Source organism: Arachis stenosperma, chromosome 6 (genome assembly GCF_014773155.1).
Source record: "Arachis stenosperma cultivar V10309 chromosome 6, arast.V10309.gnm1.PFL2, whole genome shotgun sequence".
Classification (NCBI taxonomy): Eukaryota; Viridiplantae; Streptophyta; class Magnoliopsida; order Fabales; family Fabaceae; genus Arachis; species Arachis stenosperma.
The window spans coordinates 74,957,579-75,029,667 of NC_080382.1; the positions used below are offsets into that span (position 1 = coordinate 74,957,579).

A 72,089-nucleotide genomic window follows, 5' to 3' on the forward strand; every position below is an offset into this window, starting at 1 on the left:
TGAGCCTTAAAATTGTGAATTTGTAATTCTCCTTTGTTACCATTCGATGCCGTGATGTGTTTGTGAAGTTTTTTAAGGTTTACAGGGAATGAACGGCTTAAAAGATGAAGAGGAAGCATGTCAACGTGGAAGGAACACAAGAAACTAAAGAGATTGCAAGCGAGCAGCGACGTGCACGCATGGCTGATGCGTGCGCGCACATTGGCGCATTTCACAGCGACTTGTATGCGTGACTGACGTGTACGTATGACCTGCACAGAAGTCTATCGACGCGTATGCGTGACTGACGCGTACGTGTGATAGAGCGTCACATGCTGCATTTATCAGAACTCGCTGGGGGCAATTTCTGGGCCAATTTGGACCCAGTTTCAAGCCCAAAATACAGACTAGAGGCAGCGGTGTAGCTCAGACAGAACACATTCATTCTCTCTTAGGTTTTTAGTTTTAATTTTAAATTCTAGAAAGAAAAATACTACTTCTCATAGGGTTCTAGCATTTTTCTTAACTTGCTTTTGGATTGGATTTGGAGAGAGTTGCTACTACCTTTGATTGAAGTCATCATCTCTTTAGTTTACTTTTCTATCACTCTACTCATTTGTTTCCATTTAGTTGTTCAATTCATTTGCGAATTTTGTTAAGTTTAATTTATTAATACAATGAACTATTTTATATTTAATTTCATTGCTTGTTAATTTTTTTTAAGTCATTATCAATCCCAATTTTGCTTTTGTTAATTTAATTTTAATTGCCATGTTTCCTATCTAATCCCTTTACATGTTTGTGAAAATGGCATTCATGTTAATGGGGTAGAGCTCCCAACTTGGCTTTGGAGTTGATTAATGGGAAACCCTTGAGTTGGAGAACTCAAGTATTAATCTGTAATCAGAAATTGCTAGCTAACTCACTTTTTACTAACTCTAACCCTTCCTTGTGAAGTGATTAGGACTTGTGAATCAGAGTTAGTACTATTCACTTAACCTTCCTTTGCAACTGTAAGAGGATAAGTAAGTGGAAGCAACAACCTTTACTATTAAACTTGGGAAACCAACAAGGATAGAAATTCCAATTGATCTTCTCCTAGCCAAGGCTTTTTATTTCAAAATACACAACATCTCTTGTTAATTGTTCATTGCATTAATTTCCAGTTTTTTATTTTTTCCATTTTCAAACTTCAAAAATTTCTCAAAAATTCCTGACCAATAAATTACACCCTTTCGTCAACTCTTTTTGAAACGACCTGAGAATTCTACTCCCAGTTCTTTGAGTCTAAATTGTGACATCTTTTTAAATTGACAGTGGAATTTTCATCGGTTAAGAACTGTACTTGCAATGCTATTTTTTATTAAAATTTCTTAACCGGCATTTTTCCACCCGTCAACCACACCATCCACCCCCATGGAATTCTAATGTTTATACACCCTGTCACCAACCATATGAACCATCACCCCCTTATACGCCACCTCAATACCCCCACCCACATAACATACCTTCCAACTATACAACCTTTCTCCCAACTATTGAACCTTTGTTTCTACCAAAATGTGAAGTTCCCCAACCCTTGTCCCAAGAACAATAAGACCTTCAAGCATTCTTTCAAGAGCAAGAAGGGTTCCGAAAGAAGCAAGGGGAGTTCATGGCTACCATAGCCGAATCAGTGAACCGCTTAGCCTCACTACACTCAAGCAATTAAGATATCCCCCTTGAAGAAGGTAGAGGAGCAATGAAGGAGTGTAGAGAAGAGGAGAACCTGGAGCCTCAAGGGAAAGAAGAAGAGCTAGGACAAGAATTACAACAAGAGGAGAAAGGTAACATAAGTGAACTGGAAGAGGTGAATGGAGAATTGAGGGAGTTTGATCAAGAAGTGGATTCTGTCATCAATGATTTTTTTCCACCTTGGTCGATCCCCTCAAGAGATAGAGAAGAGCTTGAAAAGGGTGGTGAGGGAAGAGGTGATCACCCAAGAAGTGAAGGTGAACATACAAGAGTCCAATAAAATGATTCCAACCCAAGGGCAAATTGAGTGGGTAACAATATTCTCAATGAGCTTCATAGGCCCACATCAATTTGCTATCTTGAAGACGGATCACCAACTTGAGGTGCTTCTTGGAGTGTTAGATGGTGAAGGATTGGATTTTGGTTGCTAACAGAATTCAAGGCACAAGTGGTGCAAGGCTCAATTAGGAGATTCCAAGGCTTAAGTGGGTGCTTCAAAGGTGGCTTGGGAGATTTCTCATCCAAGTGCAAGAGCAAGAATAAAAAAGGGGATGGCTGAGAGACTAGAGTGTGGGATCCGGGTATAAGTTTCAACAATCAACACTTGTAGATCTTAAGCACAAAGTTGGAGTTGCCTAAGAGTTTGACGCGCTTCATTTGGGACCCCGGAGGCCCAATCAAGAGCAAACATGGGTGGCGACTCAAGGATGAGTAGAAGCATAAGCCACCTTGGCAAGGCTTCACTCAAAAGTCCAACTTGAGGACTTAAAACCAAAGTGTTAGGTGGGAGACACCTCACCATGGTAATATCCTTCCAACCTTCCTTTCTTTTAGTTTTTGGTTTATTGAATTTTGTCTCTTTGATTAGCTTAGTTTGATGGCATTCTAGCTTTAATTTAGTTGCATTTTATGTTTGATCATGTGATTTTGAAAAATGATATATTTTGGGGTTGAAAACCTTTTATTGATATCATGGCTGGTGCCTTAGAGGCATTAAAAATGTTGTAGAAACAGAGCATTGTGTGTGCGCACAGCCTTGTGTGTGCGCACGCACCCCCAGTTTTTGCCATCCGTTCATACGCAAACTTTGTAACACCCTAATTAGCCTAAACTTTACCTCGCGTCATAAAGCAAAGGTTAATCAAAGGTAACGACAGTTCTAAGCTTATACGTATCATATATAGAAAGAATTAATATAATCTTGAAGCCCAATGATGGATATTGCTCAAAAACAGGATTTAAAAAGCGCAAAACGTACTAACGAATCTTTTAACTTAAGGCACAAGAAACAGATATAATATAACAAAGGATAAGAGTATAATAGTATAAGAATCTAGCCACGGCTCACGGAGTTTAAGCCGGCAATCCATATAGACAGACAAAATAGAATCTGAAGTTTAAAATAGCTTATACAAGTTTTTCTCTCTCAATACCAGCCTCTAGGCAAAAACAAGATATAAAAGTGAGAGATATATAAACAAAATAATAAAAAAGACTCCAAAAAGTATCATGATCCTCCGCCTCTGTCACCATCTAAGAAACTCACCGAGGTAGGTTGCGACCTGCATCTAAAAAATAACAACAGAATATGGTATGAGAACCGGAGGTTCTCAGTATGGTAACAGTGCCCAGTGATGTAAGATATAAGACTCCTGGACGCCAAAGGCAATCCTAGACTTCATATCCATCACAAGATTCATCTTAAGCCATGACTAAAACATTAAGCATAACTTAAAACATTGAAGAATAACTTAAAACATAACATAATAAAGGCGTAATCTAATCTTAAGGGATTTTCTATTCTAACAGTTCTCTGCTATCCCACAACCTTCACTAACCTATCCTCTATGTAATCCCATTGCCACCACCTTCTGAACCTCCTCAATCCCAGTAGAAATTGCAGATAATTTCAATACAAGTAAAACAAGTATAGGCATGTAAGGCAAGTAATTCAAGTAAACAATTAGGCATGTTATTCAATTAGGCATACAATTACAAGTCGACAAAGCAAACAAACAGGTACAAGATGCACATGATGAATGCCTGTCCTATTGGCTGTGATATCACATTGTCGGTTCAACTGCCCACCCGACACATCTCCATGGAGATGTCGCCCTTCGAAATCATCATTGGAAACCCCCGAGATATGGTGCTCGGATCACCGTCCAGGATTTTGTGCCTGCACACTCTATTGATTCGAAGGGATGCGAGCGGGAAACTCTTGCCACAGACCTCATATCTCAATGTAAGTGGCATTAACTGTTGTCCTTACGCCGCCGCCGCTACCTCGAAATGTGGGATTAGCCATTGTCCCTGCCGGGCACATAACGTCTCGACAATCTCAGCATAAAATAGTTATTCAATGGTTTTCAGAAAACATTTTCAGTATATCAGGGATTGGTGCACGAAATTGCAATCACACTTTTGCAATCCGCACAACTAACCAGCAAGTGCAGTGGGTCATCCAAGTAATACCTTACGTAAGTAAGGGTCGAATCCCACGGAGATTATTGGCTTGAAGCACGCTATGGTTATTGATGAGCGGATAATTTATACGCTTTTTGGCATTGTTTTTAGGTAGTTTTTAGTAAGTTCAAGCTACTTTTCGGGATGTTTTCATTAGTTTTTATGTTAAATTCAAATTTCTGGACTTTACTATGAGTTTGTGTGTTTTTCTGTAATTTCAGGTAATTTCTGGCTGAAATTGAGGGACTTGAGCAAAACTCTGAAAAAGGCTGACTTTGACTACTGATGCTGTTGGAATCTGACCTCCCTGAACTCAAAATGGATTTTCTGGAGCTACAGAACTCCAAATGGCGCGCTCTTAATGGCGTTGGAAATTAGATATCCAGAGCTTTCCAGCAATATATAATAGTCCATACTTTATTCGGGAATTGACGACGTAAAGTGGCGCTCAACGCCAAGTACATGCTGCTGTCTGGAGTCAAATGCCAGAAATACGTCACGACCCGGAGTTGAACGCCAGAAACACGCTATAACTCGGCGTTCAACTCCAAAGGAAGCCTCAGCTCGTGGATAGATCAAGCTCAGCCCAAACACACACCAAGTGGGCCCCGAAAGTGAATTTATGCATCAATTACTTACCTCTGTAAACCCTAGTAGCTAGTTTAGTATAAATAAGACTTTTTACTAGTGTATTAGTTGTCTTTTGACCATTTGGTCTTTAGACCACGTTTTATATTTGGTCTCAGTTTCATTTTATTCTTCATCTTAGGAGGCCATTGATCACGTTTTGGGGGCTGGCCATTCGGCCATGCCTGAACCTTTCACTTATGTATTTTCAACGGTGGAGTTTCTACACACCATAGATTAAGGGTGTGGAGCTCTGTTGTACCTCAAGTTTCAATACAATTACTATTATTTTCTATTCAATTCTCTTTTATTCTTATTCCAAGATATACGTTGCACTTCAACTTGATGAATGTGATGATCCGTGACACTCATCATCATTCTCACCTATGAACGCGCGTGACTGACAACCACTTCCGTTCTACTTTAGGCCAGGCGCATATCTCTTAGATTCCCCAACAGAATCTTCGTGGTATAAGCTAGATAGATGGCGGCATTCATGGGGATCCGGAAAGTCTAACCTTGTCTGTGGTATTCCGAGTAGGATTCTGGGAATCCGGAAAGTCTAACCTTGTCTGTGGTATTCCGAGTAGGATTTTGGTATTGAATGACTGTGACGAGCTTCAAACTCCTGAAGGCTGGGCGTTAGTGACAAACGCAAAAGAATCAAGGGATTCTATTCCAACCTGATTGAGAACCGACAGATGATTAGCCGTGCTGTGACAGAGCATAGGACCATTTTCACTGAGAGGATGGGATGTAGCCATTGACAACGGTGATGCCCTACATACAGCTTGCCATGGAAAGGAATAAGAAGGATTGGATGAATGTAATAAGAAAGTAGAGATTCGAGAGGAGCACAGCATCTCCATATGCCTATCTGAAATTCCCACCATGGAATTATATGAGTAACTATTTACTATTTTATTTTCTGTTTATTATTTATTTTTGAACTTATCATAAACCATTTAATCTGCCTAACTGAGATTTACAAGGTGACCGTAGCTTGCTTCATACCAACAATCTCTGTGGGATCGACCCTTACTCACGTAAGGTATTACTTGGATGACCCAGTACACTTGCTGGTTAAGTTGAACGGAGTTGTAATCACACGTGCCATTACCAGGGATTATTAAGATCCCGATTCATCATACCATGATCTCTTTGGGGTATTTTTGAGAGAGCCAATATTTAAATTTCATACAAATACAAAGAGACCAACTTTGAGGATCACAATTTCGTCCACCAAGTTTTTGGCGCCGTTGCCGGTGATTGTTCGAATTTGGACAACTGACGGTTCATCTTGTTGCTCAGATTAGGTAATTTTCTTTTCAAAAAGTTTTTCAAAATTTTTCTTTTCTTTTTCATTTTTCCAAAAATATTTTTGAAAAAAATTAATAAAAATCCAAAAAAATTAATAAAATCATAAAAATCAAAAATATTTTATGTTCCTTGTTTGAGTCTTGAGTCAATTTTTAAGTTTGGTGTCAATTGCATGTTTTAAAAATTTTTCTTACATTTTTCGAAAATTCCATGCATTCATAGTATTCTTCATGATCTTCAAGTTGTTCTTGACAAGTCTTCTTGTTTGATCTTGATGATTTCTTGTTTTATGCTGTTTGTTGTTTTTCATATGCATTTTTTCGTTTGTTAGAGTCCATGCATTAAAGATTTCTAATTTTGGTGTCTTGCATGTTTTCTTTGCATCAAAAATTTTTCAAAATTATGTTCTTGATGTTCATCATGATCTTCAAAGTGTTCTTGGTGTTCATCTTGACATTCATAGTGTTCTTGCATGCATCTTGTGTTTTGATCCAAAATTTGCATGTTTTGGGTCATGTTTGTGTTTTTTCTCTCTCATAATTAAAAATTCAAAAAAAAATAAAAAAATATATCTTTTCCTTTTTCTCTCCAAATTTTCGAAATTTTGGGTTGACTTGGTCAAAAATTTTCAAAATTAGTTGTTTCTTACAAGTCAAGTCAAATTTTCAAGTTTAAAAATCTTATCTTTTCAAAATCTTTTTCAAAAATTATATCTTTTTCATTTTTTTTCTATTTTTCGAAAATTTCAAAAATCTTTTTCAAAATATCTTCAAAATCTTTTTCTTATCTTTATATCATATTTTTCGAAAATTCACTAACAATTAATGTGATTGATTCAAAAATTTGAAGTTTGTTACTTTCTTGTTAAGAAAGGTTCAATCTTTAAATTCTAGAATATTATCTTGTAGTTTCTTGTTAGTGAAGTAAGTAATTTTAAATAAAAAAAAATTAAAATCTTTTTTATCTTTTCTATCTTATCTTTTTATCTTATCTTTTTATCTTTTTCAAAAATTTGATTTCAAAAGATCTTATCTATCTTCTTATCATCTTATCTTTTCAAATTTGATTTTTAAATATCTTTTTCAACTAACTATTTGACTTTTTGTTTATTTCTTATCTTTTTCAAAACCACCTAACTACTTTTTCCTCTCTAATTTTCGAAAATATCTCATCTCTTTTTCAAAAATTCTTTTTGTTTTAAATTTTAATTTTAATTATATCTTATCTTTAATTTTCGAAAATACTAACCCCTTTTCAAAAAAAATTATTTTCGAATTCTCCCTCTCTTTTCTTATTCTATTTAATTATTTATTTACTAACACTTCTCTTCACCTCTCTTCATCTAAATATCCGAATCCATTCTTCTTCACTCTTCCCCCCTTTCTTCTTCTACTAACATAAAGAAATCTCTATACTGTGACATACAGGATTCCTCTTCTTTTCTTGTTTTCTTCTCTTTCATATGAGCAGGAACAAGGAAAAAGGCACTCTTGTTGAAATTGATCCCGAACCTGAAAGGACTCTGAAGAGGAAACTAAGAGAAGCTAAATTACAACAATCTAAAGGTAACCTTTCAGAAATATTAGAACAAGAGAAGGAGATGGCAGCTGAACCCAACAACAATAATGCAAGGAGAATGCTTGGTGACTTCATAAAACCAACGTCCAAATTTGATGGAAGAAACATCTCCATTCCTGCCATTGGAGCCAATAATTTTGAGCTTAAACCTCAACTAGTTGCTTTAAGCAACAGAACTGCAAGTTTTATGGACTTCCATCTGAAGATCCTTACCAGTTTTTAACTGAGTTCTTGCAGATTTATGAGACTGTTAAGACGAATGGAGTTGATCCTGAAGTCTACAGACTCATGCTTTTCCCTTTTGCTGTAAGAGACAAAGCTAGAATATGGTTGAATTCACAGCCTAAGGATAGCCTGGACTCCTGGGATAAGCTGGTCACGGCCTTCTTGGATAAATTCTTTCCTCCTAAAAAACTGAGCAAGCTTAGAGTGGATGTTCAGACCTTTAAACAAAAAGATGGTGAATCCCTCTATGAAGCTTGGGAAAGATACAAGCAGTTGACCAAAAGGTGTCCATCTGACATGTTTTCAGAATGGACCATATTAGATATATTCTATTATGGTCTATCTGAGTTTTCAAAAATGTCATTGGACCATTCTGCAGGTGGATCTATTCACCTAAAGAAAATGCCTGAAGAGGCTTAAGAACTCATTGACATGGTTGCAAATAACCAATTCATGTACACTTCTGAGAGGAATTCCGTGAATAATGGGACGCCTCAGAGGAAGGGAGTTCTTGAAATTGATGCTCTGAATGCCATATTGGCTCAGAACAAAGTGTTGACTCAGCAAGTCAACATGATCTCTCAAAGTCTGAATGGATGGCAAAATGCATCCAACAGTACTAAAGAGGCAGCTTCTGAAGAAGCTTATGATCCTGAAAACCCTGCAATAGCAGAGGTAAATTACATGGGAGAACCTTATGAAAACACCTATAATTCATCATGGAGAAAATCATCCAAATTTCTCATGGAAGAATCAACAAAAGCCTCAACAAGGCTTTAACAATGGTGGATGCAATAGGCTGAGCAATAGCAAGCCTTTTCCATCATCTTCTCAGCAACAGATAGAGAATTCTGAACAAAGCACTTCTAATTTAGCCAATCTAGTCTCTGATCTGTCAAAAGCCACTTTCAGTTTCATGAGTGAAACAAGATCCTCCATCAGAAATCTGGAGGTACAAGTGGGCCAGCTGAGTAAGAAAGTCATTGAAACTCCTCCCAGTATTCTCCCAAGCAATACAGAAGAGAATCCAAAAGGAGAGTGCAAGGCCATTGATGTGATCAATATGGCCGAATGCACAAGGGAGGAGAAGGACGAAAATCCTAGTGAGGAAGACCTCCTGGGACGTCTCTCAAGCAAGAAGGAGTTTCCTATTAAGGATCTAAAGGAATCTAAGGCTCATATAGAGACCATAGAGATTCCATTAAACCTCCTTCTGCCATTCATGAGCTCTGAAGACTATTCTTCCTCCGAAGAGGACGAAGATGTGACTGGAGAGCAAGTTGCTCAATATTTAGGAGTTATCATGAAGCTGAATGCCAAGTTGTTTGGTAATGAGACTGGGGAAAGTGAACCTCCCTTGCTCATTAATGAACTAGATACTTGGATTCAGCAAATTTTACCTCAAAAGAGACAAGATCCTGGCAAGTTCTTAATACCTTGTACCATAGGCACCATGACCTTTGAAAAAGCTCTATGTGATCTGGGGTCAGGGATAAATCTTATGCCACTCTCTGTAATGGAGAAGCTAGGGATCATTGAGGTACAACCTGCCTTGTTCTCATTACAATTGGCAGACAATTCATTGAGACAAGCTTATGGAATAGTAGAGGACGTGTTAGTAAAGGTTGAAGGCCTTTACATCCCTGCTGATTTCATAATCTTAGACACTAGGAAGGAAGATGATGAATGCATCATCCTTGGAAGACCTTTCCTAGCTACAGCAGGAGCTGTGATAGATGTCAACAGAGGTGAATTAGTCCTTCAATTGAATAGGGACTACCTTGTGTTTAAGGCACATGGCCATCCCTCTGTGACAAAAGAGAGTAAGCATGAAGAGCTTCTCTCAGTTCAGAGTCAAGAAGAGCCCCCACAGTCAAACTCTAAGTTTGGTGTTGGGAGGCCACAACCAAACACTAAGTTTGGTGTTAAGACCTCATATCCAAACTTTAAGTTTGGTGTTGGGACCATACAACATTGACCTGATCACCTTGTGGCTCCATGAGAGCCCACTATCAAGCTATTGACCTTAAAGAAGCACTTGTTAGGAGGCAACCCAAATTTTTATTTATTTAATTTTAATTTTATTTTATTGTTATTTTGTGTTTTATTAGGTACATGATCATGTGGAGTCACGAAAAAAATATAAAAATTAAAAATAGAATAAAAAAAACAGCAGAAGAAAAATCACACCCTGGAGGAAGGATAGACTGGCGTTCAACGCCAGTAAGGAGCATCTGGCTGGCGTTCAATGCCAGAACAGAGCATGAATCTGGCGCTGAACGCCAGAAACAAGCAACATTCTGGCGTTTGAATGCCAGGAATGTGCCTTGAGAAAAGCTGGCGCTGAACGCCAGTAACAAGCATGGAACTGGCGTTCAACGCCAGAAACATGCTACACATGGGCGTTGAATGCCAGAAACATGCTACACATGGGCGTTGAACGCCCAGAACATGCTTCACATGGGCGTTGAACGTCCAGAACGTGCATCACCTCGGCCTTTAAACGCCAGAATGGTATGCAAATGCATTTTACATGCCTATTTGGTGCAGGGATGTAATTCCTTGACACCTCAGGATCTGTGGACCCCACAGGATCACCTCAGGATCTGTGGACCCCACAGGATCACCTCAGGATTTGTGGACCCCATAGGATCCCCACCTAACATATTCCTACCTTACCTCCTAATCCTATAACACTCTTCCCCATGTCACACTTCCCAACAACTTCAATCTCTGAATCTCTCCTCCCAATAAACACTCTTTCCCAAAACCCTTCACCAATCACCTCAATCTCTATTCCCCATCACCTCTTCACCACTCACATCCATCCACTCTTCCCCATAAACCCCACCTACCTTCAAAATTCAAAAACACTTTCCCACCCAAACCCACCCTAAAATGGCCGAACCTACCCTCTCCCCTTTTCCTATATAAACCCCTCCATTCCACTTCATTTTCACACAACACAACCCCCTCTTCTATACCCTGGCCGAAACCTACACTCCCCCTTCTCCTCCATATTTTCTTCTTCTTCTTCTCTTCTTTCTTCTCTTGCTCGAGGGCGAGCAATATTTTAAGTTTGGTGTGGTAAAAGCATAAGCTTTTTGTTTTTCCATTACCACCAATGGCACCTAAGGCCGGAGAATCCTCTAGAAAAGGAAAAGGGAAGACAAAAGCTTCCACCTCCGAGTCATGGGAGATGGAAAGATTCATCTCCAAAAGCCATCAAGACCACTTCTATGATGTTGTGGCAAAGAAGAAGGTGATCCCTAAGGTCCCTTTCAAGCTCAAGAAAAATGAGTATCCGGAGATCCGACATGAGATCCGAAGGAGAGGTTGGGAAGTCCTAACTAACTCCATGCAACAAGTTGGAATCTTAATGGTTCAAGAGTTCGATGCCAATGCATGGATCACTAGGAACCATGATCAAAATATGAACCCGAGTCCAAAGAATTATCTCACAATGGTTCGGGGGAAATACTTAGATTTTAGTCCGAAAAATGTGAGGTTGGCGTTCCACTTGCCCATGATGCAAGGAGATGTACGCCCCTACACTAGAAGGGTCAACTTTAATCAAAGGTTGGACCAAGTCCTCATGGACATATGTGTGGAAGGAGCTCAATGGAAAAGAGACTCCAAAGGCAAGCTAGTTCAACTAAGAAGACTGGACCTCAAGCCTATGGCTAGAGGATGGTTAGAGTTCATTCAACGCTCCATCATTCCCACTAGCAACCGATCTGAAGTTACTGTGGATCGGGCCATCATGATTCATAGCATCATGATTGGAGAGAAAGTAGAAGTTCATGAAGTCATCTCCAATGAATTCTACAAAATAGCCGAAAAGCCCTCCACCATGGCAAGGCTAGCTTTTCCTCACCTTATTTGCCATCTATGTTACTCAGCTGGAGATATCACAGAAGGAGATATCTCCATTGAAGAGGATAAGCCCATCACCAAGAAGAGGATGGAGCAAGCAAGAGAGACCCTCCACGGATCTCAAGAGATGCATGAGGAAGCTCATCATCAAGAAATCCCTGAGATGCCTCAAGGGATGCACTTTCTTCCCAACAACTATTGGGAACAACTCAACACTTCCTTAGAAGATTTGAGCTACAATGTGAAACAATTAAGGGTGGAACATCATGAGCACTCCATCATTCTCCATGAAATAAGAGAAGATCAAAGAGCAATGAGGGATGAGCAACAAAGGCAATGAAGGGACATAGAAGAGCTTAAGGACATTATTGGTCCTTCAAGAAGAAGACGCCACTAAGGTGGATTCATTCCTTGTTTTTATTTCTTTCTGCTTTTCGGTTTTTATGTTATGTTTTGTGTCTCTACTTCATGATCATTAGTGTTTAGTAACTATGTCTTAAAGTTATGAATAATTCCATTAATCCTTCACCTCTCTTAAATGAAAAATGCTTTAATTCAAAAGAACAAGAAGTACATGAATTTCGAATTTATCCTTGAAATTAGTTTAATTATATTGATGTGGTGACAATACTTTTTGTTTTCTGAATGAATGCTTGAACAATGCATATTTTTTATCTTTTTGTTTATGAATGTTAAAATTGTTGGCTCTTGAAAGAATGATGAACAAAGAGAAATGTTATTGATAATCTAAAAAATCATGAAATTGATTCTTGAAGCAAGAAAAAGCAGTGAAAAAGCAAAAGCTTGTGAAAGAAAAAAGAAAGAAAGAAAAAAAGTGGTGAAAAAAATAGAAAGAAAAAGAAAAAGCAAGCAGAAAAAGCCAATAGCCCTTAAAACCAAAAGGCAAGGGTAAAAAGGATCCAAGGCTTTGAGCATCAATGGATAGGAGGGCCTAAGGAAATAAAATCCAGGCCTAAGCGGCTAAATCAAGCTGTCCCTAACCATGTGCTTGTGTCATGCAGGTCCAAGTGAAAAGCTTGAGACTGAGTGGTTAAAGTCGTGATCCAAAGCAAAAGAGTGTGCTTAAGAGCTCTGGACACCTCTAACTGGGGACTCTAGCAAAGCTGAGTCACAATCTGAAAAGGTTCACCCAGTTATGTGTCTGTGGCATTTATGTATCTGGTGGTAATACTAGAAAACAAAATGCTTAGGGCCACAACCAAGACTCATAAGTAGCTGTGTTCAAGAATCAACATACTTAACTAGGAAAGTCAATAACACTATCCGAAATTCTAAGTTCCTAGAGAAGCCAATCATTCTAAACTTCAAAGGAAAAAGTGAGATGCCAAAACTATTCAGAAGCAAAAAGCTACAAGTCCCGCTCATCTAATTAGAATTAATATTCATTGATATTCTGGAATTTATGGTATATTCTCTTCTTTTTATCCTAATTGATTTTCAGTTGCTTGGGGACAAGCAACAATTTAAGTTTGGTGTTGTGATGAGCGGATAATTATACGCTTTTTGGCATTGTTTTTAGGTAGTTTTTAGTAAGTTCAAGCTACTTTTAGGGATGTTTTCATTAGTTTTTATGTTAAATTCACATTTCTGGACTTTACTATGAGTTTGTGTGTTTTTCTGTAATTTCAGGTAATTTCTGGCTGAAATTGAGGGACTTGAGCAAAACTCTGAAAAAGGCTGACAAAAGGACTGCTGATGCTGTTGGAATCTGACCTCCCTGCATTCAAAATGGATTTTCTGGAGCTACAGAACTCCAAATTCTGCGCTCTCAACGATGTTGGAAACTAGACATCCAGAGCTTTCCAGCAATATATAATAGTCCATACTTTATTTGGGAATTGACGACGTAAAGTGGCGCTCAACGCCAAGTACATGCTGCTGTCTGGAGTCAAACGCCAAAAATACGTCACGACCCGGAGTTGAACGCCAGAAACACGCTATAACTCGGCATTCAACTCCAAAGGAAGCCTCAGCTCGTGGATAGATCAAGCTCAGCCCAAACACACACCAAGTGGGCCCCGAAAGTGAATTTATGCATCAATTACTTACCTCTGTAAACCCTAGTAGCTAGTTTAGTATAAATAAGACTTTTTACTAGTGTATTAGTTGTCTTTTGAACATTCGGTCTTTGGACCACGTTTTATATTTGGTCTCAGTTTTATTTTATTCTTCATCTTAGGAGGCCATTGATCACGTTTTGGGGGCTGGCCATTCGGCCATGCCTGAACCTTTCACTTATCTATTTTCAACGGTGGAGTTTCTACACACCATAGATTAAGGGTGTGGAGCTCTGTTGTACCTCAAGTTTCAATATAATTACTATTATTTTCTATTCAATTCTCTTTTATTCTTATTCCAAGATATACGTTGCACTTCAACTTGATGAATGTGATGATCCGTGACACTCATCATCATTCTCACCTATGAACGCGCGTGACTAACAACCACTTCCGTTCTACTTTAGGCCGGGCGCATATCTCTTAGATTCCCCAACAGAATCTTCGTGGTATAAGCTAGATAGATGGCGACATTCATGGGGATCCGGAAAGTCTAACCTTGTCTGTGGTATTCCGAGTAGGATTCCGGGAATCTGGAAAGTCTAACCTTGTCTGTGGTATTCCGAATAGGATTCTGGTATTGAATGACTGTTACGAGCTTCAAACTCCTGAAGGCTGGGCGTTACTGACAGACGCAAAAGAATCAAGGGATTCTATTCCAACCTGATTGAGAACCGACAGATGATTAGCCGTGCTGTGACAGAGCATAGGACCATTTTCACTGAGAGGATGGGATGTAGCCATTGACAACGGTGATGCCCTACATACAGCTTGCCATGGAAAGGAGTAAGAAGGATTGGATGAATGTAATAAGAAAGTAGAGATTCGAGAGGAGCACAGCATCTCCATATGCCTATATAAAATTCCCACCATGGAATTATATGAGTAACTATTTACTATTTTATTTTTTGTTTATTATTTATTTTCGAACTTATCATAAACCATTTAATCTGCCTAACTGAGATTTACAAGGTGACCATAGCTTGCTTCATACCAACAATCTCTGTGGGATCGACCCTTACTCACGTAAGGTATTACTTGGATGACCCAGTACACTTGCTGGTTAAGTTGAACGGAGTTGTAATCACACGTGCCATTACCAGGGATTATTAAGATCCCGATTCATCATACCATGATCTCTTTGTGGTATTTTTTATAGAGCCAATATTTAAATTTCATACAAATACAAAGAGACCAACTTTGAGGATCACAATTTCGTCCACCAGTTATCTTATTATTCTTAGTCAGGATATAATATCAATAATAATTTTTAGTTTTAATTGTAAAAAGTAAAAGAGCATAAAATAAATACTTATTATGCAGTAATGGAGAATATGTTGGAGTTTTGGAGATGCTTTGTCCTCTGAATTCCTGCAACATAATGCTTTTTCACTTTCATAAATGTAATGCTCCTTCCATGGCAAGCTGTATATAGGGAATCACCCTTGTCAATGGCTACTTCCCATCCTCTCAGTGAAAATGGTCCAAATGCTCTGTCACAGCACGGCTAATCATCTGTCGGTTCTCGATCATATCAGAATAAGATCCGTTGATCCTTTTACGTCTATCACTACGCCCAACACTCGCGAGTTTGAAGCTCGTCACAGTCATCCAATCCTTGAATCCTACTTGAAATACCACAGACAAGGTTTAGACCTTCCAGATTCTCAAGGATGCCACCAATGGATTCTAGCTTATACCACGAAGATTCTGATTAAGGAGTCTAAGAGATATTCATTCAATCTAATAAAGAATGGAGGTGATTGTCAGGCACACGTTCATGGATTGAGGAAGGTGATGAGTGTCACGGATCATCACCTTCTTCATAGTGAAGCACGAATGAACATCTTAGATAGGAACAAGCATGTTTGAATGAAAAACAGAAATAATTGCTTTAATTTATCGAGACGCTGCAGAGCTCCTCACCCCCAACATTGGAGTTTAGAGACTCATGCCGTCAAAGAGTATAAAATTCAGATCTAAAATGTCATGAGATACAAAATAAATCTCTAAAGGTTGTTTAAATACTAAACTAGTAACCTTGGTTTACAGAAATTGAGTAAACTAAGATGGATAGTGCAGAAATCCACTTCTGAGGCCCACTTGGTGTGTGCTGGGATTGAGACTTAAGCCTCTCACGTGCCTGGGCTGTTTCTGGAGTTAAATATAAGGTTGTAACCTGTTTCTGGCGTTTAACTCCAACTTGCAACCTGTTTCTGGCATTCAACGCCAGAATGCAACATGGAACTGGCGTTAAACGCTAGTTTACGTCGTCTATCTTCGAGCAAAGTATGGACTATTATATATTGCTGGAAAGCCCTGGATGTCTACTTTCCAACCCAATTGAGAGCGCGCCAATGGAACTCTTGTACCTCTAAAAAGGCCATTCCGAGTGCAGGGAGGTCAGAATCCAACAGCATCAGCAGTCCTTTTTCAGCCTAAATCAGATTTTTGCTCAACTCCCTCAATTTCAGCCAAAAAATACCTGAAATCACAGAAAAACACACAAACTCATAGTAAAGTCCAAAAATATGAATTTTGCCTAAAAAATAATAAAAATATACTAAAAACTAACTAGAACACACTAAAATCTACATGAAATTAACCCCAAAAAGCGTATAAAATATCTGCTCATCACAACACCAAACTCAAACTGTTGCTTGTCCCCAAGCAACTAGATAAATAAAAGAGGCTAAAAAAAAATCAAGAAGCAATAGTATCTTAGAGTTTCAAGTGAAGCTCAGATTCTAATTAGATGAGCGAGGCTAGTAGCTTTTTGCTTCCAAACAGTTTCGGCATCTCACTTTATCCTTTGAAATTCAGAATGATTGGCATCCATAAGAACTCAGAATTCAGATAGTATTATTGATTCTCCTAGTTTAGTATGTTGATTCTTGAACACAACTACTTTATGGGTCTTGGCCGTGGCCCTAAGCACTTTGTTTTCCAGTATTACCACCGGATACATAAATGCCACAGACACATAACTGGGTGAACCTTTTTAGATTGTGACTTAGCTTTGCTAGAGTCCCAAATTAGAGGTGTCCAGAGTTTTTAAGCACACTCTTTACTTTGGATCACGACTTTAACCACTCAGTCTCAAGCTTTTCACTTGGACCTGCATGCCACAAGCACATGGTTAGGGACAGCTTGATTTAGCCGCTTAGGCCTGGATTTATTTCCTTGGATCCTCCTATCCATTGATGCTCAAAGCCTTGGATCCTTTTCACCCTTGCCTTTTGGTTTAAAGGGCTATTGGCTTTTTCTACCTCTTTTGCTTTTTTTTTTCTTTTTTTTTCTCTCTTTTTTTTACTGCTTTTTCTTGCTTCAAGAATCAATTTTATAATTTTTCAGATCAGCAATAATATTTCTCTTGTTCATCATTCTTTCAGAAGCCAATAATTTTAACATTCATAAAATTCAATAACAAAAATATGCACTATTCAAGCATTCATTCAGAAGACAAAAAGTATTGGCACCACATACAAATAATTAGAATTTACCTTATCAAGAACTCGAAAATAAAAATATTGCCTCTTTATTCTAAAAATCTACTATTTTATTCAAGTTTGATGATGATGAGTAAAATAAATTATAGCTTAATTAGAGATAAAATCAAAATAGATATACTAATTACTACTACTCATATATAACTTCTAAGGTAAATTCCTAATAAGAACAATTATCACAGAGTTAAGGCTAAGATTAGAACTCAACAACCTTTAGTTTGGAAGACGATGGGTGCTCCTTCAACCTGTGGGGTGTCTAGTCCTTCAAGAGACAGCTTCTGGCGCTTCAACTTCTGTATCTCCAAATATTCGTCTTCTTTCAGATCAAATTTAACTTCCGGGATGACTGATCTCAGACCCATTATTTTGTGGTAATGGTCTGCATGTTCTTTGGTTAAGAACTTCTCTTGATTCCAAAGTGGTTTTGGAATATTCTCTTTCTTGCCTCTTGAAGTGGTTTGTTTTCCCTTAGGTGTAATGATCTTGATGAGTTTTAGCTCAGTGATCATGGAAAAATACACCAAACTTAGAGGTTTGCTTGTCCTCAAGTAAAAGAAAGGAAAGGAGAGGAATAGAAGGAGAGGAAATTTCAAAAATTCAAAAGATATGATGAGATTTTGAAAAAGATTTGAGAAAAAATTAAAAAGATTTGACAAGAATTCAAAAAGATAGATGAGTTTTGAAAAAGATTTGAAAAGAGATTGAAGAAGAATGAAGAAATATTTCTAGGATTAAGAATTTTTTTGCATTTTGAAGTTGAAAGTTGAGAATTTGTAACCTGTTTATGCAAGAAATCATGAATTGAAACATGAAAAATGAATGAAATTTTAGTTGAAAACGAATTCACCTCCTCCCCATAATCCTGGCGTTAAATGCCCAAATGCTGCATGTTTTGGGCGTTTAACGCCCATTTGCAGCATCTCCTAGGCGTTCAATGCCCAACTGTTGCTTCTAGCTGGCGTTGAATACCAGGAACTCCTTTGCCACTGTAAATATGGCATTAAAAGCCCAAAAGGTGCTTCTTTCTGGCATTCAACGCCCAGAAGATGCTTCTTTCTGGCGTTTAACGCCTATATGGCTATCCTTACTAGGGTTGAACGCCCAGCAGATGCTTTTTTTGGGCGTTCAACGCCCAAAATAGTTCTTACTGGCTTTTTCGCACCAGTGAGCTTCCTTTTTGCTGTTTTATCCTGTGAATCCTTCTGTAACTCTGTGAACTCAAGCAATTGCAGTTTTACATTTGAAGATAATTGACATAAACCTGTAAAAATCAATTAATTAACAAATAAGCTTTGTAAATGGCTGGGTTACCTCCCAGCAAGCGCTTCTTTATTGTCTTTAGCTGGACTATTACTGAGCTTTAATCAAGTCTCAGTTTTGAGCATTCTTGCTCAAAATTGCTTTCAAGATAATGTTTAACTCTCTGTCCATTAACAATGAACTTTTTGTTAGTATCATTATCCTGAAGCTCCACGTATCCATGGTGACACACTTGTAATCACATATGGACCTCTCCAACGGGATTTCAATTTTTCGGGGAATAATCTGAGCCTAGAATTAAACAGCAGAACTTTCTGCCTTGTCTCAAAAACTCTGGATGATAACTTCTTATCATGCCATCTATTTTGCTTTCTCTTTGTAAAATTTTTGCATTTTCGAAAGCATTGAGTCTGAATTCCTCTAGCTCATTTAACTGGAGCAATCGTTTTTCTCCAGCTAACTTGGCATCAAGGTTTAGGAATCTGGTTGCTCAATAGGCCTTATGTTCCAGTTCCACTAGCAAGTGACAGGCTTTTCCATACACAAGCTGGTATGGAGAAGTTCCTATAGGAGTCTTGAATGCTGTTCTGTATGCCCACAGAGCATCATCCAAGCTTCTTGCCCAATCCCTTCTACGGTTAATCATAGTCCGTTCCAGGATTCTTTTAAGTTCTCTATTAGAGACTTCAGCTTGCCCATTTGTCTGTGGATGATATGGAGTGCCCACCTTGTGACTAACTCCATACCAAACCAAAACAAAGTAAAGCTGTTTATTGCATAAATGAGTGCCCCCATCACTAATTAGTACTCTAGGGATACCAAATCTGCTGAAGATGTATTTCTGGAGGAATTTCAGTACTATCTTAGTATCATTAGTGGGTGTTGCAATAGCTTCAACCCATTTGGATACGTAATCCACTGCCACCAGAATATAAGTGTTTGAGTATGATGGTGGGAAAGGCCCCATGAAGTCAATACCCCATACATCAAACAACTCAATCTCCAAGATCCCTTGTTGAGGCATGGCATAACTGTGAGGCAGATTGCCAGATCTTTGGCAACTATCACAATTAAGTACAAACACTCGAGAGTCTTTATAGAGAGTAGGCCAGTAGAAGCCACATTGGAGGACTCTTGTGGCTGTTCGCTTACTTCCAAAATGTCCTCAATACTGTGATCCATAGTAGTGCCAGAGGATCTTCTGTGCTTCTTCTTTAGGCACACATCTACGGATTACTCCATCTGCACACACTACAAGAAAAACACCCATTCAGGTACACTTGAAAAGTGTAGCCAAAAGTGAAAAAAAAATGATGCCTTAGGCTACGGCTATGCTTTTTGGGCTACGGCTACGCTTTTTGGGGTGATTCCTATTCGCCCGTTGCCTATTCTCAAAGGCTACGCTTTTTTGCATCAAGGGCTATGCTTTTGGCGTTTGGGAATAGGCTACGCTTTTCAAGTGATGCAGTGCATGACCAAAGGCTACGCTTTTCAGCTTCCATTTTTACTAGAATAGGCTACGCTTTTCAACACTATTGCATCACCTGTCAAGCGTAGCCACATTATATTCCATGGCTACTTTTTATGAGTGTAGCCTTAGGTCCCTCATTTTTTTGGTATACTATAGCTACTGTATATAAGTGTAGCCTTAGGTCCCTTATTATTTATTATATATATATATATAATTCTGCATTTTTAATTAAATGAGTTAAATATTATAAAATAAAAATAAATACGTAATTATACTAAATAATTTTTTAAATAATAAAAATTATCTGTAACCAAAATATATTTATAATAATGATCCAAAAGTACTAGAATAATATTAATTTTAAATATTCATACATCTCATATTAAAATAAACATAGCCATATCAAAATAACTATGATATCACTTAGAATTTACTACTAATACTCTATAAAAAACTAAAACATTATATCCTACATAAGTATTTTCTAATAAAAGTCATTAGTCAACTATACATGTATCCATTCCCAACACTACTCTATCTTAGCCAATAAACCACAATAATAATCAACTTAATCTTCATTATCATCATCCTCAATATTATCCTGCATAATTATATAGAAAAGTAATTAGAAAAATATTTATAATGACATTCGCGATTATAAAAATTAAAAAACAGACTCAAAACTATCAATGACTGATATCATTAACCCTTTCTGTACCGTGTACAAGTTTCACCAATGCTTAGTAGTGTTTCACAAATCCAAAATTAGAATTCAAAGATAAAAAAAGCATAAGCTATAAACCATAAAATAAAGAGCTATAATTTAAAAAAGCATAAGCATAAGCATGAATGGATTGCTTTAAACAGTTCATGAATGCAAGAGAAGAACAATTTCAAACATCACTCAACGCAATGTCTATATACTATTTCTATCATTCATAAACCAAGTATATTTGTTTTATGTCAGCAGTACTCATCATATGTACCATATGTGAAATTTTCACAAGCTTGGGATTCACGAGGCATACTAGAATGAAAAGAAGGCCGATAATCCTTAAGCATCTAATCAAATAGCTAAACAGCATTGTATGATAAATTCAATTAACAACAACAAATCTCTGAAATCATCATATAATCATCAGTATTATACATCATAGAGCAGTGTATTGAAGTAAAACTATTAGAGAACTAAATATGATCCTTTAATAATTTTAAGCCATTCAGTTTAGCCTAATAGGTAGCAGAGGATAAGCCATAATCCATTATTAATAATGGAATATAAGCAACTTGATATAAGCCATTATCCATTGTTAATGGAGTATAAGCAACTTGATATATATTATATAAAAGAACTTTACTCTAAAATAAACCTATAGTAAACCCAAGGAAATCCATTGTCCCTGGCCAAATCAAGAATAAAATGGAAGGCAACAAAATGAAGCACGAAAGAAATCAGAGAAGCCAAAGAAATCACCACAACTCTGCTGTGTCGATATCAACTCCTAGTTTCAGCATAGAATACTAGTTCAAATCCTAAAACAGAACATCTTAAGTGTACCAAACTTCCACTTAACTTCTTAGCTGGCATTGAGTAAGGCCAAAATAAATTAATAAGTAAAATAAAATAGAATGATGGTTAAAGTTACACCCTACCTTATTCAGCTTTGCTTTACTCTCAATACATCGCGTGATTTCTTGTCTACCTTTTGTACTTTTTCTCCCCCCCCCCCAACAAACATCCTAACCAGATGTCTTAAAAATTCAAGCTAACAAAAACTGGATTCAAGAAACCTTCTTTTTTCTTCAAATTCTAAGAAAGAAAGAAGCTAAAATTTAAGAATTTTCTGCACAGAAAATGAGAAAAGTATGTACCTGAAGATCTCAATGTGCTCAATTTCTCCGGAGAAAGAGAGGTTGCAAATTAAACTAATGTTCCAGAGTTGTTCATGTAGACTATTTCACAAAGCAATGACTTCACACTACCCATTGAAGATAGCCTGAACAAAACAATAATTATTCAGATTTAATTTAAAACACAAGAAAAGAAATAATTAAATAATTTAAATTAATCAATCAATGCTTAAGTTGGTCAAGCAAAAAATAAATAAATAAACACAAGGTTCTTGGTAACTGTATAGCATTATTTTTCATTATTCAGCAATAATTAGACTAAGCTTCAATTAAAAAACAAGAATATAATGATTATGTTAAACATTTTTCTTGGGGGGAGACAGTGAGCACTGATTTCGTGGGGGATCACACAGCTAGAACTTGCCTCAAGATTTCATTGCTGAACCCCACACAGCTAGTATAGCATTAACAAAAATAGTGAGGCCAGGAAATTCTTGTATTTTCCTCCAAGACAGAAAATTCTTATATTTTCTTGTACTCCTAAAAGTGAAGCCAGGAAATATTCTGTTCTTTCTCTGTCTCTAAAATTCTATGTATCATACATGACATGATCACTAGTTGTTATCAATGAACCAATCCCTTGGATTCATGAAACCTTGCTTCAAATCACTATCCATTACCTATATATTGAGTTTAATGAAGACTATAACATAACAACAATAAATAGAAATTAAAAGAACAAGATATGTCCGATGAAAATTAATTCAGAAACATTAGAAATTGGAAAGCATACCTAGGTTACCAAGTTGATCTATTACAGCCTGACCAATAGAACCTTCCAGCTTAAGCAGCTGCAAAACTCCAGCAGTGATTTGACCAATTGAATCAAATTCAGATTTGAACAGCAAAGCGAGGTGCTGAAGCTCATCCTTGGTTATTGCTGCTTCAATCTGCAAGGTACAATCATCATCAAACAATAAATAAATAAACAAATAATAACTACTATTGTAAATTATTAAGAGCTTGAAGAAGAAAAAATTGACCTCCAGTTAAATCACAATCCTATAGTTTCACAGATTAAAACTCCCAAATTAAAACCCCTAAAATCGGAACCCTAAACCTATGACATTTTAGAATCAAATAGAAATCAATACATACATATTCAATGATGTGAGCACAGTGAAGACGATAATGAGAAGCACGGAGATGATGATGGTGATGGTGGCGCAACAACAGCGATGGTCAGAACAGCGACCGTCATCAGCGATTAGGGCACGAAGAAGACGATTAGGGTAGAACCGAGAAGAAGAGCGATGGTCAGCGCAACAACAGCGACGGTGAGAATGGTGAAGGTGAGGGTTGTGTGCGACAAGGTTGGCGAAGGTGAGAAGCACATAGATGAGGGCGAACAGGAGTGACGGTCAGTGGTAGGTGGTGATAAGTGGGTTTCTTTGCAATGGTGAGAGGGTTTCGGCGTGATGGTGAGTGGTGAGAGGGTTTCTTCACGAGGTGAGTGATGACCTTTGGAGGGAATTAAAAAAAAATTCACTAAGTGTAAGTTTTCTTTCAGGAAAAAGAGGGTTATCAATTGTCAAGTTTTTGTCTCTGAATACATTAGGCATCACTTTTAAAATGCACCCAAAACTTAACAAATAGGCTACCCTTTAAAAGCGTATCCTTTGATATGAAAAGTGAACCTATATATATCAACTTACGGCTACGCTTTATAAGTGATTTCTATAATACCTAAGGCTACGCTTTTTAAATGATGCCGCATTTGTGTATCCTTTTCTCTTATAAAAAGGCAACACGGAGAAAAGCGTAGCCTATTCTATGAATAGGCTACGCTTTTAAAATGTAGCTTAAAAAAAGTGTGGCTGAATGGGTATTTTCTTGTAGTGACATCTCTTGAAGAGATATCGTTCATCCCAAAGATAGTACTTTGCATCCGTGATCAATTTCTTTGATTGCTACCTACTGTACTCTTTAGGTATGAATCTCACTGCCTTATAGTTTGCAATGTCTGTGAACCATGGCACTTCCTGGATGGCAAAGAGGTGCTTATCCGGAAAGTTTTCAGAGATCTCAGTAAGAGGGAGGGATGCCCCTTCTACTGGTTCTATTCGGGACAGGTGATCTGCTACTTGGTTCTCTGTCCCTTTTCTGTCTCTTATTTCTATATCAAACTCCTGCAGAAGCAACACCCATCTGATGAGTCTGGGTTTTGAATCCTGCTTTGTGAGTAGATATTTAAGAGCAGCATGGTCAGTGTACACAATCACTTTTGATCCTACTAAATAGGATCTGAACTTGTCAATGGCGTAAACCACTGCAAGTAACTCTTTTTCTGTGGTTGTGTAGTTCTTCTGTGCGTCATTTAAAACATGACTGGCATAGTAAATGATGTGCAGAAGCTTGTCATGCCTTTGTCCCAACACTGCACCAATGGCATGGTCACTGGCATCACACATCAGTTCAAATGGTAATGTCCAGTCTGGTGCAGAGATGACTGGTGCTGTGACCAGCTTAGCTTTCAGAGTCTCAAACACCTGCATACACTCCTTATCAAAGATAAATGGCATGTCAGCAGCTAGCAGATTACTCAGAGGTTTGGCGATTTTTTAAAAATCTTTTATAAACCTCCTATAGAATCCTGCATGCCCCAGAAAGCTTCTGATTGCCTTAACATTGGCAGGTGGTGGTAATTTTTCAATTATCTCTACCTTAGCTTGATCCACCTCTATTCTCTTGTTCAAAATTTTGTGCCCAAGGACAATTCCTTCAGTTACCATAAAGTGACATTTCTCCCAGTTTAAAACCAGGTTAGTCTCTTGGCACTTCTTTAGAATAAGTGCTAGATGGTCAAGACAGGAGCTGAATGAGTCTCCAAATACTGAAAAGTCATCCATGAAAACTTCCAGAAATTTTTCCACCATATCAGAGAAAATAGAGAGCATGCACCTTTGAAAGGTTGCAGGTGCATTACAAAGGCCAAATGGCATCCTTCTGTATGCAAATACTCCGGATGGACATGTGAATGCTATTTCCTCTTGATCCTGGGGATCTACTACAATTTGATTATAACCTGAATATTCATCCAGGAAGCAGTAGTATTCATGACCTGCCAGTCTTTCTAGCATCTGTTCTATGAATGGTAAAGGAAAATGATCCTTTCTGGTGGCTGTATTGAGTCTTCTATAATCAATATACATACGCCACCCTGTAACTGTTCTTGTAGGAACCAGTTCATTTTTTTCATTATGAATCATTGTCATACCACCCTTCTTAGGGATGACTTGGACAGGGCTTACCCAGGGACTATCAGAAATAGGATAAATAATCCCAGCCTCTAGTAATTTAGTGACCTCCTTCTGCACTACCTCCTTCATGGCTGGATTCAGCCGCCTCTGTGGTTGAACCACTGGCTTAGCGTCACCCTCCAATAGGATCTTGTGCATGCATCTGGCTGGGCTAATGCCCTTAAGATCACTGATGGACCACCCAAGAGCTGTCTTGTGTGTCCTTAGCACTTGAATTAGTGCTTCCTCTTCATGTGGCTCTAAGGTAGAGCTTATGATTACAGGGAAGGTATCACCTTCTCCTAGAAATGCATATTTCAGGGATGGTGGTAATGGTTTGAGCTCGGATTTGGGAGGTTTCTCTTCTTCTTGAGGGATTTTCAGAGGTTCTATTATTCTCTCTGGTTCCTCTAGATCAGGCTGAGCATCTTTAAAGATATCCTCTAGCTCTGATTCGAAACTCTCAGTCATATTGACCTCTTTTACCAGAGAGTCAATAATATCAATGCTCATGCAGTCATTTTGGGTGTCTGGATGCTGCATAGCTTTGACAACATTCAACTTAAACTCGTCCTCATTGACTCTCAGGGTTACTTCCACTTTTTGGACGTCAATGAGGGTTCGTCCAGTTGCTAGGAAAGGTCTTCCTAGAATGAGAGTTACACTCTTGTGCTCTGGTGGACGAAATTGTGATCATCATTATATGTTTCTTGGATTTTGAATGAATATACTCTTAGGGCACTGTTTATTTTCTTTATTGGAATTCACAACTCCGTTCAACTAACCAGCAAGTGTACTGGGTCGTCCAAGTAATAACCTTACGTGAGTAAGGGTCGAATCCACAGAGATTGTTGGTATGAAGCAAGCTATGGTCACCTTGTAGATCTCAGTCAGGCGGATTAAACATGATACTTAATTAGATTCAAATAATAAACTGAAAATAATAAAAGGGATAGAATACTTATGTAGATTCATTAGTAGAGGTATCAGTTAAGTATATGAAGATGCTGTATGACTCAAGGACGCCTGCCTTCCCACTGCTTCTACTCAATCCTTCTTACTCCTTTCCATGGCAAGCTTTGTATAGGGGTTCACCATCAGCTGTGGCTACTTTCTTCCTCTCGGGGAAATATCCTATGCGGCTGTCACTCGCACAGCTAACCAGTCTGGAGGCATCACCCATGGTTGATGGCTACATCCCATCCTCGCAGTGAAAGCTAATGCTCACGCACTCTGTCACAGTACGGCCAATCACCGGTTGGTTCCCGCTCCTACTGGAATAGAATCCATTGATTCTTTTGCATCTGTCACTAACGCCCAGCAGGTTACAGGTTTGAAGTACGTCACAGTCATTCATTACCGGAATCCTACTCGGAACACCACAGACAAGGTTGGACTTTCCGGATTCCCAGGATCCTACTCGGAACACCACAGACAAGGTTGGACTTTCCGGATCCTCATAAATGCCGCCATCTATCTAGCTTATACCACGAAGATTCTGTTGGGGAATCTAAGAGATACACATTCAAGCTCGGTTGCATGTAGAACGGAAGTGGTTGTCAATCACGCGCGTTCATAAGTGAGAATGATAATGAGGGTTATCTAACTCATCATATTCATCATGTTCTTGGGTACGAATGAATATCTTGGAATAAGAATAAGAGAGATTTGAATAAAAGAAAATAGAACTTCATTAATACTTGAGGTACAGCAGAGCTCCACACCCTTAATCTATGGTGTGCAGAAACTCCACCGTTGAAAATACATAAGCATAAGGTTCAGGCATGGCCGAATGGCCAGCCCTCTCCCTGATCAAGTGACCGAATGAATAAAGAGTTTAAAGTGGTCAAAAGATGTCAAATACATTAGTTAAATGTTCTATTTATAATAAACTAGCTCCTAGGGTTTACATGAGTAAGTAATTGATGCATAAATCCACTTCCGGGGCCCACTTGGTGTATGTTTGGGCTGAGCTTGATCTATCCACGAGCTGAGGCTTCTCTTGGAGTTGAACTCCGAGTTATGACGTGTTTTGGGCGTTCAACTCCGGATCATGACGTTTTTCTGGCGTTTAACTCCAGACAGCAGCATGAACTTGGCGTTTAACGCCAAGTTACGTCGTCATTCTTCGAATAAAGTATGAACTATTATATATTGCTGGAAAGCCCTGGATGTCTACTTTCCAACGCCGTGGAGAGCGCGCCAATTGGAGTTCTGTAGCTCTAGAAAATCCATTTCGAGTGCAGGGAGGTCAGAATCCAACAGCATCAGCAGTCCTTTTGTCAGCCTTTTTCAGAGTTTTGCTCAAATCCCTCAATTTCAGTCAGAATTTACCTGAAATCACAGAAAAACACACAAACTCATAGTAAAGTCCAGAAATGTGAATTTAACATAAAAACTAAGGAAAACATCCCTAAAAGTAGCTTGAACTTACTAAAAACTATGTAAAAACAATGCCAAAAAGCGTATAAATTATCCGCTCATCACAACACCAAACTTAAATTGTTGCTTGTCCCCAAGCAACTGAAAATCAAATAGGATAAAAAGAAGAGAATATACTATAAACTCAGAATATCAATGAATATTAATTTAATTAGATGAGCGGGACTTGTAGCTTTTTGCTTCTGAACAGTTTTGGCATCTCACTTTTTCCTTTGAAGTTTATGAATGATTGGCTTCTCTAGGAACTTAGAATTTCGGATAGTGTTATTGACTTTCCTAGTTAAGCATGTTGATTCTTGAACACAGCTACTTATGAGTCTTGGCTGTGGCCCTAAGCACTCTGTCTTCCAGTATTACCACCGGATACACAAATGCCACAGACACATAACTGGGTGAACCTTTTCAGATTGTGACTTAGCTTTGCTAAAGTCCCCAGTTAGTGGTGTCCAGAGCTCTTAAGCACACTCTTTGCTTTGGATCACGACTTTAACCACTCAGTCTCAAGCTTTTCACTTGGACCTTCATGACACAAGCACATGGTTAGGGACAGCTTGATTTAGCCGTTTAGGCCTTGGATTTTATTTCCTTGGGCCCTCCTATCCATTGATGCTCAAAGCCTTGGATCCTTGCTTTAAAATTTTCGCCATTTTTTTTTCACTGCTTTTTCTTGCTTCAAGAATCAATTTCATGATGTTTTTCAGATCATCAATAACATTTCTCTTTGTTCCTCATTCTTTCAAGAACCAACAATTTTAACACTCATAAACAACAAGATCAAAAGACATATGCACTGTTCATTCATTCATTCAGAAAACAGAAAGCATTGTCACCACATCAATATAATTAAACTAAATTAAATAATAATTTCGAAAATTATGTACTTCTTGTTCTTTTGAATTAAAACATTTTTCTTTTAAGTGAAGTGAAGGATTAATGGAATTTATTCATAGCTTTAAGGCATGGTTACACACTAATGATCATGAAAGAAAGACACAAAACATAGATAAACATAATACTTAAAAAAAAAACCGAAAAACAGAAAGAAATAAAGAACAAGGAATGAATCCACCTTTAGTGGCGTCTTCTTCTTGAAGGACCAATGATGTTCTTCAACTCTTCTATGTCCCTTCCTTGCCTTTGTTGCTCCTCCCTCATTGCTCTTTGATCTTCTCTTATTTCTTGGAGAATGATGGAGTGCTCATGATGTTCCACCCTTAATTGTTCAACATTATGGCTCAAATCTTCTAAAGAGGTATTGAGTTGCTCCCAATAGTTGTTGGGAGGAAAGTGCATTCCTTGAGGCATTTGTTGATGATGAACTTCCTCATGTTCTTCTTGATGGCCGTGAGGAACTTCTCTTGATTGCTCCATCCTTTTCTTGGTGATGGGCTTGTCTTCTTCAATGGAGACATCTCCTTCTATGATAACTCCAGCTGAGTAACATAGATGGCATATAAGGTGGGGGAAGGCTAGCCGTGCCATGTATGAAGGCTTGTCAGCTATTTTGTAGAGTTCATTGGAGATGACTTCATGAACTTCCACCTCCTCTCCAATCATGATGCTATGAACCATGATGGCCCGATCCACAGTAACTTCTGATCGGTTGCTTGTAGGGATGATGGATCTTTGAATGAATTCCAACCATCCTTTAGCCACAGGCTTGAGGTCCAGTCTTCTTAGTTGGACTGGCTTGCCTTTGGAGTCTACTCTCCATTTGGCGCCTTCCACACATATGTCCATAAGGACTTGGTCCAACCTTTGGTTAAAGTTGACCCTTCTTGTGTAGGGGCGTTCATCACCTTGCATCATGGGTAAGTGAAACGCCAACCTCACATTTTCCGGACTAAAATCCAAGTATTTCCCCCTAACCATTGTGAGATAATTCTTTGGGCTTGGGTTCATACTTTGGTCATGGTTCCTAGTGATCCATGCATTGGCATAGAACTCTTGAACCATTAGAATTCCGACTTGTTGCATGGGGTTGGCTAAGACTTCCCAACCTCTTCTTTGAATTTCATGTCGGATTTCCGGATACTCATTCTTTTTGAGCTTGAAAGGGACCTCAGGGATCACTTTCTTCTTTGCCACAACATCATAGAAGTGGTCTTGATGGCTTTTGGAGATAAATCTCTCCTTCTCCCAAGACTCGGATGTGGAAGCTTTTGCTTTCCCTTTCCCTTTTCTTGAGGAAACTCCGGCCTTAGGTGCCATTGGTAATGGAAAAACACAAAAAAGCTTATGCTTTTTACCACACCAAACTTAAAATTTGCTCGTCCCCGAGCAAGAAAGAAAAGAAAAGTAGAAGAAGAAGAAGAGAATATGGAGGAGAGGGAGAGAGTAGGTTCGGCTATATGGGAGAAGAAGGTATTTATAGGGAGAGGGGAGGGTATAGGTTCGGCCAATTTGGGTGGGAATGGGTGGGAAAGTGAATTTGAATTTTATGGAGGTAGGTGGGGTTTATGGGGAAGAGGGGGTTGATGTGAATGGTGAATGGGGTAATTGGGAAGAGGAATTGAGGTGATTGATGAAGAAGATGTTGGGAAGTGTGACATGGGGAAGAGTAATCACATTCACAAAAACTAGGATTAGAAGGTAAGGTGTGAATATGTTAAGTGGGGATCCTGTGGGGTCCACAGATCCTGAGGTGAGGATCCTGTGGGGTCCACAGATCCTAAGGTGAAAACAAATACCATTCCTTCACCATATAGGCATGTAACATGCCTCCATGCATCATCCTGGCATTCAAACGCCCATTTGTGCATGTTCTGGGCGTTCAACGCCCATGTAATGCATGTTTCTGGCGTTGAACGCCAGTTTCATGCTTGTTTCTGGCGTTCAGCGCCAGAATGTCCTCTCCGTGCACCATCCTGGCGTTTAACGCCAGGTTGTTGCTTGTATTGGGCGTTCAGCGCCAGAATGGTGCTCTGTTCTGGCGTTGAACGCCAGACAGATGCACCTTACTGGCGTTGAACGCCAGTCTGCGCTGCCTCCAGGGTGAAAAATTTTTTTCTTCTGTTTTTGACTCTGTTTTTAATTTTTTTGATTTTTTCGTGACTCCTCATGATCATGTACCTAATAAAACACAAAAATAACAAAGAAACAAAATAAAATAAAATTAGATAAATAAAATTGGGTTGCCTCCCAACAAGCGCTTCTTTAATGTCAATAGCTTGACAGTGGCTCTCATGGAGCCACATGGTGATCAGGTCAATTTAGTGTGTAGTCCCAACACCAAACTTAGAGTTTGGATATGGGGTTTGAACACCAAACTTATAGTTTGGTTGTGGCCTCACAACACCAAACTTAGAGTTTGACTGTGTGGGTTCTTCTTGACTCTGAACTGAGAGAAGCTCTTCATGCTTACTCTCTTTTGTCACAGAGGGATGGCCATGTGCCTTAAACACAAGGTAGTCCCCATTCAATTGAAGGACTAACTCACCTCTGTTGACATCTATCACAGCTCCTGCTGTGGCTAGGAAAGGTCTTCCTAGGATGATGCATTCATCATCTTCATTCCTAGTGTCTAGGATTATGAAATCAGCAGGGATGTAAAGGCCTTCAACCTTTACTAGCACGTCCTCCACTATTCCATAAGCTTGTCTTATGGACTTATCTGCCAATTGTAATGAGAACAAGGCAGGTTGTACCTCAATGATCCCTAGCTTCTCCATTACAGAGAGTGGCATAAGATTTATCCCTGACCCAAGATCACATAGAGCTTTTTCAAAGCTCATGGTGCCAATGGTGCAAGGTATTAAGAACTTGCCAGGATCTTGTTTCTTTTGAGGTAGAGTTCTCTGAATCCAAGTATGTAGTTCACTAATGACCAAGGGAGGTTCACTTTCCCAAGTCTCATTACCAAACAGCTTGGCATTCAGCTTCATGATAGCTCCTAAGTATTGAGCAACTTGCTCTCCAGTCACATCTTCATTCTCTTCAGAGGATGAATATTCTTTAGAGCTCATGAATGGCAGAAGGAGATTTAAAGGAATCTCTATGGTCTCTAGATGAGCCTCAGATTCCTCAGGATCCTTAATAGGAAACTCCTTCTTGTTTGAGGAACGTCCCAGGAGGTCTTCCTCACTAGGATTTTCTTCCTCCTCCTCCCTTGTGCATTCGGCCACTTTGACTATGTCAATGGCCTTGCACTCTCCTTTTGGATTCTCTTCTGTATTGCTTGGGAGAATACTGGGAGGAGTTTCAATGACTTTCTTACTCAGCTGGCCCACTTGTGCCTCCAGATTTCTAATGGAGGATCTTGTTTCATTCATGAAACTGAAAGTGGCCTTTGACAGATCAGAGACTATATTGGCTAAATTAGAATTGTTTTGTTCAGAGTTCTCTGTCTGTTGCTGAGAAGATGATGGATATGGCTTACTATTATTCAGCCTATTGCGTCCACCATTGTTAAAACCTTGTTGAGGTTTTTGTTGATCCTTCCATGAGAAATTTGGATGATTTCTCCATGATGAGTTATAGGTGTTTCCATAAGGTTCACCCATGTAATTAACCTCTGCCATGGCAGGGTTCTCAGGATTATAAGCTTCTTCAGAAGCTGCCTCTCTGGTACTGTTGGATGCTTGTTGCAATCCATTTAGATTCTGAGAGATCATGTTGACCTGTTGAGTCAACACTTTGTTCTGAGCCAATATGGCATTCAGAGCATCAATTTCAAAAACTCCTTTCTTCTGAGGTACCCCATTATTCACGAAATTCCTCTCAGAGGTATACATAAACTGGTTGTTTGCAACCATGTCAATGAGTTCTTGAGCCTCTTCAGGCGTTTTCTTCAGGTGAATAGATCCACCTGCAGAATGGTCCAATGACATTTTCGAAAATTCAGAGAGACCATAATAAAATATATCTAATATGGTCCATTCTGAAAACATGTCAGATGGACATCTCTTGGTCAGCTGCTTGTATCTTTCCCAGGCTTCATAGAGGGATTCACCATCTTTTTGTTTGAAGGTTTGAACATCCACTCTCAGCTTGCTCAGCTTTTGAGGAGGAAAGAACTTATCTAAGAATGCAGTGACAAGCTTATCCCATGAGTCCAGGCTATCCTTGGGTTGTGAATCCAACCATACTCTAGCTTTGTCTCTTACAGCAAAAGGGAAAAGCAAGAGTCTGTAGACTTCAGGATTAACTCCATTTGTCTTTACAGTGTCACAGATCTGCAAGAACTCAGTCAAAAACTGGTAAGGATCTTCAGATGGAAGTCCATAAAACTTGCAGTTTTGTTGCATTAAAGTAACTAATTGAGGCTTAAGCTCAAAGTTATTGGCTCCAATGGCAGGAATGGAGATGCTTCTTCCATCAAACTTGGACGTTGGCTTTGTGAAGTCTCCAAGCATTCTCCTTGCATTATTATTATTATTTTCTTCTGCCATCTCTTTCTCTTGTTCGAAAATTTCTAGAAGGTCTCTTCTGGATTGTTGTAATTTAGCTTCTTTTAATTTTCTCTTCAGAGTCCTTTCAGGTTCTGGATCAATTTCAACAAGAGTGCCTTTATCCCTGTTCCTGCTCATATGAAAGAGAAGAAACAAGAAAAGAAAGAGGAATCCTCTATGTCACAGTATAGAGATTCCTTTATGTTAGTAGAAAAAGAAAGGAGTAGAAGAATGAAGAGGGTTCGGATTTTGGATGAAGAGAGGTGAAGAGAAGTGTTAGTAATTAAATAATTAAATAGAAGAAGAAAAGAGAAGAGAAATTTCGAAAATAATTTTGAACAAGAGGTTAGTAATTTTCGACAATTAGAGATAAAATGTAATTAAAATTAAAACATGAAACAATTAATTAATTAAAAAGAATTTTTGAAAAAGAGAGAGATATTTTCGAAAATAGAAGAGGGAAAAGTAGTTAAGTGGTTTTGAAAAAAGATAAGAAACAAACAAAAAGTTAGTTAGTTGATTTAAAAAGATTTTAAAATCAAATTTTGAAAAAGATAAGAAGATAAGAAGTTAGATAAGATATTTTGAAATCAAATTTTGAAAAAGATAAAGTTTTTGAAAAAGATAAAATAAAAGATAAAAAGATTTAATTCAAAAATTTTGAAATTATTTACTTCACTACCAAGAAACTACAAGATAAGATTCTAGAACTTAAAGATTGAACCTTTCTTAACAAGAAAGTAACAAACTTCAAATTTTTTAACCAATCACATTAATTGTTAGCTAATTTTCGAAAATATGATATAAAGATAAGAAAAAGATTTTTTTTGAAAAATAATTTTTGAAATATTCGAGAATAATAAAAAGATAAAAAAGATATGATTTTTGAAAAAGATTTTGAAAAGATAAGATTTTTAAAATTTGAAATTTTGACTTGACTTGTAAGAAACAACTAATTTTGAAAATTTTTTGACCAAGTCAATCCCAAAATTTCGAAATTTTGGAGGGAAATAAGGAAAAGATATTTTTGATTTTTAAATTTTTTTAAAGAAAAACACAAAAATGACCCAAAACATGAAAATTTTGGATCAAGACACAAGATGCATGCAAGAACACTATGAATGTCAAGATGAACACCAAGAACACTTTGAAGATCATGATGAACATCAAGAACATAATTTTGAAAAATTTTTGATGCAAAAAAAATATGCAAGACACCAAACTTAGAAATCTTTAATGCATGGAAAGTATGAATGCAAAAATGCACATGAAAAACAACAAACAACACAAAACAAGAAAACATCAAGATCAAACAAGAGGACTTATCAAGAACAACTTGAAGATCATGAAGAACACTATGAATGCATGGATTTTCGAAAAATGCAAGAAAAAATTTTTAAAGCATGCAATTGACACCAAACTTAAAAATTGACTAAAGACTCAAACAAGAAACACAAAATATTTTTGGTTTTTATGATTTTATGATTTTTTTTGAATTTTTATTAATTTTTTCGAAAATAAAGTTTAGAAAAACGAAAAATAAAAGAAAAATTTTGAAAAAGATTTTTGAAAAGAAAATTACCTAATCTGAGCAACAAGATGAACCGTCAGTTGTCCATACTCGAACAATCCCCGGCAACGGTGCCAAAAACTTGGTGGACGAAATTGTGATCATCATTATATGTTTCTTGGATTTTGAATGAATATACTCCTAGGGCACTGTTTATTTTCTTTATTGGAATTCACAACTCCGTTCAACTAACCAGCAAGTGTACTGGGTCGTCCAAGTAATAACCTTACGTGAGTAAGGGTCGAATCCACAGAGATTGTTGGTATGAAGCAAGCTATGGTCACCTTGTAGATCTCAGTCAGGCGGATTAAACATGATACTTAATTAGATTCAAATAATAAACTGAAAATAATAAAAGGGATAGAATACTTATGTAGATTCATTAGTAGAGGTATCAGTTAAGTATATGAAGATGCTGTATGACTCAAGGACGCCTGCCTTCCCACTGCTTCTACTCAATCCTTCTTACTCCTTTCCATGGCAAGCTTTGTATAGGGGTTCACCATCAGCTGTGGCTACTTTCTTCCTCTCGGGGAAATATCCTATGCGGCTGTCACTCGCACAGCTAACCAGTCTGGAGGCATCACCCATGGTTGATGGCTACATCCCATCCTCGCAGTGAAAGCTAATGCTCACGCACTCTGTCACAGTACGGCCAATCACCGGTTGGTTCCCGCTCCTACTGGAATAGAATCCATTGATTCTTTTGCATCTGTCACTAACGCCCAGCAGGTTACAGGTTTGAAGTACGTCACAGTCATTCATTACCGGAATCCTACTCGGAACACCACAGACAAGGTTGGACTTTCCGGATTCCCAGGATCCTACTCGGAACACTACAGACAAGGTTGGACTTTCCGGATCCTCATAAATGCCGCCATCTATCTAGCTTATACCACGAAGATTCTGTTGGGGAATCTAAGAGATACACATTCAAGCTCGGTTGCATGTAGAACGGAAGTGGTTGTCAATCACGCGCGTTCATAAGTGAGAATGATAATGAGGGTTATCTAACTCATCACATTCATCATGTTCTTGGGTACGAATGAATATCTTGGAATAAGAATAAGAGAGATTTGAATAAAAGAAAATAGAACTTCATTAATACTTGAGGTACAACAGAGCTCCACATCCTTAATCTATGGTGTGCAGAAACTCCACCGTTGAAAATACATAAGCATACGGTTCAGGCATGGCCAAATGGCCAGCCGTCTCCCTGATCAAGTGACCGAATGAATAAAGAGTTTAAAGTGGTCAAAAGATGTCAAATACATTAGTTAAATGTTCTATTTATAATAAACTAGCTCCTAGGGTTTACATGAGTAAGTAATTGATGCATAAATCCACTTCCGGGGCCCACTTGGTGTATGTTTGGGCTGAGCTTGATCTATCCACGAGCTGAGGCTTCTCTTGGAGTTGAACTCCGAGTTATGACGTGTTTTGGGCGTTCAACTCCGGATCATGACGTTTTTCTGGCGTTTAACTCCAGACAGCAGCATGAACTTGGCGTTTAACGCCAAGTTACGTCGTCATTCTTCGAATAAAGTATGGACTATTATATATTGCTGGAAAGCCCTGGATGTCTACTTTCCAACGCCGTTGAGAGCGCGCCAATTGGAGTTCTGTAGCTCTAGAAAATCCATTTCGAGTGCAGGGAGGTCAGAATCCAACAGCATCAGCAGTCCTTTTGTCAGCCTTTTTCAGAGTTTTGCTCAAATCCCTCAATTTCAGTCAGAATTTACCTGAAATCACAGAAAAACACACAAACTCATAGTAAAGTCCAGAAATGTTAATTTAACATAAAAACTAAGGAAAACATCCCTAAAAGTAGCTTGAACTTACTAAAAACTATGTAAAAACAATGCCAAAAAGCGTATAAATTATCCGCTCATCATGCTCCTCCATTTCCAGTACCACAAAGTCAGTGGAAAAGACAAATGGCCCAACCTTGACAATCATGTCTTCAATCACGCTTGATGGGTATTTAATGGAGCCATCAGCAAGTTGGAGACATATCCGGGTTGGTTTGACTTCTTCAGTCAAACCAAGCTTTCTGATAGTAGATGCAGGTATTAGGTTGATACATGTCCCAAGATCACATAAAGCTTGCTTGGTACAAGTACCCTCTAATGTGCATGGTATCGTAAAGCTTCCGGGATCTTTAAGCTTCTCAGGTAAGCTTTTCATAATGACTGCACTACATTCTTCAGTGAGGTAAACTTTTTCAGTTTTCCTCCAATCCTTCTTATGACTTAAGATCTCTTTCATGAACTTAGCATAAGAGGGTATTTGCTCAAGTGCCTCTGCAAACAGAATCTTTATTTCAAGAGTCCTGAGATAGTCTGCAAAGCAGGCAAATTGCTTATCCTGTTTCGCTTGGCAGAATTTCTGAGGAAAGGCATTTTGGCTTTGTATTCCTCAACCTTAGTTGCTGTAGGTTTATGGCATACAGATGTGGGTTTAGAAGCCTTTTTAGAGGGGTTGCTATCAGCACCTGTATGTGTCTGATCCCCCACTGGCGTTTGAATGCCAGGGGTGGAAGCTGGAGTGGCGTTAGACGCCAACTCCTTACCTGTTTCTGGCATCTGAACGCTAGAACTGTGCTTTCTTTGGGCATTCAACGCTAATTCCTTGCCTGTTTCTGGCGTTGAACACCAGGACTGAGCATGGGTTGGGTGTTCAATGCCAGCTCTCCACCCCTTTTCTGGCGTTTAAGTGCCAGAATTATTCATCTCTGGGCTCTGACTGTCCTCAGAGGGATTTTGGGTAGCAGTTTGTTCATTTCTTGGCTTCCTGCTGCCTTGAAGTGAGGTATTTAATGTTTTTCCACTTTTTAATTGAACTGCTTGGCACTCTTCTGTTATTTGTTTTGATAATTGCTGTTCTGTTTGCTTCAATTGCAACTCCATATTCATATTAGCCAGTCTTGTGTCTTGCAATATCTCCTTGAATTTGGCTAGCTGTTTTGTTAGAAAATCCAATTGCTGATTGAATTCAGTAACTTGTTCTGCAGGACTGAGTTCAGCAGTTACTGTTTTAGCCTCTTCTTTCATGGAAGGTTCGCTGCTTAAGTACAAATGCTGATTTCTGGCAGCTGTATCAATAAGCTGTTGAGCTTCTTCAATTATCTTTCTCATGTGTATAGATCCACCAGCTGAGTGGTCTAGAGAAATCTGTGCTTTCTCTATAAGCCCATAATAAAAGATGTCTAACTGCACCTACTCTGAAAATATTTCAGAGGGACATTTTCTTAGCATCTCTCTGTATCTCTCCCAGGCATCATAAAAGGATTCATTATCTTCTTGTTTGAAGCCTTGGATGCTCAGCCTTAGCTGTGTCATCCGTTTTGGAGGAAAATAGTAATTCAGGAATTTTTTTGACAGTTGTTTCCATGTCTTTATGCTGTCCTTAGGTTGGTTATTTAACCACCTCTTAGCTTGGTCCTTTACAGCAAATGGAAACAGTAACAATCTGTAGACATCCTGATCTACTTCCTTATCATGTACTGTGTCAGTAATTTGTAAAAACTGTGCCAGATACTCTGTAGGTTCTTCCTGTGGAAGACCAAAATACTGACAACTTTGCTGCACCATGATAATGAGCTGAGGATTTAACTCAACTACTAACTCCGATGGAGGGTATACAGATACTACTCCCATATGAAGCAGTAGTGGGGTTAGCATATGACCCCAGAGTCCTTCTGAACTGTTCATTTCCACTTAGGTCTATGATGGAGTAAGGAAGATGATGTGGATTTATTTTATTTATTTTATTATATTAAAAAAATATTTTCGAAATAATAAAATAAAATAAAATAAAAACTAAAATAAAAATAATAAAAAAAGATTTTGAAATTATTTTTTTTGAAGATTTTCAAAAAAGTGAGTAGAGAGAAAGTGGTTAGGATATTTTTGAAAAAGATATAATTTGAAAAGTTTTGACCAAGTCAACCCAAGTAATTCGAAAATTATGAGAAATTAAAGGAGAAGATTTTTTTTTTTTATTTTTGAATTTTATTATGAAAGAGAGAAACACACAAAAGACACAAGACTTAAAATTTTTAAATCTAATGCTCCTTGTTTTCGAAAATTTTGGAGGGAAAACACCAAGGCACACCAAACTTAAAGATTTTAAGATCAAAACACAAAGAAGACTCAAGAACACCTTGAAGACTCACAAGAACAACAAGAACAAAAGAAAGAACACCAAACTTAAAATTTTTAGAAAACTAATTAAAATTTTCGAAAACTAAAGAAATATTAACAAGAAAACACCAAACTTAAAGTTTGGCACAAGATTTAATCAAAGAAAAATTATTTTTGAAAAAGTTTTAAAAAGAAGATGCCCAATTACCAAGAACATAAACCAACGCTCTAGCCAATTGAGTTATAAATGTAACGTGTTTTAAAGAGGTATAAAAAAATTGTTTGAAAACTAAAATTTTGAAAAATGCACAAGAAAAACAAGAAAAGACATAAAACAAGACAAACCAAAGATCAAACAAGAAAAATTGACAAGAACAATTTGAAGATCAAGGAAGAACAAAGAACATGCAATTCGAAAATTGGAAGATAAGGAAAAGCATGCAATTGACACCAAACTTAAAACATGACACTAAACTCACACAAAAGATTCCAAGAAAAATTAAAAACTAATAAAGAAAAATAATATTTTTGAAAATTTTTAAAAGGAAAATAAACCATCAGTTGTTCAAACTCGAATAATTCCCCGGCAACGGCGCCAAAAACATGGTGCACGAAATTGCAATCACACTTTTGCAATCCGCACAACTAACCAGCAAGTGCACTGGGTCGTCCAAGTAATACCTTACATGAGTAAGGATCGAATCCCACGGAGATTGTTGGCTTGAAACACGCTATGGTTATCTTATTCTTCTTATTCAGGATATAATATCAATAATAATTTTTAGTTTTAATTGTAAAAAGTAAAAGAGCATAAAATAAATACTTATTATGCAGTAATGGAGAATATGTTGGAGTTTTGGAGATGCTTTGTCCTCTGAATTCCTGCAACATAATGCTTTCTCACTTTCATAAATGCAATGCTCCTTCCATGGCAAGCTATATGTAGGGAATCACCCTTGTCAGCTACTTCCCATCTTCTCAGTGAAAATGGTCCAAATGCTTTGTCATAGCACGGCTAATCATCTGTCGGTTCTCGATCATGTCGAAATAAAATCCATTAATCCTTTTGCGTCTGTCACTATGCCCAACACTCGCGAGTTTGAAGCTTGTCACAGTCATCCAATCCTTGAATCCTACCTGGAATACCACAGACAAGGTTTAGACCTTCCGGATTCTCAAGGATGCCGCCAATGGATTCTAGCTTATACCACGAAGATTTTGATTAAGGAGTCTAAGAGATATTCATTCAATCTAATGTAGAACGGAGGTGATTGTCAAGCACACGTTCATGGATTGAGGAAGGTGATGAGTATCACGGATCATCACCTTCTTCATAGTGAAGCACGAATGAACATCTTAGATAGGAACAAGCATGTTTGAATGGAAAACAGAAATAATTGCATTAATTCATCGAGACGCTGCAGAGCTCCTCACCCCCAACAATGGAGTTTAGAGACTCATGCCATCAGAGAGTATAAAATTCAGATCTAAAATGTCATGAGATACAAAATAAATCTCTAAAAGTTGTTTAAATACTAAACTAGTATCCTAGGTTTATAGAAATTGAGTAAACAAAGATGGATAGTGCAGAAATCTATTTTTGGGGCCCACTTGGTGTGTGCTGGGGCTGAGACTTAAGCCTCTCACGTGCCTGGACTGTTTCTGGAGTTAAACGTCAGGTTGTAACCTGTTTCTGGCATTTAACTCCAACTTGCAACCTGTTTCTGGCGTTCAACGCCAGAATGCAACATGGAACTGGCATTAAACGCCAGTTTACATTGTCTATCTTCGAGAAAAGTATGGACTATTATATATTGCAGGAAAGCCCTGGATGTCTACTTTCCAACCCAATTAAGAGCGCGCCAATTAGACCCTTGTAGCTCCAAAGAAACCATTCTGAGTGCAGGGAGGTCAGAATCCAACAGCATCAGCTGTCCTTTTTCAGCCTAAATCAGATTTTTGCTCAACTCCCTCAATTTCTGCCAGAAAATACCTGAAATCATAGAAAAACACATAAACTCATAGTAAAGTCCAGAAATATGATTTTTGTCTAAAAACTAATAAAAATATACTAAAAACTAACTAGAACACACTAAAATCTACATGAAATTAACCCCAAAAAGCGTATAAAATATCCGCTCATCAGGGATCCATCATCTCATTCCGAGTCCTCGATTCATCTTAACCACTGTCAATTCGACATTTTCATTCCAAACTCAGCAGTTCTTTCATTTCTCAATTCATAGATCTTTCGCCCTTCTCAATGCACGAAACCCATCCTCAATACACCAGAAACCTAAGCCTCTGTTCTCTAACTTTTCAAAGAAATACCAAATAGTTCTCCTAAGACCTTTCCCATGTTTCAATGCCTAAAAATAAGTCCAAGAGTCTTAAAATGGTGTCACAGAAGCTTACAAGATTGTTGGGAAGGTGAAATAGTTGAAAATAAAGTGTAAGTTTGAAAAACAGGGCATGTGCATACGCATAGGGGTGTGAGTATGCACGCCCAGAGAAAATTTCAAAACCTGTGCATACTCATAAAGGTGTGCATATGCATAGATACTAAACTTTAGAATTCTGTTCACTTACACAAGGTGTGCTAGCGCCCTCAACAGAATGCCCATCCCAACGTGTGCGTGCGCTCAGGTTGTAAAACTCCATTGGTTATGTGCGCGCACAGGACGTGCTGGCGCTCTTACCAGTAGCCCTGTCCCCGTCTGTGCGTACGCATACGGCTGTGCGTGTGCACATGTTTAAAAATGCACGGGGTGTGCGTGCGCTCATACCAGAAATCACAAAATTCTACAGCTTTGCAGAATTTCAGATTTTGACACCAAACTTCCCACAATCATATCTTCCTCTACCAAAATCTGATTTCCACAAAATTTAAACCATTTTAAACCTTGTTCAGTCATCTTTCATTTGGTATAAAAAGCGTAGAATTTCAAGCAAGGTAGCTCAAGATATGATTCACGGAAGTTCACCAAAAATTCCCTTTTTACCAAAATTTCACAAGTACTCAATTTTTCCAAATTCTCAACCAACATCAAAACAAAACAATACCAAACTCCATTTTTCATCACAATCTACCCTCTTGGGTCACAATTCAGCATTTCGTCCCTAATTTTTCTTCAAATTACATCATCCTCAACCATTAAACATCAACTATATAACACTATAATCAAACCTTCACCAACTCATTCACCAATCATCATTCTATCACTATCAATCTTCATCATCAATTCTCGTTCATGCTTTATATCAACAATGAACAATATATATTCATTCAAATTCGTCATACATCATATCTCGATATCATTATTTAACAATATTAACAATAGCAATTCAGCATACCTCATCAACTAACCAACACAACAACCACATCAATTCAACCCTATCCTATAGGTCACTAGCCTAAGTGTCCATGAATATTATATATTACATAGAGAAAACCAAAACCATACCTTGGCCGATTCTCAATATGTTCTAAAACACCAATTGAGCACAAGTTATACTTTGCAACACAATCCAAGCCACCAATCAACTCGAAGAAGCATAAACTCAATTCCAAAGTCTTCCAAACTCACAATAATCAAGCTATATGCACACAAATCATAACTCATCAACCTTAGGCTCATGATAATTAAAATTTCACAAGAGTTCAAGACCTCTTACCTTGTCCAACAGTTTTAGAGGCAAAGTACACTAGTAATCAGTGTTAAAGTGTACCTAAACACCCAAAAACACAAGATTTCACTCAAAACTAAAATCCCAAAATCCAAATTTCATAAGGGCACCAAACTGGACAGAAAAATTTGAAAATCTTACCACAATGCTTAGCTAGAAGTGACGGGCTCGGCGAGAGCTTCGCGTAGCTGCTGATGGCACCCAAATCGGAGCACTGTAGCCCGAGATATCGCGGATTGAAGTGAAAAGTGAATAGTGTTTTCCCCCTTATTTTTTCTCTCTTCTCATGCATCTGGTGTTTGTGGTTTAAGAGTGTTTATGCTGAAATGGATTCATTAATGGACCTATTTATATATTGGCCTTTGGCCCAACTTGGGCCCAATCCAACCTATTACCGTTTTTAGCCCGTTTGGCCCAACTTTGGGCCAAACCTTTAAAATTAACGCCCAATTTTCCATTTCTAATATTTTTCTAAGGTTTTCGACTGTTTTCACTTTTTCTCACACGATACCGGGCAGACTTAAACCGGTTCGCAATTTTTCTCATTTTTCAAAGAAAATACTTTTTCTGACTCAGAAAAATCTAATGAGTCCAAAAATCATATTTAAATCTCCTAATTCTCATTCTAAATTTTCGGAACTTAATTTGGGAAATATTAATTAACTAATTAGACAGTTAATTTTTCGCAGTTCTTACATTCTCCCCACCAAATAAGAAATTTTGCCCTCAAAATTTAGTGATTACTTGAGAATAACTCGGGGTAATCCTTTCGCATCTCGGACTCCAACTCCCAAGTGTGCTCCTCAACTTCCGCTCACTTCCAAGCAACTTTAACCAATGAAACTTCCTTTCCTCGCAACTTTTTCACACTAGTGTCATCAATTCTCACTAGTGTTACTTGAAATGTCAAGTTCTCCCTTAATTCGACCGACTCAGGCTCTACCCCATGAGCCGTATCCGACGTGTACTTACGGAGTTGTGACACGTGGAATACGTAATGCAAGTTAGAGAAGTGAGGTGGCAAAGCAACTTGATATGCCACTGGCCCGAATCACCTCAGAATCTCAAACGGTCCTATATACCTCAGATTCAACTTCTTTGTTTTGATCGCTCTTCCAATCCCGGTTGTCTGTGTAACCCTAAAAGATACATGCTCTCCTACTTCAAATTCTAATGGTTTCTTTCTCGAAGGGTTATGGATGATATATGAATAAAACATAAAGATAAAGATAGAGATACTTATGTAAGTCATTGGTGAGAATTTCAGATAAGCGAATGGAGATGCTTTGTCCCTTCCGTCTCTCTGCTTTCCTACTGTCTTCATCCAATCCTTCTTACTCCTTTCCATGGCAAGCCGTATGTTGGGCATCACTGTTGTCAATGGCTACAGTCCCGTCCTCTCAGTGGAAATGTTCAACGCACCCTGTCACGGCACGGCTATCCAGCTGTCGGTTATCGATCATGTCGGAATAGAATCCAGTGATTCTTTTGCGTCTATCACTAACGCCCCACAATCGCGAGTTTGAAGCTCGTCACAGTCATTCAATCATTGAATCCTACTCAGAATACCACAGACAAGGTTTAGACCTTCCGGATTCTCTTGAATGCCGCCATCAATTCTAGCTTATACCACGAAGATTCCGATTAAAGAATCCAAGAGATAAACATTCAAGCCTTGTTTGCTTGTAGAACGGGAGTGGTTGTCAGGCACGCGTTCATAAGTGAGAATGATGATGAGCATCACATAATCATCACATTCATCAAGTTCTTGAGTGCGAATGAATATATTGGAATAAGAACAAGCTGAATTGAATAGAAGAACAATAGTAATTGCATTAATACTCGAGGTACAGCAGAGCTCCACACCTTCATCTATGGTGTGTAGAAACTCCACCGTTGAAAATACATAAGAACAAGGTCTACGCATGGCCGTGAGGCCAGCCCCCAAGTGATCTAAGATAGCATAAGACTAAAGATAGCTACCAAGATATCAAATACAATAGCAAAAGGTCCTACTTATAGGGAACTAGTAGCTTAAGAATTACAAAGATGAGTAAATGACATAAAAATACACTTCCGGGCCCACTTGGTGTGTGCTTGGGCTGAGCATTGAAGCATTTTCATGTAGAGACTCTTCTTGGAGTTAAACGCCAGCTTTTGTGCCAGTTTGGGCGTTTAACTCCCATTCTTGTGCCAGTTCCAGCGTTAAACGCCGGGCATTCTTGAGCTGATTTGGAACGCCGGTTTGGGCCATCAAATCTCGGGCAAAGTATGGACTATTATACATTGCTGGAAAGCCCAGGATGTCTACTTTCCAAAGCCATTGAGAGTGTGCCAATTGGGCTTCTGTAGCTCTAGAAAATCCACTTCGAGTGCAGGGAGGTCAGAATCCAACAGCATCTGCAGTCCTTTTCAGTCTCTGAATCAGATTTTTGCTCAGGTCCCTCAATTTCAGCCAGAAAATACCTGAAATCATAGAAAAACACACAAAATCATAGTAAAGTCCAGAAAAGTAAATTTTAATTAAAAACTAATAAAAATATACTAAAAACTAACTAAATCATACTAAAAACATACTAGAAACAATGCCAAAAAGCGTATAAATTATCCGCTCATCACAACACCAAACTTAAATTGTTGCTTGTCCCCAAGCAACTGAAAATCAAATAAGATAAAGAGAAGAGAATATGCAATGAATTCCAAAAACATTTATGAAGATCAGTATTAATTAGATGAGCGGGGCTTTTAGCTTTTTGCCTCTGAACAGTTTTGGCATCTCACTTTATCCTTTGAAATTCAGAATGATTGGCTTCTTTAGGAACTCAGAATCCAGATAGTGTTATTGATTCTCCTAGTTAAGTATGATGATTCTTGAACACAGCTACTTTATGAGTCTTGGCCGTGGCCCAAAGCACTCTGTCTTCCAGTATTACCACCGGATACATACATGCCACAGACACATAATTGGGTGAACCTTTTCAGATTGTGACTCAGCTTTGCTAGAGTCCCCAATTAGAGGTGTCCAGGGTTCTTAAGCACACTCTTTTTGCTTTGGATCACAACTTTATTTCTTTCTTTTTCTTTCTTTTTCTCTTTCTCCCTTTTTTTTTCGTTTTTTTCCTTCTTTTTTTTCTTTTTTTTCTTTTTTTTTGTATTCACTGCTTTTTCTTGCTTCAAGAATCATTTTTTTGATTTTTTAGATCCTCAGTAACATGTCTCCTTTTTCATCATTCTTTCAAGAGCCAACCAATCATGAACAACAAATTCAAAAGACATATGCACTGTTTAAGCATACATTCAGAAAACAAAAGTATTGCCACCACATCAAAATAATTAATCTGTTATAAAATTTAAAATTCATGCAATTCTTCTCTTTTTCAATTAAGAACATTTTTCATTTAAGAAAAGTGATGGATTCATAGGACATTCATAACTTTAAGGCATAGACACTAAGACACTAATGATCACAAGACACAAACATAGATAAACATAAGCATTAAATTTCGAAAAACAAGAAAAATAAAGAACAAGGAAATTAAAGAACATGTCCACCTTAGTGATGGCGGCTTGTTCTTCCTCTTGAAGATCTTATGGAGTGCTTGAGCTCCTCAATGTCTCTTCCTTGCCTTTGTTGCTCCTCTCTCATGATTCTTTGATCTTCTCTAATTTCATGGAGGAGGATGGAATATTCTTGGTGCTCCACCCTTAGTTGTCCCATGTTGGAACTCATTTCTCCTAGGGAGGTGTTGGTTTGCTCCCAATAGTTTTATGGAGGAAAGTGCATCCCTTGAGGCATCTCAGGGATTTCATGATGAGTGGGGTCTCTTGTTTGCTCCATCCTTTTCTTAGTGATGGGCTTGTCCTCATCAATGGGGATGTCTCCTTCTATGTCAACTCCAACTGAATAACAGAGGTGACAAATGAGATGAGGAAAGGCTAACCTTGCCAAGATAGAGGCCTTGTCCGCCACCTTATAGAGTTATTGAGCTATAACCTTATGAACTTCCACTTCCTCTCCAATCATGATACTATGAATCATGATGGCCCGGTCTATAGTAACTTCAGACCGGTTGCTAGTGGGAATGATTGAGCGTTGGATAAACTCCAACCATCCTCTAGCTACAGGCTTGAGGTCATGCCTTCTCAATTGAACCGGCTTCCCTCTTGAATCTCTCTTCCATTGGGCGCCCTCTTCACAGATGTCTATGAGGACTTGGTCCAACCTTTGATCAAAGTTGACCCTTCTAGTGTAAGGGTGTTCATCTCCTTGCATCATGGGCAAGTTGAATGCCAACCTTACATTTTCTGGATTAAAATCTAAGTATTTCCCCCGAACCATTGTAAGCCAATTCTTAGGGTCCGGGTTCACACTTTGATCATGGTTCTTGGTGATCCATGCATTGGCATAGAACTCTTGAACCATTAAGATTCTGACTTATTGAATGGGGTTGGTAAGAACTTCCTAACCTCTTCTTCGGATCTCATGTCGGATCTCCGGATATTCACTCTTTTTGAGTTTGAAAGGGACCTCGGGGATCACCTTCTTCAAGGCCACAACTTCATAGAAGTGGTCTTGATGCACCCTTGAGTTGAATCTCTCCATCTCTCATGACTCGGAGGTGGAAGCTTTTGCCTTCCCTTTCCTCTTTTTAGAGGTTTCTCCGGCCTTGGATGCCGTAAATGGTTATGGAAAAACAAAAAGCAATGCTTTTACCACACCAAACTTAAAAGGTTTGCTCGTCCTCGAGCAAAAGAAGAAAGACGAGAGTAGAAGAAGAAATAGAGGAGATGGAGATGGCTTTGTGGTTCGGCCAAAGGGGAGAGTAGTGTTTAGGTTGTATGAAAATGAAGGAGTGAAGATGGCTTTATATAGGGGTGGAGAGAGGGGTAGGGTTCGGTCATGTAAGGGTGGGTTTGGGAGGGAAAGTGGTTTGAATTTTGAATGGTAAGGTAGGTGGGGTTTTATGAAGGATGGATGTGAGTGGTGAAGAGAATAGTGGGATTTGATAGGTGAGGGGTTTTTGGGGAAGAGTGGTAGAGGTGATTAGTGAATGAGTGAAGAAGAAGAGAGAGGGTGGTGGGGTAGGTGGGGATCCTGTGGGGTCCACAGATCCTGAGGTGTCAAGGAAAATTCAACCCTGCACCAAGCGGCATGCAAAAAATGCACCCTTTGCCAATTCTGGCATTAAACGCCGGGCTGGTGCCCATTTCTGGCGTTTAACGCCAGCTTCTTGCCCTTTCCTGGCGTTTAACGCCAGTCTGGTGCCCTTTTCTGGCGTTAAACGCCCAGAATGGTGCCAGACTGAGCGTTAAACGCCCATTTGCTGGCTTCACTGGCGTTTAAACGCCAGCAAATTCTCCTCTAGGGTGTGCTGTTTTTCTTTCTGTTTTTCATTCTGTTTTTGCTTTTTTAATTGATTTTGTGACTTCTCATGATCTTCAACCTACAGAAAACATAAAATAACAAAGGAAAATAGATAAAATATAACATTGGGTTGCCTCCCAACAAGCGCTTCTTTAATGTCAGTAGCTTGACAGAGGGCTCTCATGGAGCCTCACAAATGCTCAGAGCAATGTTGGAACCTCCCAACACCAAACTTAGAGTTTGAATGTGGGGGTTCAACACCAAACTTAGAAGTTGGTTGTGGCCTCCCAACACCAAACTTAGAGTTTGACTGTGGGGGCTCTGTTTGACTCTGTCTTGAGAGAAGCTCTTCATGCTTCCTCTCCATGGTGACAGAGGGATATCCTTGAGCCTTAAACTCAAAGGATTCTTCATTCACTTGAATGATCAATTCACCTCTATCAACATCAATCACAGCCTTTGCTGTGGCTAGGAAGGGTCTGCCAAGGATGATGGATTCATCCATGCACTTCCCAGTCTCTAGGACTATGAAATCAGCAGGGATGTAATGGTCTTCAATCTTCACCAAAACATCCTCTACAAGTCCATAAGCTTGTTTTCTTGAGTTGTCTGCCATCTCTAGTGAGATTCTTGCAGCTTGTACCTCAAAGATCCCTAGCTTCTCTATTACAGAGGGAGACATGAGGTTTATACTTGACCCTAGGTCACACAGAGCCTTTTTGAAGGTCATGGTGCCTATGGTGCAAGGTATTGAAAACTTCCCAGGATCTTGTCTTTTTTGAGGTAATATCTGCCTAGACAAGTCATCCAGTTCTTTGGTGAGCAAAGTTCGTTCTCCCAGGTCTCATTACCAAATAACTTGTCATTTAGCTTCATGATTGCTCCAAGGTATTTAGCAACTTGCTCTTCAGTGACATATTCATCCTCTTCAGAGGAAGAATACTCATCAGAGCTCATGAATGGCAGAAGTAAATCCAATGGAATCTCTATGGTCTCAGTGTGAGCCTCAGATTCCCATGGTTCCTCATTAGGGAACTCATTGGAGGCTAGTGGACGTCCATTGAGGTCTTCCTCAGTGGCGTTCACTGCCTCTTCCTCCTCTCCTAGTTCGGCCATGTGAATGGCCTTGCACTCTCCTTTTGGATTTTCTTCTGTATTGCTTGGAAGAGTACTAGGAGGGAGTTCAGTAATTTTCTTGCTCAGCTGTCCCACTTGTGCCTCCAAGTTTCTAATGGATGACCTTGTTTTAGCCATGAAACTTTGAGTGCTTTTGATTAGATCAGAGACCATGGTTGCTAAGTCAGAGTGGTTCTGCTTAGAATTTTCTGTCTGTTGCTGAGAAGATGATGGAAAAGGCTTGCCATTGCTGAACCTATTTCTTCCACCCTTATTGTTGTTGAAACCTTGTTGAGGTCTCTGTTGATCCTTCCATGAGAGATTTGGATGATTTCTCCATGAAGAATTATAGGTGTTTCCATAGGGTTCTCCCATGTAATTCACCTCTTCCATTGAAGGGTTCTCAGGATCATAAGCTTCTTCTTCAGATGAAGCATCCTTAGTACTGCTTGGTGCATTTTGCATTCCAGACAGACTTTGAGAAATCAAATTGACTTGCTGAGTCAGTATTTTGTTCTGAGCTAATATGGCATTCAGAGTATCAATTTCAAGAACTCCTTTCTTCTGATTTGTCCCATTGTTCACAGGATTCCTTTCAGAAGTGTACATGAATTGGTTATTTGCAACCATTTCAATTAGTTCTTGAGCTTCTGTAGGCGTCTTCTTCAGATGAAGAGATCCTCCAGCAGAGCTATCCAAAGACATCTTGGACAGTTCAGACAAACCATCATAGAAAATACCTATGATGCTCCATTCAGAAAGCATATCAGAGGGGCACTTTCTGATCAATTGTTTGTATCTTTCCCAAGCTTCATAGAGGGATTCTCCTTCCTTCTGTCTGAAGGTTTGGACTTCCACTCTAAGCTTACTCAATTTTTGAGGTGGAAAGAACTTTGCCGAGAAGGCATTGACTAGCTTTTCCCAAGAGTTCAGGCTTTCTTTAGGTTGTGAGTCCAACCATATCCTAGCTCTGTCTCTTACAGCAAAAGGGAATAGCATAAGTCTGTAGACCTCAGGGTCAACCCCATTAGTCTTGACAGTGTCACAGATTTGTAAGAACTCAGCTAAAAACTGATGAGGATCCTCCAATGGAAGTCCATAGAACTTGCAATTCTGTTGCATTAGAGAAACTAATTGAGGCTTAAGCTCAAAGTTGTTTGCTCCAATGGCAGGGATAGAGATGCTTCTCCCATAGAAGTCGGGAGTAGGTGCAGTAAAGTCACCCATCACCTTCCTTGCATTGTTGGCATTGTTGTTATTTTCGGCTGCCATGGGTTCTTCTTCTTTGAAGATTTCTGTTAGGTCCTCTACAGAGAGTTGTGCCTTAGCTTCTCTTAGCTTTCGCTTCAAGGTCCTTTCAGGTTCAGGGTCAGCCTCAACGAGAATGCTTTTGTCTTTGCTCCTGCTCATATGAAAGAGAAGAGAACAAGAAATTATGGAATCCTCTATGTCACAGTATAGAGATTCCTTGAGGTGTCAGAGGAAAAGAAAAATAGAAGGAAGAAGTAGAGAATTCGAACTTATCAAGAAAGCTGGAGTTCGAATTGTGCATTAAGGAATAGTGTTAGTCCATAAATAGAAGGATGTGAGAAGAGGGGAAGAAATTTTCGAAAATAATTTAAAAAGATTTTAAAAACATTTTGAAAAACTTAAATTGATTTTCGAAAATTAAGAGTGGAAAAGAAATCAAGTGATTTTTGAAAAAGATTTTGAAATTAGAAATAAAAAAGATATGATTGAAAACTATTTTGAAAAAGATGTGATTAAAAAGATATGATTGAAAAGTTATGGTTTTAAAAAGATATGATTGAAAAGATATGATTTGAAAAACAATTTTAAAAAGATTTGATTTTAAAAATTAATGACTTGGCTAACAAGAAAAGATATGATTCAGACATTAAACCTTTCTCAACAGAAAAGGCAACATACTTGAAATGTTGAATCAAATCATTAATTGATAGCAAGTATTTTTGAAAAAGGAAAGAAATTGATTATGAAAACATATGATTGAAAAGATATGATTTGAAAAAGATTTGATTTTGAAAAATTTTGAAAACTTAAAAAAAATTTGCATTAAAAACAAAATCTTCCCTCTTGTGCCATCCTGGCGTTAAACGCCTAGAATGGTATCCATTCTGGCGTTTAACGCCCAAAATGCTACCTTTTTGGGCGTTAAACGCCCAGCCAGGTATCTTGGCTGGCGTTTAAACGCCAGTTTTTTCCTTCTTCACTGGGCATTTTGAACGCCCAGCTTTTTCTGTGTAATTCCTCTGCTGTATGTTCTGAATCTTCAATTCTCTGTATTATTGACTTGAAAAGACACAAATTAAAAATATTTTTTGATTTTTAATAATGAGGAATAACCAAAATGCAACTAAAATCAAATAACAATGCATGCAAGACACTAAACTTAGCAGTTTGTATACTACTGACACTAACAAAATGAGAATGCATATAACAAAACACTCAAGTCAAGAGAATTCAAAGATCAAAGCAAGGAAATCATCAAGAACAACTTGAAGATTGGTGCACGAAATTGCAATCACACTTTTGCAACTCCGCACAACTAACCAGCAAGTGCACTGGGTCGTCCAAGTAATACCTTGCGTGAGCAAGGGTCGATCCCACGGAGATTGTCGGCTTGAAGCAAGCTATGGTTATCTTGTAAATCTTAGTCAGGATATCAGAAATTATCGGGATTGATTGTGAAAAGCAACAGAACATGAAATAAGTACTTGTTATGCAGTAATGGAGAATAGGTTGGGGTTTTGGAGATGCTCCATCTTCTGAATCTCTGCTTTCCTACTGTCTTCTTCATCAAACACGCAAGGCTCCTTCCATGGCAAGCTGTATGTAGGGTTTCACCGTTGTCAGTGGCTACCTCCCATCCTCTCAGTGAAAACGTTCCTATGCTCTGTCACAGCATGGCTAATCATCTGTCGGTTCTCGGTCAGGCCGGAATAGAATCCATTGATTCTTTTGCGTCTGTCACTAACGCCCAGCCTGCTAGGAGTTTGAAGCACGTCACAGTCATTCAATCATTGAATCCTACTCAGAATACCACAGACAAGGTTTAGACCTTCCGGATTCTCTTGAATGCCGCCATCAGTTCTAGCTTATACCACGAAGATTCTGATTAAGGAATCCAAGAGATATCTACTCAATCTATGGTAGAACGGAGGTGGTTGTCAGGCACACGTTCATAGTTGAGAATATGATGAGTGTCACGGATCATCACATTCATCCGGGTTAAGAACAAGTGATATCTTAGAATGGAAGCAAGCATGATTGAATAAGAAACAGTAGTAATTGCATTAATCCATCAAGACACAGTAGAGCTCCTCACCCCCAACCATGGGGTTTAGAGACTCATACCGTGGAAAGTACACAAAGAAACATGTAAAGTGTCATGAGGTCCAGATACAATGTCAAAAGATCCTATTAATAGTTAACTAGTAACCTAAGGTTTACAGAAATGAGTAAATGACAGAAAAATCCACTTCCGGGCCCACTTGGTGTGTGCTTGGGCTGAGCATTGAAGCTTTCAAGTGTAGAGACCTTTTCTGGAGTTAAACGCCAGCTTTCATGCCAGTTTGGGCGTTTAACTCCAAGTTTTATGCCAGTTCCAGCGTTAAACGCTGGAAATTCTGAGGCTGAATTGCCACGCCGGTTTGGGCCATCAAATCTTGGGCAAAGTATGGACTATTATACATTGCTGGAAAGCCCAGGATGTCTACTTTTCAATGCCGTTGAGAGCGCGCCAATTGGGCTTCTGTAGCTCCAGAAAATCCACTTCGAGTGCAGGGAGGTCAGAATCCAACAGCATCTGCAGTCCTTTTCAGTCTCTGAATCAGATTTTTGCTCAGGACCCTCAATTTCAGCCAGAAAATACCTGAAATCACAGAAAAACACACAAACTCATAGTAAAGTCCAGAAAAGTGAATTTTAACTAAAAACTAATAAAAATATACTAAAAACTAACTAGATCATACTAAAAACATACTAAAAACAATGCCAAAAAGCATACAAATTATCCGCTCATCAAAGATCACTTAAGACACATGAATGAATGCAAGAAGAACAGAAACATGCAATTGACACCAAACTTAAAATGAGACACTAGACTCAACAAGTAACATAAAATATTTTTGGTTTTTTGTGATTTTGTAATTTTTTTGGATTTTTCGAAAATTAAGTGGAAAAGAAAATAAAGGTATCAAAATTCTTAATGAGAATTCCAAGAATCATTGCAATGCTAGTCTAAGACTTCGGTCCAGGAATTAGACATGGCTTCACAGCCAGCCAAGCTTTCAAAGAAAGCTTCGATCCAAAACACTAGACATGGCCAATGGCCAGCCAAGCCTTAGCAGATCATTGCTCCAATAGCAAGATTGATAGAAATCAACAAGCTCTTGTGATGATAAGTTGAAACCTTGGTCCAATAAGATTAGACATAGCTTCACAGCCAGCCAGAATTCAACAGATCATCATGAAACTCTAGAACTCATTCTTAAGAATTCTGAAAAATACCTAATCTAAGCAACAAGATGAACCGTCAGTTGTCCATACTCGAAACAATCCCCGGCAACGGCGCCAAAAACTTGGTGCACGAAATTGTGATCACTACTTTTCACAACTCAAATAATCCCCGGTAATGAATCCAAAAACTTGGTGTTCAATACCATGGCATAAACACAACTTCGCACAACTAACCAGCAAGTGCACTGGGTCGTCCAAGTAATAAACCTTACGCGAGTAAGGGTCGATCCCACGGAGATTGTTGGTATGAAGCAAGCTATGGTCACCTTGTAAATCTTAGTCAGGCAGACTCAAAGGGTTATGGATGATATATGAATAAAACATAAAGATAAAGATAGAGATACTTATGTAAGTCATTGGTGAGAATTTCAGATAAGCGAATGGAGATGCTTTGTCCCTTCCGTCTCTCTGCTTTCCTACTGGCTTCATCCAATCCTTCTTACTCCTTTCCATGGCAAGTTGTATGTTGGGCATCACCGTTGTCAATGGCTACAGTCCCATCCTCTCAGTGGAAATGTTCAACGCACCCTGTCACGGCACGGCTATCCAGCTGTCGGTTATCGATCATGTCGGAATAGAATCCAGTGATTCTTTTGCGTCTGTCACTAACGCCCCACAATCGCGAGTTTGAAGCTCGTCACAGTCATTCAATCATTGAATCCTACTCAGAATACCACAGACAAGGTTTAGACCTTCCGGATTCTCTTGAATGCCGCCATCAATTCTAGCTTATACCACGAAGATTCCGATTAAAGAATCCAAGAGATAAACATTCAAGCCTTGTTTGCTTGTAGAACGGGAGTGGTTGTCAGGCACGCGTTCATAAGTGAGAATGATGATGAGCGTCACATAATCATCACATTCATCAAGTTCTTGAGTGCGAATGAATATCTTGGAATAAGAACAAGCTGAATTGAATAGAAGAACAATAGTAATTGCATTAATACACGAGGTACAGCAGAGCTCCACACCTTAATCTATGGTATGTAGAAACTCCACCGTTGAAAATACATAAGAACAAGGTCTAGGCATGGCCGTGAGGCCAGCCCCCAAGTGATCTAAGATAGCATAAGACTAAAGATAGCTACCAAGATATCAAATACAATAGCAAAAGGTCCTACTTATAGGGAACTAGTAGCTTAAGAATTACAAAGATGAGTAAATGACATAAAAATCCACTTCCGGGCCCACTTGGTGTGTGCTTGGGCTGAGCATTGAAGCATTTTCATGTAGAGACTCTTCTTGGAGTTAAACGCCAGCTTTTGTGCCAGTTTGGGCGTTTAACTCCCATTCTTGTGCCAGTTCCAGCGTTAAACGCTGGGCATTCTTGAGCTGATTTGGAACGCCGGTTTGGGCCATCAAATCTCAAGAAAAGTATGGACTATTATACATTGCTGGAAAGCCCAGGATGTCTACTTTCCAACGCCGTTAAGAGCGCACCAATTGGGCTTCTGTAGCTCTAGAAAATCTACTTCGAGTGCAGGGAGGTCAGAATCCAACAGCATCTGCAGTCCTTTTCAGTCTCTGAATCAGATTTTTGCTCAGGTCCCTCAATTTCATCCAGAAAATACCTGAAATCACAGAAAAACACATAAACTCATAGTAAAGTCCAGAAAAGTGAATTTTAATTAAAAACTAATAAAAATATACTAAAAACTAACTAAATCATACTAAAAACATACTAGAAACAATGCCAAAAAGCGTATAAATTATCCGCTCATCATCTGGGCAGTTAAAATTCTTGCACAAATCTTCTTAATATTCTCAGTAGTCTCTGCTATCAAATCAGGACCCAAAACACTTGCTTCACCGGTTTCATACCAATAAAGTGGAGATTGGCACTTCTGTCCATACAAAGCCTCATACCGAGCCATCCCAATTCTTGCATGAAAGTTGTTATTGTACGCAAACTCCACCAATGGCATGTAGCGATCTCAACTTCCGGGTTGATATAATACACATGCCCTTAGCATATCTTCCAACGTCTGAATAGTGCTTTTCGATTGTCCATCCGTTTGTGGATGATATGTAGTGTTGAGACATAGTCTCGTACCAAAAGCCCTCTGAAAAGCTCCCCAAACCTTGATGTGAATCGAGGATCACGGTCCGACACTATGCTCGATGGCACACCGTGAAACCACACGATCTCCTTGATGTAAAACCTTGCTAACTCTTCCAAAGAACAGTTCACTCGAATAGGCAGAAAATGAGCAAATTTGGTTAAGCGATCCACGATCACCCAAACCGCATCAAATCCCTACCTAGTTCGGTAAACCGGTCACAAAATCCATCGCAATTCCTTCCCACCTTCACTGAGGAATCTCAAGTGGCTGTAGCATTCCTGACGGTTTTTGATGCTCTATCTTCACCTTCTGACATGTCAGGCACTTGGATACTACTGTAGCCACATCACCTTTCATCCTGGGCCACTAGAACATCTTTTTTAATTCATAATACATCTTCATACTTCCAAGATGAATAGAAAACCTATTGTTGTGAGCTTCCAGCAACAATTCTTGCCTGAAACTCCCAAAATCCGGTATGCAAATTTTCCCCTTATATCTCCACAACCTTTCATCATCCTTGGTGAATTCTCGAAGCCTCTTTTCACCAACTAGTTGAAATAACTGCTGAAGCTTTTGTGCATCTTGCTGAGCCTTTTGAATATCTATTTTAAACGTACTCAAAATCTATAACTGATTCAAACAAGCTCTTCTGGAAACTTCACCAATATCCAGCTTAAGATCCACAAACTTATCCACTAACTCCTCTTCCTTGATTCTCATCCAAGCTATCTCAAAGACTTCCGACTCAAAGCATCTGCTACCACATTTGCCTTTCCAAGGTGATAACTTAGTTCAAAATCATAATCCTTTAAAAGTTCCATCCACCTCCTTTGACGCATATTGAGCTCTTTCTGATCAAAGATGTACTTGAGACTCCTATGATCAGAAAAGATGATAAACCTCACTCCGTACAAGTGGTGTCTCCAAATCTTCAATGCGAACACAATCGCCGCTAATTCCAAGTCATGAGTTGGTTAATTTACCTCATGCAGTCTCAGCTGACGTGATGCGTAAGCCACCACATTCCGGTGTTGCATCAACACGCAACCCAAGCCCTTCAAAGAAGCATCGCAATATACTTTAAACAGTTTATGCGGTTCTGGTAAAAATCAAAACAGGCGCTGAAGTTAACTTTTGCTTCAAAGTCTGAAAACTTTCTTCACACTCCGACGTCCACACAAATAGCACCTCCTTCCTTGTCAACTTAGTCATCGGTAGTGCAATCCGGGAAAATCCATTGATAAATCTCCGGTAATATCCGGCTAATCCTAAGAAACTTCTGACTTCTGTCACCGTCGTTGGTCTTTCCCATTCCATCACCGCTTCTACCTTAGAAGGATCCATCGCTATTCCTCCTTTACTCACCACGTGGCCTAAGAACTTTACTTCCTCCTTCCAGAACTCACACTTCGACAACTTAGTATACAATTTTTGCTCCGTTAAGATTTGCAACACAATCCTCAAGTGTTCCTCATGCTCCTTTTTTGTCTTAGAATAAACTAGGATGTCATCTATGAAAACCACCACAAATTTGTCCAAAAAGAGACGAAAGACTTTGTTAATGTAATGCATGAAAACAACAGGTGCATTCGTTAACCCAAAGGACATCACCGTAAACTCGTAGGGCGCATAGCGTGTCCTAAACGTAGTCTTAGGGATATCATCCTCTTTCACCCTTATCTGGTGGTAACCAGATCTCAAATCTATCTTGGAAAACACCCCAGCTCCTTGTAGTTGATCCATCAAGTCATCTATCCTTGGCAGCGGGTACTTGTTCTTCATAGTCACTTTGTTCAATTGTTGGTAATCCACACACAATCGCATTCCTCCATCCTTCTTCTTCACCAATAAAACTGGCGCTCCCCACGGTGATACACTCAGTCGAATGAACCTCTTGTTTAGAAGCTCTTCCAATTGAGTCTTTAACTCTTCCAGCTCCATCGGAGCCATTCTATATGGCATAATCGATACTGGTCCGGCTTTTAGCACCAATTCAATTGCAAATTCAATTTTTCTTTGAGGTGGGAGCTCAGGAATATCCTCCGGGAACACTTTCGAAAAGTCTCTAACTATCGATATTTGATCTAGCTCCTGATTATCACCTAACGCATTCATAGCCAGCAAAATATAACCCTGACACTCTTCCCCACTACAGTGCACCATCATAGAGTTTAGGTAATAACCCTCAGCTATCACTGCTCCATTTTCTCCTTCCAACATAAACTGAATTGACCGCTCAAAGCAATCCAACAAAACTCGATTCTTCAACAACCAATCAAACCCCAAAATCATCTCCAACTCAATCATTGGTAAACAGATTAAATCATGCACAAAGTCTCTACCATCAAGCTTAAGACCTACTTGCCTACACCCTGACCTAGTCATAACCGTTTAATGCGGAGTATGTACATGCAAATCAAATGCCAATTCTAACACTTTCAAGCCTAGTTCCTCAACGTTGTCAAATGAAATGAACAAATGCGAAGCTCCAGTATCATACAATGCAATCAAGACTTTATTGCTAATTAGACAGTTACCTCTCATTAGAGGATTCGCCTTAGAAGCATCCTTGGCATTCACAGCAAATACTCGCCTTTGGTGCTGACTGTGACACGCATTCGGGTTCTTTCCACGAGTGCAATCTCTCGCAATGTGGCCAGGCAAGCCATAGTTGAAGCAACCACCTGCACCAATCTTGCAAAAGTCATATGGATGAAAATGCCACAACGCACACAAGTCAAATCCAGAGAAATCTTACTCCGATGTCCTCTCCCTTTAGCATACTGAAACTGATTAGGAGTGTTCTTTCTAAAGCCTCCTTGTCCTTGAGGCGCATATCCTCCTCTCTTGAAACTCTGATCCCTCGGATGAAAATACTTGCCACATCCCCAACTAGTGTTTCCTTTGTGAGTTTCCTTTGACGAGGCTACCATCTTTGCGTATACCTCAACCACCCTCGCCTTATTCACCAAATCGGAGAAGATCCGAATGTCCATAGGAGCCACAACAATCATGATACTATCCTTCAAGCTCCTTTGATACTTTATACATTTCCAGCTTTCATAGGTCTCCGGGGCACCCTGACACACCTTAGAGAACATACAAAGCTCCTCGAATTTGCTAGTATAATCTGCCACAGACAAGGAACCTTACTTTAGCTCCATAAGTTCCATCTCCTTCACTTCCCTTGCAGATTTAGGAAAATACTTCCTACAAAAGGCCGTTTGGAGTATATCCTATGGAACATCGGCATTTTGAAGCTGGACCAATGCTGGGCCTCTCCCATAAGCTGATAAGCAGCAAATTCTACATATTGATTATTCGGGACATGCTGTGCTTGCAGTGCACGCTCCATGGCCTAGAACCAGTTGTGCGCTTCTTTGGGGTTAGTTGACCATCGGAAACTTGGCAGATGAACCTTGAGAAAAGTCGTCAAGGTCATTGGAGCACCTCCCATATTATCTCCATTCCCTTCAACATTCCCATTTCCATTTCCTGCCGGTTGGCCTAACCTCTGCACAGCTTGTAGAGTCACAGTAGCATTAGCTTCCATGGTGTTTGCTAGATTCTCCATAGCCGCCATGAAATCGGCATGGTTATTAGCCGGCTGCGAATTCTTACTCTCAGCTCGTGAACGTGTACGACCTCATCTGCGAGTGGCTATTAGGGTTCCTATCTACACCAAACAATCGATTTCAAGGTGATCAGTTTCAATATCAAAAGCCTAGTGCTTCAATTATCCCAAACAAGCACTAAAAAACAAGCATGCTATGCAATATCAAGTAGATAACCTAATAGCATCAAAGAAAAGACACAGAGTATGCAGTGAAGCACAATCGGTCTATCCTTCAGGCTCACGAGGACGAACCGCTCTGATACCACTAAGTGTAACACCCTAATTAGCCTAAGCTTTACCTCGCGTCGTAAAGCAAAGGTTAATCATAGGTTACGACAATTCTAAGCTTATACATATCATATATAGAAAGAATTAATATAATCTAGAAGCATGATGAAGGATATAATATAGCTCAAAAATAGGATTTAAAAAGTGCAAAACGTACTAAGGAAGCTTCTAACTTAAGGCACAAGACTTATGGTAATAGTGCCCAGTGATGTATGATATAAGACCCTGGGACGCCAAAGGCATGACTTCATATTAATTAATTCCTAAGAAAAGACTAGAGTTATTGGAATTCAAATTAATTGGCAAAGATAAAAATTATCAATCACAATAAGTTTGATAACTCAAGTGCCTCCAATTAATTAATTCCTCAATTAAAGCTAAGAATGTAAAAAGCTAAGTAAAAATCATAAATATAAAATACCTCAAATTTCATTAAATAGAGAAATCAAATTAAACATGAGAATTCATAAACCAAGTAGCAACATCAAATAATCAACAAGGGAAAATCAATAAACTAGAGTACTAGAAGAATTAAAAGTAGAAGAGAAATCCTAATCCTAAAACCTAAGAGACAGGAGAGAGCCTCTCTCTCTAAAAACTACATCTAAAACCTAAAATTATTAATTTGAATGTTGTATCATGAATGAATGGATTCTCCCACTTTATAGCCTCTAATATGTGTTTTCTGGGTCAAAAACTGAACCAGAAACAGCCCAGAAATCGCCCCCAGCGATTTCTGATACGTGCAGCACACGGCAAAGTCACGCGTGCGCGATGTCCACGCGTTCGCGTCATTCGTGCAGATTCCAATCCACACGTTCGTGTCAGGCACGCGAACGTGTCACTGCGATTTTCTCCATTTTGTGCGATCACGTGAGCCATGCATCCGCGTCGGTGTTCGCTGGTCATCTCCTTGGTTTCTTGTGTTCCTTCCATTTTTGCAAGCTCTCTCTCCATTCTCTAAGCCATTTCTGCCCTATGAAGCCTGAAACACTTAACACACAGATCACGGCATCGAATGGTAATAAGAGAGGATTAATATTAGCACAAATTAGCACAAGATAAACCATAAAATAGTGATTTATCAATCTCCCTACACTTAAACATTAGCATGTCCTCATGCTAAGCTTAAGAGAACTAAAAGATTGAAGAGGAATGGTAGAATGTATGAAATGCAACCTATTTGTATGAATGCAACTATATGCTAAAATGTTGTTGCCTACTTGGTTAAAAGTAAATAAACCTTTCAAGAACAAATAAGGACTGGATTTCATTAATTCGAATAATAAAAATGAAGTATAAATAAATTACAAGAAGAAGATAGCTTATGAAAGCCGAGAATAAAGAATCAAGCATCGAACCCTCACCAGAAGTGTATACACTCTAATCACTCAAGTGTTTAAGGTTCGATTCTCTCAATTCTCTACTAATTTCACTTTCAAAGGCTTGCTCTTCATCTAACAATCAACAAAAATTTAATGCACCAATACACAAATCAAGAGGTCTTTTGAGGGTTGTAATGGGGTTAGGGTCAAGGTAGGATTGTATTTGGCCAAGTGGACTAAAATCTGAATCCTTAATTAACTTAAACTTTCCACCTAACTTAGGACAATCCATGTAATCAAAATACAAAACCTAACTATCCATTAACCATGTTTACCACATATTCATGCATCCCAACTTTAGTACAACTCATATGCATTGCTACTAACATTTACTTTGGGGCATTTCGTCCCCTTTTTGTTATTTGCTCTTTTCTTTTCTTTTTCTCCCTTTTTTTTGTTTTTTTGTTATATATATATATATATATATATATATATATATATATATATTTCTTTTGTTTTTCTCAATGCATATGTTTAAATTATTGAATGCATGAACATGTCCTAAACATTTCTTTCACATTTTCCTAAAGATATATATCACCCAATTCTTAAACCAAATATTTCCAAACCCAATTTCCCCACACTTAAATCATAAACACACTCACTAGTCTAAGCTAACTAAGGATTCAAATTAAGGACATTATTGTTTTTCGCTTAGAGTTAATGATGTGCTAAAGTAAAGAACAAATGGGGTAAAATAGGCTCAAATTGGTTTGCAAGGGATAATGAAGGGTTAAGGCCATATGGGTATGTAAGCTCAATGAAACAAGGCCTCAATCATATAAGTGCATGCATACATCAAATAATGGACATATAGAATTAAGCAAGACAAAGATCACAATTTTAGAGAGAAAAAAACACAACAAAAATAAAATATTAGTTGATAAAATGCAACCAATCAAATAGGCTCAAAATCTCATAGGTTTTGTGTGTTCGAGCTCTAAACCATGTTCCAGAATAAAATTTCTTCAAACAAGTTAAATAAAAATTTTAATTCAAATTAGTGGAATGCTATAAAAAGTTTCTTGAAAAAAAAATATTACTTTAACCAAGTGGTGGTAAAATATGCAAAAAATCAAACAAACATGCAATCAAAGATGCAAATGCAACAACTAACTATAAATAAGAGTAATAATTGGTGTTGAAAAGGAAGTAGCTAACCACAGGAAGTCGGTATCGACCTCCCCACACTTAAAGATTGCACCGTCCTCGGTGCATGCAGAGACATGCAAGTGGATGGGTCTGGTGGTTCCTCAGCTGGTGCTCTTTTTGTTCCTCTCCTTGTCGGTGGGTTAGAAGCAGCTTTCTCCTTATCCTTCTTGGTGGCCATCCTGAAAAGGGAAAAAAAAAGGTGTATGAGTTCAAAGGGATAGAGCAAGGATGGAGACAGTACGAGTGATAATCTTGCCAAGGTAAAGGTAATGAGCTAAATACATGGTTGCGACTACATGCAATTAGTTCAGCAATGGTAATACAGCAAGTGCAGATTATGGCAATTATATGCAAGATGTTCATTGGCATGCCGGCAAAGGCATGAGTAGCATAGATCAAGCATCAATAACTAAAATGTATTATCACTCGTAACAAACTAACAATCACGTTTGTATTGGCAATTATTTTCAATTAATAAAAAGGATTGTAAGGGTTTAGTGAAAGACAGACATTAGAGTAGAGGAATAGAACAATTAAAAATGCAAAATGCCATACGAACTTTTTCACAAACACTTAGTATGCATGTTTAATATGATAGGAAAAGAATTAAAACTAAAAACATGCAAGAAACCCAAAAATAATTAATAATAATTGTCAAACAATTCCTTAATAATCCACAAGCAATTATAGGAGAATAATCAACCAATTTAGATTTCTAACACCAATTAGAATAATGCAAAAAAAAAGTAAATAAAAAGAAGAAGAAAAATAAAATAGAAAGAAAGAACCTTGGGAAGAAGGTGAGAGAGAGAGGTAATGGAGAATGGGAGGTAAAGAAAATATAATAAGAAGAAGAAAAGAGTGAAGAAAGAAAAGAAAGAAGAAGAAAGAAGAGAGAAAGAAATTAGGATTTGGAAAGATAAGATAAGAAAAACAAGGCTGCGCAGGGTTCAGGTGCGGATTCGCGAATGACGCGTACGCGTACTCCTCGCGTACGCGTGCGTCGCTAACTAAGGGGGACGACGCGAAGGCGTCGGTCATGCATACGCATGACCGAGCTTGTGCTACTCGCGCGAGGGCATCCTGGTGCTCGCATAACTCTCTGTTTGTCTTGGGATGTGTGCCAAAATGTCTTATGACGCGTGTGCGTCAGGCACGCGCACGCGTGGTTGTGCTTATTGTGAAAGTGACCACGACGCGTACGTGTGATGTGATTTGTGCCTCGGGCATAGTGCCCGCACCAAGCCAGCCCAACTTTCGGCCAATACACCTTTTACGTCGAATTCGCAAGGTCACGCGTACGCGTCATTGACGCGTACGCATGAGGTGCCAAATTCTCAAATGACGCGTACGCGTGGGGGATGCGTATGCGTGGTAATGCTTATGCGATTGGCACACTTTCTGCACTCTTCCCACGCAACTTTCTGTTTAGTTTTTTTATGCAATATGTAGAATGCAGTATGCAGATGCTAATGCAAACATTATGAATGACACTAATAAAATTAAAATAAAATAAACTAGGAATAAAAGGAACGATTATACCATGGTGGGTTGTCTCCCACCTAGCACTTTTAGTTAAAGTCCTTAAGTTGGACATATGGTGAGCTCCTTGTTATGGTGGCTTGTGCTTGAACTCGTCTTGAAACTACCACCATTGCTTGGACTTCCAATAAGTTCCAACATCCCCAAGTAAATTTCCCTAGCTCTGATGGAATTCTTCACAAGCTTTGAGCTCCCAAAATTGATCCTCTTGTATGTCGGGATCCCAAATCTTGATTCTACACCCGTCTTCAAGTTGATCATCATGATTCCATCCGGGTGGTAAGCAATCCAAATTCTCACTAAGGCATCCAAACAGCTTCCTAGACCCATATAATTTAGTATTCTTCCAACCATGATAATTCAGCCGTGAGCTTCCTAAGTTGTCCATCCGTCTCAAACAAAGCATATTCAAGTGGGCTAATTGAGCTTAGAGATGAGAGATTAACCTACTTGAATGAAGAAATGGACGGTGATATACTTTGGGGGAGAGGTCTCCAACAACTTTGGCAAGGTGATTTCTAGTTCCATTCCCTTGATCTCTTCTTTGACAACTTCCACCTCTTTGCAAGCTTCTTGAATATCAACCTCTTCCTCTTGGTAGCTTTCTTCCAATTCGATCTCTTTTTCATTGTTCACCAAGGGCATGGGAGTTTGTGCTTCTTCTTCTTTAATCTCTATGTCAAGTCCAATGGGAGAGGATTCAAATTTAGATAAGAATTCATTAATGATTGGATCCATCTCTTGATCGTCCCCTTCAAAGTCTTCAACCATGATATGCCTTGGAGGTTGTACACCCTCCTCAACATCAAATTCAAACTCCTTAGAAGGGGGCTCTATGACTTGAGTTTCCCATGGAGGTTCTGCATCTCCTAAGTCTTTGACCACTTCTTCCTCTTCAACGATTACGACTTCCTCCAATTGTTCTAATACAAAGATATGCTGCTCACTATCCACCGGAGTTTCTAGCTTCTCCTTCATACTGCGTTCTTTAGTAGATTCTCCATATGAAGTCATAAGAGTTCCTTGAGTATCCGAATGTTGGGAAGGTAATCGATTGATCGCTTGCTCTATCTGGTGAAGAGTTGCATGAATTTTTTCCACCGTTTCCTTGAGATGCTCCTGTGAATCTCGGTTCAATGGATATGGACATGGTGCATAGGGAAGTAGTGATTCTTGGGAGTAACTGGATTGGAATTGGGGTGGATATAGGTTAGGGTCATATGGAGGTGAATGGTGGTAGGGGACTTGTGAGTATGGTGGTTCAAAGCTATGTTGAGGAGGTGGTTCATAAGCGTATGATGGGGCTTGTTGGTAACTACAAGTGGGTCCACCATATCTATCATCTTGGTATGCACCTCGGAATGGCTCTTGACCATAGTAATTTGGTGGGTGTTGGTTGTCACGAAAGGGTCCACCATAACTATTGTCTTGGCATGCATTCTAGAATGGTCTTTGTCTGTGGTATTGTGGAAGATGTCGCTGCCGAAAAGGTTGATCAGATCCTCGTGGCTCCTTCCATCTCTGATTATTTTGACCTTGATGCATGTTCCTGTTATAATTTCCATTCCTTACAACTGCATTGGAACCAAACTCAAAGCGATAGGGGTGAGAACTCATAGTAGCTAATAAAAATTAAAAAATGAAAATAAAAACAAATAAACAGGGAAAAGAAAATATTTACTTTAACCAATAATAAGGCACACGTTTGCAATTCCCCGGCAACGGTGCCATTTTTGACGAACTGATTTCTATCGGTAAAGAAATTCACAAGAATATAATCGCGTTGTAAGTATAGTTTCTAAACCAACAGAGAATCCTTTTGTACAAAAGTTTGGTTGTCACAAGTAACAAAACCCAATAAAATTTATAACCGAAGTATTAAAACCTTGGGTCGTCTTCTCAAGGAATTGCAGGGAAGTATGATTTATTATTGGTTATGGAAAACAATATTTTTGGGTTTTTGAAAGGTAGAACAGGGAAAATAAATTGCAGGAAAAATAAATTAATAACTAGAAAAACTCTTGACAAGATATGAAAACTAGACGTCCTATCCTAGTTATCCTTATCAATTATTATGAGAATTAGATTTTGCTGCCACCTTATTAACCTCTAACTATGAAGGTAAGTTAAGTGGATGAATCAATTTGATTCCTCAGATCCTATTCAATTCCTAAGAAAAGACTAGAGTTATTGGAATTCAAATTAATTGGCAAAGATAACAATTATCAATCACAATGAATTTGATAACTCAAGTGTCTCCAATTAATCAATTCATTAATTAAAGCTAAGAATGTAAAAAGCTAAGTAAAAATCATAAATATGAAATACCTCAAATTGCATTAAATAGAGAAATCAAATTAAACATGAGAATTCATAAACCAAGTAGCAACATCAAATAATCAACAAGGGAAAATCAATAAACTAGAGTACTAGAAGAATTAAAAGTAGAAGAGAAATCCTAATCCTAAAACCTAAGAGACAGGAAAGAGCCTCTCTCTCTCTAAAAACTACATCTAAAATCTAAAATTGTGAATTTGAATGTTGTATCATGAATGAATGGATTCCCCCACTTTATAGCCTCTAATATGTGATTTTGGGCCGAAAACTGGGCCAAAAATAGCCCAGAAATCGCCCCCAGCAATTTCTGATACGTCCAGCACGTAGCAAAGCCACACGTATGCGTCGTCCACGCGTTCACGTCATTCGTGCAGATTCCAATCCACGCATTCGCGTCAGGCATGCGAACGCGTCACTGCGATTTTTTCCATTTCGGACGGTCGCGTGACCCATGCGTCCGCGTCGGTGTTCACTGGTCATCTCCTTGGTTTATTGTGTTCCTTCCATTTTTGCAAGCTTCCTCTCCATTCTCTAAGCCATTCCTGCCCTATGAAGCCTGAAACACTTAACACACGGATCACAGCATCAAATGGTAATAAGGGAGGATTAATATTAGCAAATATAAGACCAAAGAAACATGTTTTCAATCATAGAACAAATTCTGGAAAGGAATTGTAAAACCATGCAAATAATATGAATAAGTGTGCAAAGGCTTGATAAAAACCACTCAAATTAGCACAAGATAAACGATAAAATAGTGGTTTATCAACCTCACATCTTAATGTAAGCGGGATTAACCACCGTCCTTACGCCTCCGCAGCTACCTCGACACGCGGGATTAGCCACTGTCTCTGCCGGGCGCATAGCGTCTCAACAATCTCAGCATAAAATAGTTATTCAATGGTTTTTAGAAAATATTTTCTGTATATCATGGATCCATCATCTTATTCCGATTCCTCGACTCATCTCATCCACTCTCAATTCAACATTTTCATTCCGAGCTCATTAGTTCTTTCATTTCTCAATTCATACATCGTTCGCTCTTCTCAATCCACCAAATCCATCCTCAGTACACCAGAAACCTAAGCCTCCATTCTCTAACTTGCAGAAATCACAAAATTTTGCAACCTTGCAGAATTTTAGATTTTGACACGAAATTTCCCACAATCATATCTTTCTCTACCAAAATCGGATTTACACAAAACTTAAACCATTTTAAACCTTGTTCAATCATCTTTCATTTGGTATAAAAAGCGTTGAATTTCAAGCAAGGTAGATCAAGATATGATTCACGGAAGTTCACCAAAAATTCCCTTTTTACCAAAATTTCACAAGTACTCAATTTTTCCAAATTCTCAACCAACATCAAAACAAAACAATACCAAACTCCATTTTTCATCACAATCTACCCTCTTGGGTCACAATTCATGATTTCATACCTAATTTTTCTTCAAATTACATCATCCTCAACCATTAAACATCAACTATATAACACTATAATCAAACCTTCACCAAATCATTCACCAATCATCATTCTATCACTATCAATCTTCATCATCAATTCTCGTTCATGCTTTATATCAACAATCAACAATATATATTCATTCAAATTTGTCATACATCATATTTCGATATCATTATTTAACAATATTAACAATAGCAATTCAGCATACCTCATCAACCAACCAACATCAACAACCATATCAATTCAACCCTATCCTATAGGTCACTAGCCTAAGTGTCCATCAATATTATATATTACATAGAGAAAACCAAAACCATACCTTGGCCGATTCCCAATATGTTCCAAAACTCCAATTGAGCGCAAGTTAGACTTTCCAACACAATCCAAATCACCAATCAACTCCAAGAAGCATCAACTCAACTCCAAAGGCTTCCAAACTCACAATAATAAAGCTATATGCACACAAATCATAACTCATCAACCTAGGGCTCATCATAATTAAAATTTCACAAGAGTTCAAGACCTCTTACCTTGCCCAACAGTTTTGGAGGCAAAACCCACTAGTAATCAAGTGCTAGAGTGTACCTAAATACCCAAAACACAAGATTTCACTCAAAACCAAAACCCCAAAATCTGAATTTAATAAGGGCATGAAACTGGATAGGAAAATTCGAATAGCTTACCACAATGCTTAGCTAGAAGTGACGGGCTCAGCGAGAGCTTCGCGTAGCCACTGACGGTACACGAATTGGAGCACCGTAGCCTGAGATATCGTGGATTGAAGTGAGAAGTGAATAGTGTTTTCACCCTTTCATGCAGCTGGTGTTTGTGTTTTTGAGAGTGTTTATGTTGAAATGGGTTCATTAATAGACCTATTTATATATTGAGCTTGGGCCCAACTTGAGCTCGGTCCAACCTGTTAGCATTTTTAGTAGGGCTAAACCTTTAAATTTAACGCCAGAATTTCCATTTCTAATATTTTTCTAAGGTTTTCGACTGTTTTCACTTTTCTCACACGGTACTGATCAGACTTAAACCGGTTCGACCGGTTCAACTGCCGGTTTGCGGTTTTTCTCGTTTTTTCATATTTAAATCCCCTAATTCTCATTCTAAATTTTTGAAACCTAATTTCGGCAATAATAATTAACTAATTAGGCAGTTAATTTGCTGCGGTTCTTACACACTTGGTGACATGCGCTCTGTTCGCAGCGCTCGCACACCCTGTGCATTCGCATCCCAGCATATTTTTCGTTCTGTGCGTATGCACACCTTTCTGTGCGCACGGACACATGGTCCTTTTTCCCTGTTTTTTTTTTAAGGGTCGTTTGTGCATGCGCACAGCCTTGTACGTATGCACACATCATAACACCCTTCCTGCCAGGAGTGCTCGCGCACCTTGTGCATTCGCATACCCTTTCTTTTCCCTTGTGGGCATGCGCCTGCATCCTTATGCGTACGCACAGGTTGCGGTCTTGGCGTTTATCAGGAAAGATGCCCTGTTGCACCAGCCAACCACAACCCTTCTTTTCTCTTCTCCGTCTGGCCACTGCCCAGCCACACCCATCCCTTCTTCTGGTGACCCCACCGCCGCTAGAGCCATCACCGCCACCCCACCTCTCTCTCTTCCTTCTTATTTCTCTTTCTTTCCTTCTTCTTCTTCTTCTTCTTCCCTCTTTACTCTTCTTTGCTTGTTTAATTTCTATTTTCTTTAATTAACTTTGGTAATCTAGGTTAGGATTTGCTTAATTGTTTCTTTGTTGCATTGTAAGTGTTTAATTTTTTATTTGTGGGTTGTTGATGTTTGAATTTCGGCTTGAATTTATTGAATTTGTGTACTGCACTCCATGTGTTTAACATAATGCCTAGATGAACTTTGAGTTTAATGCATGTGTTGTAGCTACCATTTGTGTTAGACTATGTCCTTGTTTGGCATTCTAATCAAGACTGATGCACTTTTTCATGATTATGATGCTATTTTAGAATGGAATTTCAACAATGTACTTGTTTAATGCTTTGAGTTGCTAGCATCAAATTGATATGAAAAGTGACATTTGACTTCATATTTGGTGAAATTTTGAACAAGTTCATGTTGAATGTAGTGAATTGAATTGAATTGCTTGTTCATCATGGTTTTTAAGTCAATATAATCACATAACTGATGACAAGTCATCTTAGCCTAGTTTCACTAGTCTTTTTCTTTTGTTTTCACTTGAATTATGCACTTTCTTGAGGCTTAAGCAAGCCAATTTAGGTAGATTTTCATGCTTCCTTTGAATGAATCAACCATAGATAAATTAATGCAATTTCATGAGGTTTGATGCCATAATTGGTGCATATTGGGATAGAATGATCATCTCATGATTTCAAGCAAAGCTTTGATGTGTTTGGTTGATTTATGATAGGTGAAGAAAGCTTGGAGAAGGATTGAAGTGAGAAGGAATGGCTAGAAGCTAAGAAAAGACAATGAATCAAGTGAAATTGAACCAGGAATAAATGAAGTTGGAGTTGAAGTTAGCCCTCAAACGTTGGCACAAACTTTTGGACTTGAAGTTAGCCTCAACGTTAGCCCCCTAACTTGGAGGCTAACGTTGGAAGCTAAAAATTCCTCCCAGGGTGCACCAAGTTTGCGCCAACGTTAGCCCCCTAACTTGGAGGCTAACGTTGGCATGAGAAATTCTCCCCAGGGTGTGCCAACGTTTGCGCCAACGTTAGCCCCCTAACTTGGAGGCTAACGTTGGCATTTGAATTCTCCTCCAGGGTGTGCAACGTTTGCGCCAACGTTAGCCCCCTAACTTGGAGGCTAACGTTGGCGCCACAAGTATTCAAAGCAAGGCCAACGTTAGGGGCAAAGTTAGCCCCCTAACGTTGGCACCAACGTGAAGTGCAGCAAGTTGGGTTTGCTGCTAGAAAAAGTTGGCCTCAAAGTTAGCCCCCTAACTTTGAGGCTAACTTTAAATCCAACTTTGCAAAACTCACATCCGGTTCAATTGGTTCACTTGGGTTTTTCTCCAAGCTTCAAGAGCAATCAACCAAGGCCTCTTTCAACCCAATTCCACCAAGAGCAAAGGCCCAACTCAAGGCTTGAAGATCAATTGAAGAAAGTGTATAAATAGGCTAGAATTCAATTTATTCGGGGAGTTCCCTTTTTTAGAATTTTTCATAGAGCTTGCCTTTTAATTTTCAGTTACAGAGAGTGATCTTTAGTTTCTTAGTTTGGGGAAGGAGAATTCCATTCTCTTCCTCTTAGTTTTAATTGCTTTCACTTTCAATTATTCTTGTCTTGGATCTTGGGTTGGAGAATTGAAGGAATTCTGTTTCAATCTCACCTTGGATCTTGTTTACTTTCACTGCAAATTGAATTTCATTTCTGCTACTTGCTTTCTCATTTAATTCCCTGCAATTTACAATTCCTTTTCGATTGTTCTTGTTGGATCTAGGAAGGCATTGAGATCTAGACTCAGTTTTCTAGTCTCTTGGGTCCTGAGATCTTGATTCATCTTTTCAATTTCCTGTTTCTTGCTTTATTTTGTTTATTTACTTGTCTGTTTGAATCCGATTCAATCCCAATTCCCAATTACTCTTCTGTTTGATGCAATTTAATTTCTCTTCGTTTAGTTCCTGCAAATCTAAGTCCCAATCCCCTTTACATTTCAAGCCATTTACATTTCTTGTCATTTAAGATTCTTGCAATTTACATTTCTTGCAATCTAAGCTTCTGCCATTTACTTTCTTGTTCTTTAAGATTCAACACTTTAATTCTTGTTCTCTTTACTTTCAATGCAATTTAAATTCTACAACTCAATCAACCAAATCTTGATTCGCTTGACTAATTCAACCACTAAACTAAAGTTGCTCAGTCCTTCAATCCCTGTGGGATCGACCTCACACCCGTGAGTTTTATTACTTGATGCGACCCGGTGCACTTGCCGGTTAGATTGGTGTATTTTTGGAAGAGATTCATTGTCTCAAACCAAAAATATCCCATCAAGTTTTTGGCGCCGTTGCCGGGGATTGATTAGATTGACAATGATTAAGTGAGGTGGTAATTTAGATCAAGCACTTTTTTCTTTATTTTGATTAACCCACTAACTGTTTGTTTATTTGCTTAAACTAACTAAACCTTCAATTTAGCAGCAGATTGAAGTATCATTGGTGTATACATTTCTTATGATATGCTTGTATGTCAGGTACACGAAGAACCACACTAAACCTTCATGAACAAGATGAGAGGACCCTCAGGAGGTTAAGGAGAGCTGAAAGAGGGAAGAATATTGTTGGAGAAGAGGAATCAGAAGAAGAGTTTCATGAGATGGAGGAACATTCAACTAATCCACCAGGAGGAGCAGAGAACAACAATGGCAACCAACCTCAGAGGAGAGTTTTGGCCTCCTATACCTTTGCCAATCCTAGACATTGTGGAAGCAGCATCTTGGCTCCAAATGTCAATGCAAACAATTTTGAACTTAAGCCACAACTCATCACTTTGGTTCAGAATAATTGCTCTTTTGGTGGAGGATCACTTGAAGACCCACATCAACACTTATCCACCTTCCTGAGGATATGCAACACTGTCAAAACCAATGGAGTACCTCCTGACAGCTACAAATTGATGTTATTCCCATTTTCTCTCAGGGATAAGGCTACTCAATGGTTGGAATCATTTCCAAGAGACAGCATCAACAACTGGGATGACTTGGTAACCAAGTTCCTT

General features: G+C 38.7%; 1 protein-coding gene and 2 non-coding genes across 3 annotated transcripts; 1 reads left to right on the forward strand and 2 right to left on the reverse strand.

Annotated features, from left to right (window-relative positions):
• Nucleotides 1-8,124: 8,124 nt before the first annotated feature.
• LOC130937494 (small nucleolar RNA R71) lies at nucleotides 8,125-8,228 on the reverse strand. Its single transcript, XR_009068713.1, has one exon. It is a non-coding gene; the product is annotated as a small nucleolar RNA R71 (small nucleolar RNA).
• A 41,519-nt stretch (nucleotides 8,229-49,747) lies between these two features.
• Nucleotides 49,748-49,855, forward strand: LOC130937873 (small nucleolar RNA R71). The gene has a single exon (XR_009069066.1). It is a non-coding gene; the product is annotated as a small nucleolar RNA R71 (small nucleolar RNA).
• Nucleotides 49,856-57,984: 8,129 nt separating this feature from the next.
• On the reverse strand, nucleotides 57,985-59,176 carry LOC130934199 (uncharacterized). Its single transcript, XM_057863785.1, has 3 exons — nucleotides 59,044-59,176; nucleotides 58,352-58,723; nucleotides 57,985-58,277 (listed from the first exon to the last, which is right to left on the reverse strand). The coding sequence occupies exons 1-3, from the start codon at nucleotides 59,174-59,176 to the stop codon at nucleotides 57,985-57,987; spliced, it is 798 nt and encodes a 265-aa protein (XP_057719768.1).
• Between the last annotated feature and the right edge of the window lie 12,913 nt (nucleotides 59,177-72,089).

Excerpts from the sequence above, each read along its gene's own strand:
- LOC130934199 (XM_057863785.1), bottom strand. The coding sequence starts at position 59,176 with ATGGCGGCTATGGAGAATCTAGCAAACACCATGGAAGCTAATGCTACT. Across the intron at positions 58,724-59,043 it reads GAATGGAGATAATATGGGAG|ATTATACTAGCAAATTCGAG; the intron begins GTGCTCCAATGA and ends TGTCTGTGGCAG. Across the intron at positions 58,278-58,351 it reads TAAAGGGAGAGGACATCGGA|GTGGTTGCTTCAACTATGGC; the intron begins GTAAGATTTCTC and ends AGATTGGTGCAG.